This window comes from Nomascus leucogenys, chromosome 23 (genome assembly GCF_006542625.1).
Source record: "Nomascus leucogenys isolate Asia chromosome 23, Asia_NLE_v1, whole genome shotgun sequence".
In the NCBI taxonomy this organism is placed as follows: Eukaryota; Metazoa; Chordata; class Mammalia; order Primates; family Hylobatidae; genus Nomascus; species Nomascus leucogenys.
The window spans coordinates 20,977,963-21,049,834 of NC_044403.1; the positions used below are offsets into that span (position 1 = coordinate 20,977,963).

At 43.3% G+C, this 71,872-nt stretch overlaps 2 protein-coding genes and 2 pseudogenes across 2 annotated transcripts; 1 reads left to right on the plus strand and 3 right to left on the minus strand.

Moving 5' to 3' along the window:
• Window positions 1-51: 51 nt before the first annotated feature.
• On the minus strand, window positions 52-861 carry LOC100590757 (annotated as a pseudogene).
• A 9,803-nt stretch (window positions 862-10,664) lies between these two features.
• On the plus strand, window positions 10,665-11,080 carry LOC115832857 (annotated as a pseudogene).
• Window positions 11,081-22,039: 10,959 nt separating this feature from the next.
• On the minus strand, window positions 22,040-38,854 carry DDX47 (DEAD-box helicase 47). The gene is made up of 12 exons (XM_030804481.1): window positions 38,287-38,854; window positions 37,521-37,614; window positions 30,622-30,810; window positions 30,286-30,357; window positions 29,937-30,055; window positions 29,306-29,377; window positions 28,704-28,820; window positions 28,007-28,153; window positions 27,347-27,484; window positions 25,963-26,033; window positions 24,655-24,784; window positions 22,040-22,598 (listed from the first exon to the last, which is right to left on the minus strand). The coding sequence occupies exons 1-12, from the start codon at window positions 38,371-38,373 to the stop codon at window positions 22,467-22,469; spliced, it is 1,368 nt and encodes a 455-aa protein (XP_030660341.1). The 5' UTR covers window positions 38,374-38,854; the 3' UTR covers window positions 22,040-22,466.
• Window positions 38,855-51,798: 12,944 nt separating this feature from the next.
• APOLD1 (apolipoprotein L domain containing 1) lies at window positions 51,799-57,640 on the minus strand. The gene is made up of 2 exons (XM_030804482.1): window positions 57,553-57,640; window positions 51,799-56,333 (listed from the first exon to the last, which is right to left on the minus strand). Exons 1-2 carry the CDS (start codon window positions 57,553-57,555, stop codon window positions 55,590-55,592), a joined length of 747 nt encoding a protein of 248 aa, XP_030660342.1. The 5' UTR covers window positions 57,556-57,640; the 3' UTR covers window positions 51,799-55,589.
• Window positions 57,641-71,872: the final 14,232 nt, after the last annotated feature.

Here is a 71,872-nt window from a genome sequence, read left to right on the forward strand (position 1 = left end):
CCCATGCTGTTCTTGTGATAAAGTCTCAGGAGACCTGATGGCTTTCTTTTCTATTCTTTTCTCCTTTTTTTGAGTCTGATCTTATTTACTTGTTATTCAAAAAATCTTATTTCTGACTGGATTCAGACTTAGAAGTAGAAGCTCACAGAGAGGAAAGTCTGTGTCTCTTCACAATTTGTTCCTGGCCCTTCTCTTTAGCCTCCTTCATTCTCTTGCCTAAAAGTTTAGCATATTCTGCAGCCTCTTCCTTATTTTTCTTAGTACATGGCTTCTTCAGAGCAATATGCTGCCCATTGTGCTGCAGGAAATGTGGAGTAACAAGATGCTGAATCTTGGGTGCTTTGGTCCTAGGTTTCTTACCTCCTTTGTTTGAGGGCTTTCTTACAACATACTGGCGGACATCATCTTCTTCAGAATGACTGGAAAGTTTGCAGATTCTGCTAGATCTTTTGGGCCCCAGGCGACGAGGCACCATAGTATCAGTCAGTCCAGGAATATCCTTCTTTACTTTTTTTTTTTTTAACAATAACCAAGTTGAGAACGCTCAGATTGGCATCCACTATGCAACCATGAACTGATTTTCTTTCTTTCTCCAGTTCTCCTTGGTCTGTAACATGAATGCACCTCACTCAGTAGCAGGCGGACATGGCCATGGGTCAAGACACCCTGCTTCATGGGGAAACCTTGTTTGTTGTTCCCACCACGGATTCGGACCACATAACCTTTCCATTCTTCACCCAGAGTGTCAGCAGCAACTTCTGTGGCCATAAGCTTCTCATAAAAAGTACGAAGTTTGCATTCATTGTCCACTTCAATGAGTTTCTGGCAGCCAGTGACCGGGAAGGAGATGTTCAGCTTCATCTTGAAGCAGCTGAATGCCTCCAAGACTTGATGGCTTTCTAAAGGGAGTTCCCCTCTACTTCTCTCTTGCTTGCCACCATGTAAGACGTGCCTTGCTCCTCCTTTGCCTTCTACCATGATTGTAAGTCCTCTCCAGCTATGTGGAACTGTGAGTCCATTAAACCTCTTTTTTTCTTTTTTGTTTGTTTTTTTTAGTAGAGATGGGGTTGCACCATGTTAGCCAGGATGGTCTCGATCTCCTGACCTCGTGATCCGCCCGCTTCGGCCTCCAAAAGTGCTGGGATTACAGGGGTGAGCCACTGCGCCCAGCCAAACCTCTTTTTCTTTATAAATTATCCAGTCTCAGGTATGTCTTTTATTAGCAGCATGAGAACAGACCAGTACACCCCACACCCCCCCCCAAAAATAGAAAAGCTTTCTTAAATAACTGGAAAAAAAAAAAAAAGCAAAACCTGTCAGCCTAGATGTCTATTTATTTATATTTCTTTCTTTTTTTTTTTTTTTTTTGAGACAGAGTGTCACTCTGTCTCCCAGGCTGGAGTGCAATGGCATGATCTCGAATCACTGCAACTTCCAACTCCCGGGTTCAAGCAATTCTCCTGCCTCAGCCTCGCAAGTAGCTGGGACTACAGGCACGTGCCACCACGCCCAGCTAATTTTTTGTATTTTTAGTAGATATGGGGTTTCACCGTGTTAGCCAGGATGGTCTCTATCTCCTGATCTTATGATCTGCCCACCTCAGCCTCCCAAAGTGCTGGGATTACAGGTGTGAGTCACCGCGCCTGGCCGCATCTATTTATATTTCAACCTAAAGGTAAATAAGAATATTTTCAGAAAAAGGGAGAAATTCATTTCCAGAAAACCCGCTCTACCAGAAATTATTAACAGAAATAATGTCAATGGAAGCACAGATCTGTCGGAAACCATAAGAGACCCAGAGAGCATAAATATGAGTCTAAATAGAAAAGAGAGGTATACTTTTTTTTTCTTTTTAGTCACATGATCTCAGTCTGTTGCCCAGGCTGGAGTGCAGTGGCATGATCATAGCTCATCACAGGCTTGACTCCTGGGCTCAAGCAATTCTTCCGCCTCAGCCTCCCAAGTAGCTAAGACCACACGCACATGCCACCATCCTTGGTTAATTTTTTTATTTTTCTATTTTTTAGAGAGAGGGTCTCGCTCTGTTTCCCAGGCTGGTCTCAAACTCCTAACCTGAAGCAATCCTCCCACCTCAACCTCCTAAGTAGCTGCGATTACAGGCATGATCACTGCTCCTGGCTTATCTATACATTTTAAAAAGACAATTGGCTGCCAATACAATAACAATATATTTCAGAGTATATAACATTTAGAAGTAAAATATAGGACAACAAGAGCTCAAAGAATTGGAAATGGGTAAAAAGAATTGGAAGTGGGTAAACAGAGTTAGTGTTAGAATCACAAAAGGAGAATAATTTGAAGGTAGACTGTTAAAGATATTTGTAATCTCAAGAACAACTACTAAAAATAAAAGATGTTTAGCTAAAAAGTCAATGGTATATTTAAAAATACTCAATTTATTGAAAAGTGGGCAGGAAAAGAGAAACAGAGTGTATTAGTCCATTCTTGCATTACTATAAAGAAATACCTGAGACTGGGTCATTTATAAAGAAAAGAGGTTTAACTGGCTCACAGTTCTGCAGGCTGTACAGGAAGCATGGTGGCATCTGATTCTGGGGAGGCCTCAGGACTCTTTTACTCATGGAGGAAGGCAAAGCCGGAGCAGGCATCTTACATGGCAGAAGCAGGACTAAGGACAGAGGGGTAGGACAGAGGGGTGGGTGCCACACACTTTTTTTTTTTTCTTTTTTCTTTTTTGAGACAGAGTCTTGCTCTGTTGCCCAGGCTGGAGTGCAGTGGTGCAATCTCGGCTCACTGCAACCTCCACCTCCCGGGCTCAAGCGATTCTCCTGCCTCAGCCTCTCAAGTAGCTGGGATTACAGGCACCTGCCACCACGCCCAGCTAATTTTTGTATTTTTAGTAGAGACGGGGTTTTACCATGTTGGCCAGGCTGGTCTTGAACTCCTGACCTCAGGAGATCCACCCATCTCGGCCTCCCAAAGTGCTGGGATTACAAGGGTGAGCCACCGTGCCTGGCCGGTGTCACATACTTTTAAACAATCAGATCTCACGAGAACTAACTCACTATCATGAGGACAGCACCAAAGGGGAAATCCATCCCATGATCCAGTCACCTCCCACCAGGCCCCACCTCCAACACTAGAGATTACAATTTGACATGAGATTTGGGCAGGGACACAGACCCAAGCTATATCACAGAGAAACAAACAACAGATGGAACAAGTAGAAAAAAATGTTCTGGGTTTTTTATTTGCTAAAAGTAAACCTAAAAATACCAAAAAATCATGTTAAATACAAATGAGACAAGCTTGGGCAATAAAGTGGGATCCCATCTCTACAAAAAAAGTTTGAAGATTCACCAGGCATGATGGTGCATACTTATGGTCCCAGCTACTCAGGAGGCTGAGGTGGAAGGATTGCTTGAGCCCAGGAGGTCGAGGTTTCAGTGAGGCATGATGGTGCCACTACCCTCCAGCCTGGGTGACAGAGTGAGACCCTGTCTCAAAAAAAAAAAAAAAAAAATTGCTAATAGACTAGCCCCTCCAATTAGAAAACAGAGAACAAAAGTCTCAGGTTACTTTGTTTACAAGAAACATCTTAGAAATATAAAGACACAACCAAGTTGAAAGTAAAATAGTAAAAAAGTATATATTGTACAAACACTAAACTTAAGAAAACAATATTTGGGTTGGGCACAGTGGCTCACGCCTGTAATCCAAGCACTTTGGGAGGCCATGGCGCACAGGTCACTTGAGGCTAGGAGTCTGAGACCAGCCTGGCCAACATGGTGAAACTCTGTCTCTACTAAAAATACAAAAATTAGCCAGGTGTGGTGGTACACATTATAATCTCAACTACTTGGGAGGCTGAGGCAGGAGGATCACTTGAACCTGGGAGGCAGTGGTTGTAGCAAGACAAGATTGCACCACTGCACTCCAGCCTGGATGACAGAGCAAGACTCCCTCTAAAAAAAAACAAAAAACAAAAAAAAAAGCAATGTTTGGCTTGTTTATAGCTATCAAATAAAGTATCTTTATTTCTTTTTTTTTTTTTTTTTTTGAGACAGTCTTGCTCTGTCACCCAGGCTGAAGTGCAGGGGTGCAATCTCGGCTCACTGCAACCTCTGCCTCCCTGCAACCTCTCCCTGCCGGGTTCAAGCAATTATCCTGCTTCAGCCTCCAGAGTAGCTGGGATTACAGGCCCCTGCCACCACATTCAGCTAATTTTTGTATTTTTAGTAGAGACAGGGTTTCACCATGTTGGCCAGGCTGATCTCAAACTCCTGACCTCCTGATCCACCCGCCTTGGCCTCCCAAAGTGCTGGGATTACACCGCGCCCAGCCCAGATAAAATACCTTTCAAGCAAAGAGTATTCCAGAGATAAAGAATATTTCTTAATACTAAAACATTTAATTAGTTAAGACATAAAAATCCTAAATCTGTATACATTTAATAAGAGAGCTTTAAAATAGGTAAAGCAAAAATTAACAGACTAAAAAGAAAGAAATGAATCCACAAACATATGGAGATTTTAATAGCCCCTCTTAGTAACTGTTAGAATAAGCTAGGGAAAAAAGTGACATCATAGAAAATTTGATAGCATTACCAATTAGTTTGACTTAATTGACTACAGAATATCATACTCAAAAATTGCAGAGTACACATTCTTTTGAAGTGCTCATGGAATATACACTGAGATGCGCTATATGCTAGTCCATAAAACAAGCCTCAAAAAATGGCAAAGGATCAAATTCATTCAGGTTATGGTTTTTCTTTTTTCTTTTTTTTTTTGAGACAGAGCCTTGCTTTGTCGCCCAGGCTGGAGTACAGTGGCACTATCTCAGCTCACTGCAACCTCTACCTCCTGGGTTCAAAAGATTCTCACGCCTCAGCCTTCTGAGAACCTGGGATTACAGATGCATGCCACCACACCTTGCTAATTTTTGTATTTATAGTAGAGACGGGGTTTTATCATGTTGGCCAGGCTGGTCTCGAACTCCTGGCCTCAAGTGATCTGCCTGCCTCTGCCTCCCAACGTGCTGGGATTACAGGTGTGAGCCGCCATGCCCAGCCCAAGTTATGTAATTAAGTAAAATGTCTTTAAGATCTTCAAATATTCTGAAATTAAGCAACACTCTTCAAAATAACCTTGAATCGAAAAAGAACTCACAAAAGACAATAGAAAATATTTCAATCTAAATGATAATGAAAACACAGTGTATCAGTATGTGCAGGATACAGGCCAGGTATGCCAGCTCATACCTGTAATCTTAGCGCTTTAGGAGGCGAAGGCAGGAGAATCACTTGAAGCCAGGAGTTCGAGACCAGCCTAAGCAACCTAGCAAGACCCCGACTCTACAAAAATTTCGAAAATTATCCAGGTGTGGTGGGACGCACCTGTAGTCCCAGCTACTCTGGAGACTGAAGTGGGAGGATCGCTCCCAGGAGGGAACCCAGGAGGTTGAAGCTGCAGTGAGCTGTGATTGTGCCACTGCACTCCAGCCTGGGTGATGAAGCAAGATCCTGCCTGAAAAAAAAAAAAGAAAAAAAGAAGAAGAATGATTTAATAATTAAAATCCCAAATCCAAATGGCTTCACCGTTCCATTCTATCCAACATTTAAGGAAGAAATCACAGCAATTTTACACAAAACCAAACTGTGGTCAGCGTGATCATGTGCTGTGTCAGAGTGGGTGGAAAAGAAAAGTGCCTGCTGAAAAAAGATAAAAGAATGCCCCAAAGATGCTCAGCTGACTTGAAAGTATTCTCAAAGTAGACCGCGATGTTTTAAGGAAAGATGTTCAAGAGACAGCAACTGTGGTGATGCCAGACACTGCCAAGAGGAAATGCATGTGTGGTGAAAGACGAAAAAGATGACACAAAAATGGAGGCTGATATTAAGAGGAAAAAAAGGTTTGCTAGACCAGTATGGGCAGTACCCAGTATGGAAGAGTAGAGGTAAAGAAAAAGGCTGAGGCCGGGGGTGGTGGCTCATGCCTAGAATCTCAGCACTTTAGGAGGCCAAGGCAGGCAGATCACTTGAGGCCAGGAATTCGAGACCAGCCTGGCCAACATGGTGAAACCCTGTCTCTACTAAAAATATAAAAATTAGCCAGGTGTGGTGGTGCAAGCCTATAGTCCCAGCTACTCAGGTGGCTGAGATATGAGACTCATTTGAACCCCAAGAGGCAGAGGTTGCAGTGAGCCAAGATAGCGCCACTGCACTCCAGCCTGGGTGATAGAGCGAGACTCTGTCTCAAAAAAAAAAAAAAAAGAAAAGAAAAAGTCTGAAGGCAAAATGAGAGGAAAGAAAGGAGAAGAGCAAAGCAAAGGTGGTAAAAGCAGTGAAGTGTTCAGACTAGTAGACTCTTAAAAATTTGGAAAATGCCAGGCCGGGCATGGTGGCTCACACCTGTAATCCCAGCACTTTGGGAGGCCGAGGCAGGCGGATCACGAGGTCAGGAGATCAAGACCATCCTGGCTAACACGGTGAAACCCCGTCTCTACTAAAAATACAAAAAAAATTAGCTGGGCCTGGTAGCGGGCGCCTGTAGTCCCAGCTACTCAGGAAGCTGAGGCAGCAGAATGGCGTGAACCTGGGAGGCGGAACTTGGAGTGAGCCGAGATCACACCACTGCACTCCAGCCTGGGCGACGGAGCGAGACTCCGTCTCAAAAAAAAAAATAAAAATAAAAATTGGAAAATGCCACATGGCACAGATGTCTGATTAGAACGCAAATATTCATTTCAGCTCCCACCAAATAAAAACTATCTGCTTTCATATTTTAACTTGGCCTTTTGCTTCCATTCAAACCCAACATACTCAAGTTTGTTTTGGGAACTTGAGTAAAATACTTTATTTAATGCATGAAAGCTATACTGATGTTTTAATTGGATGCTGTCCGATATCCAGGTATTATCAGACATCAAAATTCTGCCAAGAATGTGGTTGTAATTGTTCATTTTTACAACTTGGTAACTATAGTTAGTAAAGATAAAACAAGGCTGGGCGTGGTGGCACATGCCTGTTATCCCAGCACTTTGGGAGGCTGAGGCAGGTGGGTCACCTGAGGTCAGGAGTTTGAGACCACCCAGACTAACATGATGAAACCCCGTCTCTACTAAATACAAAAAAATTAGCCGGGCATGGTGGTGCATGCCCGTAATCCGAGCTACTTGAGAGGCTGAGACAGGTGAATCGCTTGTACCTGGGAGGCAGAAGTTGCAGTGAGCTAAGAACACGCCATTGCACTCCAGCCTGTGCAACAAGAGCGAAACTCCATCTCAAAGAGAAAAAGAAAAAAAAACCATCAAATTTGAGTGAACTCAGATTTAAAGAAAGCTATTATGTAATCATATTATTTAAAAATATTAACAATGGATCTTATAAACAGTACTTGTTTGAAGTTTTGATTTTGTATAATTCAGAATGAAAAATACTTTGTTTATAAAAAAATTTTTACACTAACCTTTCAGAAAATAGAGAATGGGCTGGGTGCGGTGGCTCATGCCTGTAATCCTTACACTTTGGGAAGCCAAGGCAGGAGGATCACTTGAGCCCAGGAGTTCAAGACCAGCCCGGACAACATGGTAAAACCCCATCTCTTAAAAAAATGCAAAAATTAGCCGAGTATGGTGGTGCACACCTGTGGTCCCAGCAACTTGGGAATCTGAGGTAGGAGGATAACTTGAGCCTGGGGAAGTAGAGTCTGCAGTGAACTGTGATCTTGCCACTGCACTCCAGCCTGGGCGATAGAGCAAGACTCTGTCTTAAAAAAAGGAAAGGCTGGGCGCTTTGGCTCATGCCTTTAGTCTTAGCACTTTGGGAGGCTGAGGGGGGTGGATCACCTGAGGTCAGGAGTTCGAGACTAGCTTGGCCAAAATGGTGAAACCCTGTCTGTACTAAAAATACAAAAATTAGCCAGGCATGGTGGTGAGAGCCTGTAATCCCAGCTACTCAGGAGGCTGAGGCAGGAGAATCGCTTGAACCTGAAGGGTGGAGGTTGCAGTAAGCTGAGATCACATCACTTTACTCCAGCCTGGGCAAAAGAGTGAAACTCTGTCTCAAAAAAAAAAAAAGAAAGTAGAGAATGAGGAAACTGTTTTTTTTTTTTTTTTTTGAGACACAGTTTCACTCTTAGTGCCCAGGTTGGAGTGCAATGGCATTATCTTGGCTCACCACAACCTCCGCTTCCCGGGTTCAAATGATTCTCCTGCGTCAACCTCCTGAGTAGCTGGGACTATAGGCATGAGCCACCATGCCTGGCTAATTTTGTATTTTTAGTAGAGACAAGGTTTCTCCATCTTGGTCAGGCTGGTCTCAAACTCCTGATCTCAGGTGATCCGCCTGCCTCAGCCTCCCAAAGTGCTGGGATTATAGGCGTGAGCCACTGCACCCGGCCGAGGAAACACTTCTTAATTCATTTTATGAGGCCAGCATAACCCTGACACTAAATCTTGCCAAAGACATTACCAAAAAAAAAAGTACAGACAAAGTATGATATATCCATATAATGGAATACTACTGAGCAATAAAGAGGAATGAACTATTGAAACACACAACATGGATGAAACTCTAAATAATTATCCCAAGTGAAAGAGGTCAGATTTTAAAAAGAATATACTGTATTTAGCCAGGTGCTGCGGCATGCATCTGTAGTCCCAGATGCTTGGGAGGCTGAGGCAGGAAAATTGCTTAAGCCTGGGAGGCAGAGGTTGCAGTGAGCCGAGATCACGCCATTGCACCTCAGCCTCGGCACCAGGAGTAAAACTCTGTCTTAAAAAACAAAAAAGAAATGATTCCATTTATACAAAACTCTAAAAATGCAAACTACTTTGCATATTGACAGAAAGCATATCAGTGGTTTCCTGGTGTCGGGCAGGGAGGAGGAAGCAAGGAAAGGCAGGAGGGTGGGATGACAAGGAGCACGAGGAAACTTTGGGGATGATAGATGTGTTCATTATCTTCATTGTGGTCACAGCTTCATGAATGTAAACATATGTCAAAACCTATCAAATCAAATATGTGTATGGGTTTTTTTTTTGAGACAGGGTCTTGCTATGTTGTCCAGGCTAGTCTCGAACTCCTGGTCTCAAGTGATCCACCTGCCTCAGCTTCCCAAAGTGCTGGGATTACAGGTATGAGCCACCACACCCGGCCATGTTTTTGATACCTCAGTAAATGTGTTGTGGGGAGGAGACAAGGAGAGAGAGAGAGAAAGAAAGAGAGAGAAGGTCAGCAAGAGAGAAGGAAAGAGAGAGACAGAGAAGGGTAAGACAGAGACACACACACACAGAGAGACAGAGAGATTTCCCATGGGAAAAAATATCCACAGTGAAGAATAGCTAAAATCAAAAAGCCTGACAATACCAAATGATGGAAAGCCTGGGAGCAACTGCAACTCTCTTACCTGCTGGCCCTGGCATGTCCCAAGCACAGAAGAGAAAGCTGGAACATTTTGAGAAACATACTCCAAAGTGCAGGGACTCCTGAGGAGCAGGCCTGGGGAAGGGTCTCACTTGCCCAGGTCTAAACTCGGTCCTGTCCCCCACTTTTCCTCCCGCAGAACTCCCTCACAATAGAAGGGGGTTGGGACCAGGTCAGGCCTCAAAGCAGCACTTGCCCACTCCACACTCAGGCCGTAACCACACATTCTGATCAGCATGAGAGGACCACTCCAAGTTCCTGACATTTCTAACGAATGCAAAACACTTGACCTTAAAGTTGGCCTGTGCAGGTTATTTGGGGTAAATAGAAGGTTTCTATTAGGCTCTGGAAACAGTGAAAATAGCTCACACACCTATAAACTCTCAAGGAACTGGAGAATCATCCTGGTTTGAAACCAGAATTTGCAGGCCCCACTCAGTTCAAACGTGGGAGATGGAGGTTGCAGTGAGCCAAGATTGAACCATTGCACTCCAGCCTGGGCAACACGGTGAGACTTCACCTCAAAAAAAAAAAAAAAAAAAGGATGGGCTTGGTGGCTCACACCTGTAATCCCAGCGCTTTGGGAGGCCAAGGTGGATGGATCATGAGGTCAAGAGATCGAGACCATCCCGGCCAACATGGTGAAAGCCCGTCTCTACTAAAACTACAAAAATTAGCTGGGCGTGGTGGCACACACCTGTAATTCCAGCTACTCAGGAGGCTGAGGCAGAAGAATTGCTTGAACCCAGGAGGTAGAGGTTACAGTGAGCCAAGATCATGCCACTACACACCAACCTGGTGACAGAGTAAGACTCTGTCTCAAAACAAAAACAAAACAAAACAAAAAAAGTTGGGCCGGGCATGGTCACTCACGCCTGTAATCCCAGCACTTTGGGAGGCCAAGGCAGGTGGATCACGAAATCAGGAGACCGAGACCACCCTGGCCAACATGATAAAACCCCATCTCTACTAAAATACAAAAAATTAGCTAGGCGTGGTGGTACACTCCTGTAATTCCAGCTACTCAGGAGGCTGAGGCAGGGGAATCGCTTGAACCCGGGAGGCAGAGATTGCATTGAGCTGAGATCACACCACTGCACTCCAGCCGAGGGATAGAGCAAGACTACATCTCAAAAAAAAAAAAAAAAAAGTTAATTTCATAATGAAACATAAAATAATGCTTTTAAAGACTATTGTGGGCTCAAACCTTTGCGCTGACATGGTTAATGCACCAATAAAGTTGGAATTGTCAGTAAATACAGGATCCGCTATGGTTAGTTAATTTCATAATGAAAAGTTAATTTCATAATGAAACATAAAATAATGCTTTTAAAGATTATTGCGGGCTCAAAACTTTGCACTGACATGGCTAAATGCACCAGTAAAGTTGGAATTGTCGGTAAATACAGGATCCGCTATGGTGCCTCCTTCCGGAAAATAGTGAAGAAAATTGAAACCAGCTAGCACGCCAAGTACACTTGCTCTTTCTGTGACAAAACCAAGATGAAAAGAAGAGATATGGGGGTCTGGCACTGTGGTTCCTGCATGAAGACAGTAGCTGGTGGTGGCTGAACCTACAATACCACTTCTGCTGTCACAGCAAAGTCTACAGTCAGAAGACTGAAGGAATTGAAAGACCAGATGTTTCTCCACCATTGGAGACATCACTAGCCTTTAATAAATGGGTTAACTTAACGTAATAATAAAAAAGGACTATTATCAGCATAATTCCCTAGGGCTATAGTCCTAAACTTACTTTCTTTTTTTTCTTTGAGACTGAGTCTTGCTCTATTGCCCAGCCTGGACTGCAGTGACACCATCTTGGCTCACTGCAACCTCCACCTCCTGGGTTAAAGTGATTCTCGAGCCTCAGCCTCCAGAGTGGCTGGCATTACAGGTGCCCACCAACATGCCTGGCTAATTTTTGTATTTTTAGTAGAGATGAGGTTTCGCCATGTTGGCCAGGCTGGCCAAACCTTCTTGATATGCATCCCTATTCAACATAATATCGTTAACATACTTGCACATATGTTAAACAATTACATACATAATAAATATATATAAATATGCCATATCCATATGTATTTATTATGAATTGTTTACAGCAAAACTTTACACTATAAAACATAAAAAATAGAAATTAGAAATGGATGGGTTAAATACAGATAAAGGTTCTAGTGCCTTCCTCACCCCAACAGACTGCCTTGTAATATGTTGTCCCTGGATGCCTGTGCCCCACTTTGGAAACAACTTCTCTAGGTCATAGGGAAGAGAAATGAGCCCTGGCTGCAGGCCACTGGCCAAAGAGTGACTCAGGGACTCTGGAGAACACAGTAGGAGAAGGGGCAGGAAATGACTACATGGCTGAGTACCATAAAACCATGAAGTTTATGGACAGGCTGTAAATCTGAACATGACACTCTTCTCCCCTTTCCTCTCTCTCCCAGCAACCCGCCCAGGTGGGCTGCTCTTCTGTCATTCCCACATAACCCTCTCAGCCAGAGGCTTGTCCTTGTAGGGCCCTTTCGTCCCCTTCAAGGCTGCTCTTGGTGACCACACATAATTCTGAGTTCACTCAGACATAGATGCTGAAGAGGTGAGGTACAAAGTGTGACTTATCCACACGCTGCACTGGCAATAGACCCTAGTGCCTGGTTAGGGGCATCACTGGCATTTACTAGGAAAATGAGTTAGGCTAGCCAGCCTTCTCCAAAGCATTCTTCTGTCGCCCAACTACTCCCACTACTCTTCTCTTTTGAGATGGAGTCTTACTCTGTTGCCCAGCCTGGAGTGCTGCGGCATGGTCTCGGTTCACTGCAACCTCCCCCTCCTGGGTTCAAGTGATTCTTCTGCCTCAGCCTCCCAAGTAGTGGGATTAGCAGGCACGAGCCATCACACCCAGCTAATTTTTGTATTTTTAGTAGAGACGGGGTTTCACCATGTTGGCCATGCAGGTCTCGAACTCCTGACCTCAAATGATCTGCCCATCTCGGCCTCCCAAAGTGCTGGGATTATAGGCATGAGCCACTGCACCCAGCCCCCACTACTCTATTCAAAAAGGAGCCTTCAGTCTTCAAGACTGAAAAGCAGGGCGTTTCTTCTCAGGCAGATATTATGAACAAAATTCCACTAGAACTTTTTTTTTGAATTGAGGGAGTCTTTAGTGTGTGTCTTAAATGGCTAAGACCTTGTGGGCACACTCTAAAACATATACAAACCTGTAAGCATACACATACTTACATACTTCCCTTAAGTATCTTCAAAGGAAAAATGAACAGATTCTGGTGATCACCAACATCCTCTCTGTCTTCACATGCTAATTTTGTGTGAGGTTTCACGCGAATCTTCTGGCAGTCCAAAGGCCACATTTATTTTCTGGAGATTTAGTAAAAACATAAAACTATGGTGCTCAATTTCATTTTGTCAGGATAAGCTCACCCTGCAAAATTCCTGAACACCCTTGGATGAATTTAAGAAATCATGGAGGACAGAATAAAGAATAACTAGGCTGTGCCGGGCACGGTGGCTCATGCCTGTAATCCCAGCATTTTGGGAGGCCGAGGCAGGAGGATTGCTTGAGGTCAGGAGTTCGAGACCAGCCTGACCAACATGGAGAAACCCCGTCTCTACTAAAAATACAAAATTAGCCGGGCATGGTGGTGCACGCCTGTAATCCCAGCTATTCGGGAGGCTGAGGCAGGAGAATCGCTTGAACCTGGGAGGCGGAGGTTGTGGTGAGCCAAGATCACGTCATTGTACTCCAGCCTGGGCAACAAGAGCAAAACTCTGTCTCAAAAAAAAAAAAAAAAAAAAGAATGACTAGGCTGTGGTTTTAAAATATGACAAACAAGCTTTTCTCATCCGCAGTTTCCTCTAGAAATGACTCATGACCTCCAGTAAAAGAAATAATATATGCCAGTCACCTGGCAAATGCCTAACACACAGGAGGCTCTCCTCAGCCCTATTGTAAAGAATCACTTATTTACTATTTACCTTTTAGAGACAGGGTCGCACCCTGTCACCCAGGCTAGAACGCAGCAGCACAATCATAGCTCACTGCAATCTCATCCTCCAAGACTCAAGTGATTGTCTTGTCTCAGCCTCCCAAGTAGCTAGGACCACAGGTGGGCTCTGCCACGCCCAGCTAATTTTTTATTATTTTTTGTAGAGATGGGGTTCTGCTGTGTTACCCAGGCTGGTCTCAAACTCCTGGTCTCAAGCAATCCTCCCACCTTGACCTCCCAAAGTGCTGGGATTATAGGCATGAGCCACCATGCCCCGTCCAAGAATCACTTATTTAAAACCAAACCAACAACCATTACAAATGTACAAATAGACATATGTCAAATAAGAAACCTTTGGATAGTCCCCACTCTTGACCCAGCCAGAAATCGCGACAGGGATGTTGGTTTTAAGTTGGCACTGGATTTAATAGCTTGGGTAAGAGAGTTTCTAAGATATCAGGAGTTACCAGTGGACTCCTCCCCCAAAAGAATGTCTGAGGACAAGAGCCAGCGTCATATCAGTGAGAGTTGGCCCAGTATAAACGACCACCATGCTTGACGGCTGCTGCTACTCTTTTGGACCCAGAAGGACAACTCCCCATCACTTTGGGCTGAAGGACATGTCTCTAGGATAAAGTGAACGAATAAGCAGCTCACAGGTTACCCAGCACCAAGCTTATTTGATACAGGAGCGCGGGCTGTGGACCAAGCCTACTGGATGGATACGCAGTTAGGAGAGAGGGAAGCAGTGAGGGGGGCGGGTGGCTCACAAACAACGTGCATTGGGATAGGCAGGGGCAATAGTATTCCTGGCTTACAGACTGGGGTAGGGGGCGGGGAAAGTGGCTTCATCAACACCCCAGAGGGAAGGGCAGGCTTCGGAAAAGAACCAAGTGTTTGGAAGTTGACGAAGAGGGCCCACAGCCGGGGACCAGCAATAGAGACGACAGAGGAACGCGACCTTTTTTTCTAACTCCGTCTGAACTTGCCTTTACTTCCGGGCTCCCAGTTCCCATCCTCTAGGTCAACCTAGCAGATCTTCTTGAAGGCTGACACCCTTCACATACCTGTAGGTAGTTCTCCTCCCCACCCTGACCCCTGACCCCTCGTTCCGGTGGGGCTGTCCTCCACTGTAGTCATACAAGGAGTCTGCCTCATCCGCCCCTGTGCCTCAGCCACAGCCCACTGTGAATCACTCGGCTCCGAATTAAAACTCCTTCCCTCTCCGGAGTGGTCTTTTCTTCCTTCTGCCATCTACTGGTGAAAACAAGAATGTCATATTTTCTTACCCGCCTGTTGCCAATTTGAAAATAGCTTGGAACGTGAAAGCTCATTTGCATAATACTTGTTGTGTGGAACATATTGAATGAGTAACATGGAATTACACATATATACATACACACACACACAACAGCGTACTTAGTGTAAAGGGCAGAGGCTTGGAATCCAATTTGGCTTCAAATTTTTAATCAGCCCTTTACCAGCTGTATGATCTGGGTACGCTGCCAGTCTTCATCTATGCTAATAGCCACAATTAATGATCATTATAATGACTAACACTTACTGACTGTTATCATGAGCCACAGTATAGTTCATTTAAACTTCACAATGCTGTACTATAACTGTGTCTTCAGATAAGAAGGTTGAAACACAGGAAGGTTGAACAACTTGTCCAAAGTCTCACAGTTAGTCAGGGGACGATTTGGCAAACTGGCTCCACAGCTCATATTGGGAACAATAATATCCACTGTTCGGGATTGTTCAAAGAACTAGAAACAGTACAGGTCAAGCTGCCTGACACATCTTAGGTTTCAGAAAATGACAGATAGTGAACATTTACTGCGTATGGGCCCTGTGTGATATTAGTTATATCCACGAATTAGGCGTGGTCCCTGCCCAGTAGGAAGCACAATCACAATACAATACTAAGGCTAAGTTCAGCAAAACTAGCGTCTGACTCTTTCTTCAGTACTGGTTTCCTAGTATCTGGCACAGTGGCTAGGATATGATGGACACTGGAAGGGAAGGAGGAAAGAAACAGAATTTTAAAAACTAGGTTTGAGATTCTGTGAGGCAGGCCAGGTGTGGTGGCTCACGCCTGTAATCCCAGAACTTTGGGAGGCCGAGGCAGATGGATCACCTGAGGTCGGGAGTTTGAGACCAGCCTCACCAACATGGCACCCTGCCTCTATTAAAAATACAAAAATTAGCCCAGCATGGCGGCACGTGCTTGTAATTCCAGCTACTTGGGAGGCTGAGGCAGGAGAATCGCTTGAACATGGGAGATGGAGGTTGCAGTGAGCTGAGATCACACCATTGCACTCCAGCCTGGGTGAGAGACTCCATCTCAAAAAAAAAAAAAAAAAAAAAAAAAAGATCCTCTGACAGAGATAGGCTTGACGGTCTTCTTTCTATATTAACAAATGAGAAAACTTGAGGTTCAGAGAGGTTTAGTAACTCCCACAAGGTCACACAGCAATAGTGAACAGTCCGATGACTTACACTTTCCCCACCTGTTCCTTCCCCAGTAGCTCCTGCTCCTTCCAGCCTCTTTGATGGCAGTGGCAGATGATTGAAGGGTCATAGTGACAGGAGACATCCTTTGTGTTTGGATGCTATCAGGGGATGGATGGCTATGAGCAGACAAAAGCTCCAAGACTCTGAGCAGACCTCAGGGCCCACCTCCTAGAGACTGCATGGCTCCAGAGGAGCCCATTTTCTTACTGTCTCCTTTGCACTTGGCACCAATCAGCTCTTCACTTCAGGTGAGACTGTTCAGTGCTATTTCCCAGACTTCAAGTTTCTGCAGTTATTTTTAGCGGTAGTTTTAGTGCATACCTGGGACAGGTGAGGCATGAAAAGGAATGCGGGTGTGGGTAACCCTTCAATCTCTTGAGTTATGGTCTCTTGTCATTCCAGCTAAAGAGGGGTGACTCACACCCTGATTTCTTATCTGCCCAGAGGCTAGATTTCACCCTAAGAACCATACGGATTAGAATGTCTTGTATATTCTCTTAGTTTTAAGGACATAGTTTCTTGATGTTGCTTTGTTACCCGCTTTTGATAACTTGGATCGTTTCATTTTCTGTAACCAACACCACAGCCTGTGGTTCTTTCTGGTCCTATTTCCCAGGGTTTTGAGAGACCCAGGGTAGATAAAGTCTCCGATTTAGGTTTGTGGATGCCTCCGCAGGCAGGAAGCTACTTGGAAAACACTCTGTCTGTTAAGCAAGATGTCCTTAAAGAGCCAGCCAAGTTCTGGGACATTCATTGCATTTTTTGAGAGACTGAGAAAGAATAATCATGATCTAGTTGGGTCTAGGCCCCTCTTAGCAACTACAATCCCCTCAGAGTGCCCTTAGATGACTGCTTCATGGTTCCCTGGAATTCTGGGCCTGCGTTAAGCCTGAAATAGCCTATCCAACTGAAACCCTCTCACTAGGATCCTAGGACCCGTTCATAAGATAGAAAGGTGTTTTCCTCATTCTCACTCTCACTTAGCTCTGTACAGAGGAAGTAAAACTAGGCTAGCTAGTACCATGAAGCCATTGTTACTGCAACTGCATGCAATTAATACTATATAAATCAGTTTTATAATTCAGATGAGAAGGAAGACATTTTCTCTGGGCTGGTATCACATGACTATTCCAAGATACTCCCTTCATTAAGTCATAAAAGTTAGGTGTATCTGTTCACAATTGGGGTGGGAGAAGATTGTTTTGAAGCTCACAGTTTCTTTTCTTTTCTTTTTTTTTTTTTTTTTTTTGAGATGGAGTCTTGCTCTGTCGCCCAGGCTGGAGTGCAGTGGCGCGATCTTGGCTCACTGCAAGTTCTGCCTCCCGGGTTCACACCATTCTCCTGCCTCAGCCTCCCCAGCAGCTGGCACTGCAGGCACCCGCCACCACGCCCGGCTAATTTTTTTGTATTTTTAGTAGAGACAGGGTTTCACCGTGTTAGCCAGGATGGTCTCAATCTCCTGACCTTGTGATCCACCCGCCTCGGCCTCCCAAAGTGCTGGGATTACAGGTGTGAGCCACCGCGCCTGGCCGGCGAAGCTCACAGTTTCTTAAATCAGGAATGCAGAACTAAGGAGTTGTACCAAGAAGGGAATAGCAGAGAGGTCAGGGACCTCGTTCCCCACTCCTAATCTAGAGCTTTTGGTATCTTGACTGCAAAGGCAATTTACATGTCATTTAAGAGAATGACATTTTAACATTCTTCTATACTTCTATTAATACCTATCCGAATACTTCTGAAGACCCATCTCCTGTCTTCTCCACACTTTGTAACTAGTTCTCCCCACCATTTTATTCCATAATCGCAACCTTAAACCCCGCAGAATGTAGCAGAGTCCACAAAGATGCCTTGTACTGGGCTGAATAGTATCCCACAAAACTTCATGTCTACCCATGTATTAATCTGTTTTCACGCTGCTGATAAAGACATACCTGAGACTAGGTAATTTATAAAGAAAAAGAGGCTTAATGGACTCACAGTTCCATGTGGCTGGGGAGGCCTCACAATCATGGTGTAAGGTGAAAGGCACGTCTTACACGGTGGCAGGGAAGAGAGAATGAGAGCCAAGCAAAAGGGGAAACCCCTTATAAAACCAGATCTTGTGAGACTAATTCACTACCATGAGAACAGTATGGGGGAAACCACCTCCATGATTCAATTACCTCCCACTGGGTCCCTCCCACAACACGTGGGAATTCTGGGAGTACAATTCAAGATGAGATTGGGATGGGGACCCAGCCAAACCATATCAACCCAGAACCTCAGGTGACCTTATTTCGAAATAGGATCCTTGCAGATGTAATTAGTTAAGATGAGGCCAGGGTGGATTAGGGTGCACCCTAAATCCAATAACTAGTATCCTTGTAAGAAGGCCTCGTGAAGACACAAAGATATATGCGGCAGAAGGCCATGTGTGGATGGAGAGACAGGGATTGGAGTCATGTTGCTACAGCCAAGAAACACCAAGGACTGCAGGCAACCAAGGGGCAATGCTGGCTAAGAAGCCAGGAAGGACTCTTCTCTAAAGGTGTCAGATGGAACACGGCCCTGCCCACACCTTAATTTTCGACATCTTAAAATCCAGGACCATGAGAGAATAAAGTTGTTATTTTAAGTCACCCAGTTCCTGGTACTTTGTTTCAGTAGTCCTAGGACATTAAAACTTACTTCCATAAGGGTATCGGCAGCACGACCTATCTCACCTTAGAGGACAGGAGAGCACAGGAATGGCTGACTAATAGAGCAAACCTACACGTCTTGTTTTCACTTACTGGTGGATCACATTCATTTCTGTGCCTCCTGCCTTTTGCAATGGCATCTGTGCATTTTCTGCTTGGGACTCCATGCTCTGGACCTGTTAATATACCTGAAGACACACCTGTCCACATTTCTTTCATTAGTGTCCTTTCTTCCCATCCTAGCAAAGCATAATTATGCACATACATTAGAGATGGCAGTTAAGCTTTAGAGCAGTGGTTTTTAACCTTTTTAGTCTCCCCAAAAATATGCATATTCCTCAGGGGTCCACAAACCCCAGGCCAGAGACCACTGCCTATTTGGAAAGTTCAGACATCCTTGAGGATGATTCCAATCTCTCCCTCTTACCCCCTACTGGTACACCAATTCCATTTCAGCTTGCTTCTGAAGTCCTCCACTGAGCTGAAACAGCATCCATGGGCTGACTCGGAGAGAGCTGCTATCCTAAGCCACCTTGGAGAGTCTCATCGGGAAAACACAATGTTAATGGAGAATTAGCCCCAAGTGGGAGGCACAACTCTTAACAAATAGGAACAGGTACGGCCCTGCTCAACCATTTGCCTCCCTATTCTGGTACCCCTTTCTCCTTTCCTTTCCCTTACGTCTCCTACCTCCTCTAAATTATCCTTCACACAAAGGCACCATAATAAGCAGCAGTGAAATTCAGAGCAAACAAAATAACAAGTAAGTTATGTGCCGTATTTCAATTCATTGCGAATGCCTTGCCCACAGGTGCCCATTTTAAAATGCATCTGTGGCAGAAAACACTCCGCCCCGATATTTGCAAAGATCTTCCTGCAGTGAACAGTCCACCCTGGACTACCACAGAGAATTTTATTGCCTTGTACTCTTTTTTTTTTGGAGACGGAGTCTTGCTCTGTCGCCCGGGCTGGAGTGCAGTGGGGTGATCTTGGCTCACCGCAAGCCTCGCCTCCCGGGTTCACGCCATCCTCCTGCCTCAGCCTCCTGAGTAGCTGGGGCTACAGGCGCCCACCCACCACGCTCGGCTAATTTTTTGTGTTTTTATTATAGACGGGGTTTCACCACGTTAGCCAGGATGGTCTCGATCTCTTGACCTTGCGATCCGCCCGCCTCGGCCTCCCAAAGTGCTGGGATTACAGGCGTGAGCCACTGCACCCAGCCTGCCTTGTACTCTTTACTCCTCACCAGATACTTTGACTTAGATGGATACAGAAAGCTTCTTTTCAGCCAAACTTCATTCCAGTCTTAATCCATCAAAGTGATTCTTTAGACCCTCTTTACCTTGGTTCTGCCACTCCAGACACATTCTTCTAATAAAACTGTTATAGACAACAAACAGTATTAGGCATGTTCTATGTGTAAACATCCTCAGAACATGAGGCTATTCGTGACTGGGAATTTCAAAGTTGTTTCTGAATTTCAGCAACCCTCCAACATCCAGCCCCTAGAGTGCCAATGCCTACCTCTTCCCCTGGAGCTGAGGCCCCAGCTCTACGTCTCCTGCATCGCCTAATAGATGGGGACAAAAAAGACAAGTGGCCAGTGGGCACCAATGACAAGTGGATGAAATTAGGTCTTAGAATTATATATTTCTGAGGCATATTGATTTTATTCTTGTCACCTGGGGATAAGAAGCTACACAAGAGGCAGAGTGGCCGGGTGCGGCAGCACACGCCTGTAATCCCAGGACTTTGGGAGGCTGAGGTAGGTGGATCACCTGAGGTTGGGAGTTCAAGACCATCCTGGCCAACATGATGAAACCCTGTCTCTACTAAAAATACAAAAATTAGCTGGGCGTGGTGGTGCATGCTTGTAATCCCAGCTACTCGGGAGGCTGAGGCAGGAGAATCGTCTGAACCAGGGAGTTGGAGGTTGCAGCAAGCTGAGATCTCACCACTGCACTCCAGCCTGGCAACAGAGTGAGACTCTGTCTCAAAAAAAAGAGGCCAGGTACAGGGGCTTACACCTGTAATCCCAACACTTTGGGAGGCCGAGGTGGATGGATCTCTTGAGCTCAGGAGTTAGGCAGTTAAGGGGGCTGGTCACCTGTAATCCCACACTTTGGGAGCGAGCGGGTCCGAGGTAGGATAACACGGAAACCTCTAAAAAAAAAAAATAGCCAGTGGCAGCCTGTATCCAGCTCTCAGAGCTGGCAGGAGGCGTGCACCGGAGGGAGTTGCAGTGAGGAGATGCCCACTGTCCCTGGGCAGGGGTCTCAAAAGGGTAATATGCCAAAACCCCATCTCTACAAAAATACAAAAATTAGCTGGGTGTGGTGGTGAGAGTGCCTGTAATCCCAGCTACTTGGGAGGCTGAGGTAGGAGAATCGCTTGAACCAGGGAGTCGGAGGTTGCAGTGAGCCAAGATCGTGCCACTGCACTCCAGCCTGGCAACAGAGCAAGACTCCATCTCAAAAAAAAAAAAAAAAGAGGCTGGGTGCAGTGGCTCACACCTGTAATCCCAACACTTTGGGAGGCTGAGGCAGGTGCATCTCTTGAGCTCAGGAGTTCAAGGCCAGTCTGGGTAACAAGCCAAGATCCCATCTCTACAAAAAATATAAAAATCAGCCAGGCGTGATGGTGTGTGCCTGTAGTCCCAGCTACTCAGGAGGCTGAGGTGGGAGATCACTTGAGCCTGGAAGGTCAAGGCTGCACTGAGCTGAGGTCATACCACTGCACTCCACCCCGGATGACAGAGCAAGATTATCTCAAAAAAAAAAAAAAAAGAGTCCACATGAGAAACCAGTCTTCCTAATCACCTGCTTAATTGAGGGAATGAAGGAAATAAATCTATTTAGGGATTTTAAAGACCTCTGCTGCCTTACTGATAGACTTTGCTCCATCCGCAAGAAAAACACAACCTCCTTTTAAGTAGAACTTCTCTTTTTTTTGAGACGGAATCTCGCTCTGTCGTCCAGGCTGGAGTGTGCAATGGCGCAATCTAGGCTCACTGCAAGCTCCGCCTCCCGGGTTCACGCCATTCTCCTGCCTCAGCCTCCCGAGTAGCTGGGACTACAGGTGCCCGCCACCACACCCGGCTAATTTTTTTTTTTTTTGTATTTTTAGTAGAGACGGGGTTTCACGGTGTTAGCCAGGATGGTCTCGATCTCCTGACCTCGTCATCTGCCCGCCTTGGCCTCCCAAAGTGCTGGGATTACAGGCGTGAGCCACCACGCCCGGCCAGGACTTCCCTTTCAAAGCTATCTATCATCTTGTTTCCTTGTTGATTTTTTTAAGTAATAAATACTTATCTTAATTAGGACAACCAATGAATTTGCCATGTAATCAACACTGTCAGGTTCTTACCTATTAACAAGATCTTATTTAAATCTATAAGGCCCTTTAACACCAAGGTCTTTAAGGAGTTTGAATCTTTTAAAAATAATATTTAAATTTATTGTTTCACATTAGTTTGAATAAAGCACAAGCCAAGATGGCTTAAATATCATTTGCAGATGTCCAAGCTTCTTTACAATTACAGGTCATGGGCATCATCAACCTAGTCCTTGACTTGCAGCTAAAAAAGGCAAAAGGTCTGTGTGAAGTGACAGAAGAGCACATCCTACTCATGTCATGAGCAAGGAATCAAAGTTGAAGAAAAGTAACAGTGCTGACATCAGCACTGTAAGAATTACTCTGCAGTAAACTCCAGCCCAGAATGGGGAAGAGTACGGAATTCACTGAGCACATTCTGGACACAATTCTGACCGATTTCAGTCTCATGATCTCTGTTGGAGCAGGTTTCATTCTCCAATTCTCTTTTACAGAACAGCAGAACTCGAGCCTTCATAAAAGTGATTAACGGCCTTTCCGCTTCTTCATTTTTCCTCCAGCCACCTTGTTCCTGACACCAATAGCACCCTCTGTATCATCATTATCTCCAGCATCCTCTCGCGAGCGTTTCTTCTTTTCTCCATGCTCCCTTAACTCCTGCAAGAAAAAAAGAGAGGATGGGATTGAAAATGAATTACTGGCCCTGAAGGTTACTCATTCTAGTCCCCTCTCCTTAAGATCAAGTATCAAGTAACTTGCTGATGCCTGACATTAGCAAAGGAATGAGACCCAACTCCAAATATACAAAGATGTTAACCTTATTAGCAATCAAAACATGAACACTAAAATAATAAGGTTTTAGTTTCACATGGCAGATTGGCAAAGACTTAAGAGAAGGGTAATCCCCAGTATTGGCCAAGGTGTAGAAAAATTCACATATATTGTCACTTATAGTACAATCTGCTATAGCTTTTCTTGGGGTGGGGGGCAATTTGGCATTCTGTATGAATTCAAATTTTAACTGTGTATATCCCTTGGCCCACCAAGTCCACTTCTAGGAATTTATTCTAAGGAAGTAAATATGCAAAGCTGTACAAAGTACAGTGTTTAACACTACCAAAGTAGAAAAAAACTGGAAAAAGGCATAAGCATCCATGAATGTAAGTATTTCACACACATGATGGAATTCTTTATAGCCATTAAGAAACGATCACATGAATCTGTATTTGTTGAAACAGAAAAATGTTAATCCTATATAATTAGATAAAGTCTAATTATGGCTAAAGAAAGAAAAACAGCCAAATGTTATCAATGGTTTTCTGTGGGGAATGGTTTACCTTTTCACTTACTACTTTAATCTTGTCTGTATTTTTTGAATTTTTTTCCCAATGCACATGTAATACTTTTACAAACAAAACAATCCCATGTGGGCAGAATAAAAACCAGATCTGCACCTCAGCTACTCCAAAAACAAACTACGGGCAAAGTTTCTCCATCCCTCAGACCAGAACTCCAGAAAGCAGGCAGCACTTCCAACGGTTTTCCTCTAGAATCTTCTCATCACCACTATTACTGTGACTACTACTACAGGGTCAGTATCCCTTATCTGAAATGCTTGGGACCAGCAGTATTTCGGATTTCAGATTTTTTCTAATTCTAGAATATTTGCAGATACATAACGAGCTCTCTTGGAGACGGGACTCAATTCTAAACACAAAATTCACTTGTTTCATGTATACCTTATATATGAAGGTAATTTCACACAATATTTTTAATTGTCTGAAGGTAATTTTACACAATATTTTTAATATTTTTGTGCATTAAAAACATTTTGACTGTGTCTTGATAGCAACCTGTCACATGAGGCCAGGCACGGAATTCTCCACTTGTGGCAATCCTTTTGGCACTCAAAAAGTTTTGGATCGCTGGGCACGGTGGCTCAAGCCTGTAATCCCAGCACTTTGTGAGGCCGAGGAGGGCAGATTACCTGAGGTCAGAAGTTCGAGACCAGCCTGACCAAAATGGAGAAACCCCATCTCTACTAAAAATACACAATTAGCTGGGCATGGTGGCGCATGCCTGTAATCGGGAGGCTGAGGCAGGAGAATCGCTTGAATCCGGGAGGTGGAGGTTGCAGTGAGCCCAGATTGCACCATTGCACTCCAGCCTGGGCAACAAGAGCGAAACTCCATTTCAAAAAAAAAAAAAAAAAAAAAAAAAGAAAAGTTTTGTATCTTGGTTTTGGATTTCATATTTTTGGATTAGGTATGATCAACCCCTACTAGTAACTATGGATTTATATTAGCTTCTCTGGTGCTCATAAAACCCCATAAGGTATTCAGGCAAGTATTATTCCCAATTTACAGGTGAGAAACTGATTCTGATTCTGAGAAATTAGGCAAATTTCCCAAGCTCACAGAGTTCACAGCTGGATCTTCTGACCTCAAGTCTGATGAATTATCTCGCCACATGTGACACATGAACAGTTGCTGTGAATGTGTGAATGTCAGAATGAGGCCAAGCCTTGATTCAACCATTTGGTTGTATGGTCTAATGCAAATTACCTACCATCTCTGCAACTTAGTTTGCTCATCTTAAATTTGGAATAAAATCACACCCAGCTTCTGCAGTCTAGTATGAGGGTTAATATAATAAAGTGGCACACAGTTAACACTGTTTGCACAGACACTGGTGAGAAAAGAAAGATGCATACCATTCGGGCAAATCTTTGGGCTTCAGCGACGCGTTCTGTCAGCATCATAACCTCATCATCCTGTGTTGGAAAGACTGGTAGTTTCTTCCCAATTAAGTATTCTATGCGCTGGAAGAGTTCCACATCATACCTGAGGAAGGAAAACTGCACAGCTTTGGTTGCCTGGCAACGCAAATGCCTGTCCATTCCCAAACTATTATTATATGATACAACGCAATAGGAACCATAGGTTTAAACAATATTGAACATATTATTTCTTTTCTAAATAGGGGTAAGTGCAATCTCTGTGCATAGCCCATTAGAAAATCACTCAAGGGGGGCCAGGCATGGTGGCTTGCATCTGTAATCCCAATGCTTTGGGAGGTCAAAGCAGGAGAATCACTAGAGACCAGGAGTTCCAGACCAGCCTGGACAACATAGTGAGATGCCATCTCTATAAAAAATTAAAAATTAGCCAACCATGGTGGCATGTGCCTATAGTCCCAGCCATTCAGGAGGCTGAGGCATGAGGACTACTTGAGCCCAGGAGTTTGAAGCTGCAGTGAGCTATGATCAAGACACTGCACTTCAGCCTGGACAACAGAGTGAAACCTAGCTGCTGAAAAAAAAAAAAGAAACAAAAATCGGCCAGGCAGGTGGCTCGCGCCTGTAATCCCAGCACTATGAGAGGCTGAGGCAGGTGGATAGCTTGAGCTCAGGAGTTCAAGACCAGCCTGGGCAACATGACAAAACCCTGTCTCTACTAAAAATATTTTGTAAAAGGCCAGGTGTGCTGGCATGCACCTGTGGTCCCAGCTATTTGGGAGGCGAAGGTGAGGTAGAAGGATTGCTTGAGCCCAGGGGGTGGAAGGTGCACTTAGCCAAGATTGAACCACTGCACTCCAGCCTAGGCAACAGAGCGAGACAAATAAAAAAAAAAAGAAAAGAAAAGGAGGGAGGGAGAAAATCCCTCAAGGTATTTGTTCACAGAACAACCTTGGGTACATAAAAATTTGTTTCTTAAAAAAAAAAAAATTGGAAATAGTTATTCTAATACTTTCTGAGTTGACACAAAGGCAATTGCTCTCCAGCTCTAGGTACCATTCTACATGCCAAATACTATACTAGATCTTTTACATGTATAGTCTCCAATTTTCACCAAAACCCTGCTACATAGGTATTATTCTTCCCATCTTTTAAATCCTTCATCCTGGTTTTCAGTATGAAAGTGATTAGTGTAGTAAATGGTAGTGTCAGGTTCTCAGCCAGTGGCTTGAAAGTTCTGCTCTTTTCTCTACATTGCTCTGCCCCTAAAGCTGATTTACTTACTGTGTGACAAAAGTAATAGCCTTTCCAGAGCGCCCAGCTCTAGCTGTTCGACCTACTCGATGGATGTAATCCTAAAACAAAAAGGGTAAATAAATTCAAGTTATATGGATTATAAGTTTAAAAAAAACTACATATGCAAAGTCCTGCTGTAAAACCTTTCAAAGAAAACAGATTCCTGTCGTAACATGGAGAAAATAAATGGCCTGGGCAATTTGTTGAGACAAATCTACTTCATCTTTTTTACTCTCCTTGCAGCACAAAATTGACCCAATGCTTTCCCTTCTTTCACAGATAGATAGATACATCTACAAAGCATATCTACATGGTCGCAGGCTGCACGGTATTTTAAAAAACAGCACTGGATCTCGAGGCAGAGCTTGGTTACAGCTCTGGTCCTTCCCATCTGCCAGTTAGACAATTACCTGCAAATTACATAACCTCTCTGAACCTTGGTTTCTATCTATTGAACAGGAATAGAAATACATGCCCAAATTACAGAGTTGTTACGAAAATCAAATGAGACAGCATCTTGTCTACAGCAGTTAAATACAAAGACAAGAGACACACCAGTTCTCATCCAGGGGTGATTCTGTCATCCTCAAGGGACACTGGTAATGTCTGGAAATATTTCTGATTATCACAAGTGGAAGAGTGTGTGATGCTGTTGTCTAGTGGGTAAAGGCCAGGAATGCTACTAGGAATCCTTCAACTCAAAGAACAACCCCCACAACAAAGAAATTCGAAAGCTTAAAATGTTACTAGTGCCAAGGCTGAGAAACCTTGAGACACACTAAGCACTACAAGCTGTAGGCTGGGCGCAGTGGCTCACGCCTGTAATCCCAGCACTTTGGGAGGCCAAGGCGGGCAGATCACGAGGTCAGGAGATCAAGACCGTCCTGACTAACACGGTGAAACCCCGTCTCTACTAAAAATACAAAAAATTAGCCGGGCATGTGGTGGGCACCTGCAGTCCCAGCTACTCAGGAGGCTGAGGCAGGAGAATGGCGTGAACCTAGGAGGCAGAGCGTGCAGTGAGCCGAGATTGCGCCACTGCACTCCAGACTGGGTGACAGAGCAAGACTCCGCCTCGAAAAAACTGCAAGCTGTCATTCTCAAGAAATGACAGTGACAGGATCAGTATGTGTTGCACCAGCCCCTTCTATGAGCATCTAATAACTCTCCTTGGCTACCTCTTTCATATGTATTAATGTTACATACACAGGCCTGTGCAAGATGATGCGAATGAACTAATCAAGGGCTTTCTTGTTTTTTGATACTTAATTAACCAGGAACAAAAAAACTGCTGTAACTAAGGAAAGACAGAAGACACTCCATTAAGAAATACACTTTAGGACTAGAAAGGCAAGTTAGCAATAGGACTCACCTTGGAATGGGTAGGAATGTCAAAGTTGACAACTACATCTACATGAGGTATGTCCAAACCTCGGCTGGCAACGTCAGTTGCTAGAAGAATGGAACGGGCCTTGGCCTTAAACTTATTAAGGGATCCTAGGCGCTTACTCTGAGATAATGAAAAAGAAATGTTGGAAAACTTAACATATGTTTTGCAATACAAAACACAAAATAGACAAACACGAGAACAAACAGACATAAATTTTTTGAAGTTTTTTTCCCCCTAAGTTTTGAATGGGGCTTCACAGGTCAAAACAGAAATAAGGAAGCAACAAAAAATTTAGAAAATATATGATACAAAATAAGGGTAGTTTGACATGATAGAAAGGTAACTGGGAAATAATTTATTAATGTTTTTAGAGACCAGAGTCATTATTACCACTAGGGCTGAATAAATCAACTCAACAGCTTGCAAACCAGACAGCTACATATGAAATATTCTAATGGGAGCCTCTCGCTACCCTGAAAGGAGAAAGTAAGTATCTAGAGCAACACTGCAAAGCCCATAAAATTACAACAATTATGGAAACAGGCATCGGTGCCCTATGTCCTTATTGTACAAACCTACTGTTAAGAGGTTTATCTCGCTCACGCCACCAGTGCATGGCTGATGATGATGATGAATCCTTACCTGACTCATTTGTCCATGGAGGGGGATGGCAGTGAAGCCAAGATTTCGCAGTAGCAAAGCTGTTCTCTGGGTATTATTACAGGTGCTGCAGAATATCATAAAGGAGTTTCCAGCCAACTCATTTAGAATATAAACCAGGTAGGTATCCTAAGTTACAAACCCAAAACAATGTACGTCATTGAACATGGGAGACAGGATTGGAGACCTGGCATATACATAAGGTAAAGACTAAGCCTATAGTCGCTTTTCAATTATCCAGACCTCCAGCTGCCAGCTTTGCATTCCTTAACCAGCATTATCATCTCTGTGAACCACATATTCCCCACTTAGCCTAAAGGCGGGCAGGAGATCTGTACTCAGCAAACAGGAGAAGTCCTTATATCAAAGCACAAAACCAGGGGCTTCATCCTAAATAAAAGCCACATAATAAGCAGACAAAGGATGCACCCCCTCAAGGATGGGGATGGGAAGGAACTATATGATTACATCATGACCTCAGTATTGTGGTTTAATGTGTTGTGAATTCCTGGCATGTCTGGCTTATCGGTGATAATATAAGCAAGATATGCACTCTAAAGCAAACAGACAGGATGCCAATCTGCATTACAGCTCTTACCTAATCAAGAGTTGACACATTTTCAGATGCTTTGGGGAAAAGAAGAGGGAGAGGCAGGAATGATCAAAGTAAACATTTTACCTTGAATTTAGAGGGAATAAAAATATAATATTGCTGTAATTTTTCAACTGTTTGGTATTTAGAGGAAACAGCACATTTCACAGGATTCTTCAGAGCTGCTCGCTGAAGTTTTTGAACCTGAAGGAAGAAGATCCAGAATAGCACACTGATGCCTAAACATTCTTTATTTATGACATGGTTTGGCTCTGTGTCCCCACCCAAATCTCACGTTGAACTGTAATCCCCACGTCATGGGAGGCACCTGGTGGGAGGTGATTGGATCATGGAGGTGGTTTTCCCCATTGCAGTTCTCATGATAGTGAGTTCTCACAATTTCTGACTGTTTTAAAGTGTGGCACTGCCCCCACCTCCTGCCGCCATGTAAGACGTGCCTTGCTTCCCCTTCGCCTTCTGCCACAATTGTAAGTTTCCTGAGGTCTTCCCAGCCACGTGGAACTGAGAGTCAATTAAACCTCTTTTCTGTATAAATTACCTAGTCTCAGATAGTTATTTATAGCAGTGTGAAAACGGACTAAAGCAATTTATTTTTACTTATTGTTATTACTATTTACTTTATGTATCAATTCTCATAAAGAAGAAACAAAAGTCCTGGCAAATTTCACCTTCTTGGTCATGGTGGCAGAGAAGAGGAATGTTTTCCGATCTCGAGGAATCACTTTGAGGATCTTGTCAACCTAAAGCACAAAGAGGAAAAGATGCCAATATGATATTCAGACTGGAAGAGCTGCAAATCCTCTAGGTAGTGAAGGAGGTAGACACTAACAAACTAAATATATCACTGTGAAGATTTGGGACTCGAAAATTCAATTCAATTCAGCTAAAGTTTACTGAATATTTACTATCTGATACCCTACCAGATACTATTAAAAAAAATACCTTTCTGAGAAAAGAACAGTTTAAATTAGTAGACCAGAGCTGATTTAAGAGAAAAGTCAAGAAAAAGTATTAATCAACTAAGTAAGCTGGGATTAGTGGGATATTTCAGGGTGGAGGTCAAGGTCTAAATTAAATGAAATGGAAAAGAAAATCCGGTTTTGATATTTCCCATTTCTGGAGTCAGAGTCAGACTATATTCTAAAGATAAAAGGGTGCTGAGAAACTGCAATTTGAAGAATATCAAGAATGAAACTGATACTGATGCAATGTTCTACATAAAACAAGTGGGCAATGAACCAAATTTTGAAACAGAAACCTTGAGATGCTCTAAGAGGAGGAAAGAAATTGAGAGCTCACCTCTGTCTCAAAATCCATATTCAGTATTCGGTCGGCTTCATCCATGACCAAGTATTTGAGAGCTCTCAAGTTGAAACCTTTCGTATTTTCCAAGTGGTCAATCAGTCGACCAGGAGTTGCTACCAAGAAAGGTTGAGGAGAAACAGTGATGTTTCAGAGCAAGACAAAAAAAAACAAAAAACAAATAAACTTATCTGCCCCACCCACAGCTCTCCACCAAATTTAACTTAAGAAATTAAAAAATTTAACAGGGTTACAAAATCTGTTTCTCAAAGTCTTTCCATGCAACACTGGTAGATTTTCTCCAATTCATCACTGCCAGTGTCTTTTACCTTTGTCAGTTACTCACCTATTATTACATGTGGTTTTTTTGCAAGGGCCAAAGATTGAGACATTGAATCAATTCCACCTACAATCACAGCTACAGAGAGAAAAAGAACATAGAGACGAGATCCTTAATTTTTTCCACAGTCCACTGAACATCTTTTAAAGCCAATGCCAGATTTCTCCTTAGATTTGTTCTTCCCTTACAATTAATACTCTTCCCAAAGCTCAAATACAACACATTAGCTCTTTAGGTCAATAAATTAATTATGCTAGCAATACTTTCCTCCATTCTCCTTCCTCCACACTCATTCTTCACTTGTGATGACAACCTAGGATCCCTTCCCTCTCAGACACTTACCACTCTGCACTCCAATAGAGGACCCCAGGGCTTCAAACTGCTCTGAGATCTGAAAGGCCAGCTCCCGAGTCGGGGTAAGAACTAGGGCAAACAAACGCTGTGGGGTCTCCAGAAGTGCATTTAGAATGGGCAAAGCAAAGGCCCCTGTCTTTCCAGAGCCAGTTTCTGCAAGACCAATGATATCACGACCTAGAAGAAAAAGAAATTCAACAGCCAAGTAAGCTCTTTGCACTATTTCTGTGTTTTCTACAATGACACAATGCTGGGCACAAAGGAGACGCTTAATAAATATCTGATGAACTGGGGAGAGAGGAAAGTTGGATAAACAGAAAAGACATGGTGTCTCTCTTAGATAAGCTCAAAACCCAGTGGTGAGACAGACAAATACACAAATGCATTATAATGTGATAAGAGTTTGAATATAAGCCCCTGCAAAATACAGCGAGAACACAAGGAAAAGTAACTACTGCCCAGAAGAGTCAGGAAAGGCTAACAGAGGTGATAAGTGAGTTAAACCTGGAAGTAAGCAGAGAAGGGAAGAAAGGGTATTCCTGTAAGAGGAAAGAGAATTAAGGCTTTAAAGAACATAGCATGCTGGCTGGGCATGGTAGCTCACACCTGTAACCCCAGCACTTTGGGAGGCCGAGCCAGGCAGATCACCTGAGGTTGGGAGTTCGAGACCAGCCTGACCAACAAGGAAAAACCCTGTCTCTATTAAAAACACAAAATTACCCGGGCATGGTGGTGCATGCCTGTAATCCCAGCTACTTGGAAGGCTGAGGCAGGAGAATTGCTTGAACCCAGGAGGCGGAGGTTGTGGCAGCGGTAAGCGGAGATCGCGCCACTGCACTCCAGCCTGGGCAACAAGAGCGAAACTCCGTCTCAAAAAATAAAAAGAACATAGCATGCATAGTTAGGCTGAGAAGTACAATGTGGCTAGAACACAGAAGTGTTAAGGGAGAAAGACAGAAGAATGAGGCTGGAGTTTTGATGTTTTCCTATAAGAGGGAATTGAAGGATTTTAAACAGGGAATATCATGATCAATATTACTGTTTAGGAAGATAAACTCTAGGCCTGATGGCATAAGGAGGAGCCAAGGAACTTAACAGTGCATGCCAGTTACTGCTCCTTCTGAGGGAAGAATGCTCTAAGTAATCCTTTAAGAACAGGTCACCACTGATTGTTATCACCACTCAAGCCACAACTTATAAGACTTAGAAATTAACTCCTGAGTCGAGATCACTATCTCCAAGCTGGCTGTAGCCCGTGAGGTAGCTATGCACCACAACAGTGGCCAGTGAGAATGCTCCCTATTAAATCACGACCCCTACAGTTGCTGCCCCTGTTCTATGACTGTGTAACTGCTGAGAAGTCTTCTTTACCTAGAAGATAATCCTACAATAAACAAATCCCTTTTCCCTGACATAACCTGAACATGACTTACAATCAGAAATGACTTAAATGACCAGAACAGGGAAAACAAAGGCTTAACTGGGACACTGGATGTAATTCAGGGGAGATATGATGGTGGCCTGAACGGAGGCCAGGGATGAGGACAGGAATGAGATTCAGAAACTAACAAATGGAAATGTGGGTGACTCACACATTTTTAGTACAGGACACTTGAAAGCCAAAAACTGAGATATCGGCAACAGAAAAATTAGTCCTGGTGAGGAAAATGAGGACTTTGGTTTCCACACAGGGAACTTGGAACTTAAGATTCCTAAAGTAAACTCAAAGAGATATGTCTAAAAACCAGTTGGACATACTTGTTTAGAGATATGTCTAAAAACCAGTTGAACATATTTGTTTGGAGCTCAGGAAAAAAGTGGGGGTTAGAACAGACATGGGAGCCGTAAGTATCCTACCGCTGGTACTCCCTCTGGGGCAGATGCTTCCAAATAATCTATGAGACTTACATATATATATATATGCCCGGTCCCATGCCTGGAAATTCTGATTCAGTAGGTCTTGGCTGGGACCTAGAGATCTCTATTAAAAAAAAAAAGAAGCTCCACAGATGATTCTGATGAACACAGACTCACTGATGCAGACAGGGTTAAGCTTGAGGACTGAATGAGAAATGTTATGTAGTATTTCAGAGTAAGAAAAAAGGGTAAAGACAGAATCAATAACGTAAGTCAAAGGGAAAAGAACCAGAAGAAGAGACTGAGAAAGAACAGCTAGAAAGACAGAAGAAAATGCTGTCTGGAAATCAAGGAGGAAGGCAGCTTCAAGAAAGAAGAGTGATCGGTGGTGTTCAATGTCACTGATCAAGTAGAACATACCTGTAAGATCCACCTCTTAAACATTAATCAGTTAAACCAGAATCTGCCATGCCAGATCAGACAACAGTGTGATATGGTTTGGCTGTGTCCCCACCCAAATCTCATCTTGAATTGTACTCCCATAATTTCCACATGTTGTGAGAGGGACCCAGTGGGAGATAATTTGAATCATGGAGGCAGTTTCCCCCATACTGTTCTCATGGTAGTGAATAAGTCTCACGAGATCTGACGGTTTTATCAGGGGTTTCTGCTTTTGCATGTCTCTCATTTTCTCTTGCCGCCACCATGTAATAAGTGCCTTTTGCCTCCTGCCATGATTCTGGGGCCTCCCCAGCCACACACAGAACTGTAAGTCCAGTTAAACCTCTTTTTCTTCCCAGTCTCCAGTGTGTCTTTATCAGCAGTGTGAAAAAGGACTAATACACAGTGTATCCTAGTGAATTCTATTCTTTAGCCTTCTTTTCATTAACATCAGTGTTTTCCATTCAAAAGCATATGCAAGATGTGAAATACAAGTCAAACCAGACAATGGACTGATTTTTTAAAGATTACAGACAAATGACAATCCAGGGATAAAATGTCTCACTCATCTACTTATTTTAATGTTCCCAGTGGCAGGGTAGGTAACAATGAATTGCAACAGCATCTACCTATCTGAGAAATAAAGGTCAGTGTAAGCAAATGATTCCCAAAGCTTTTTATTCCTCAACTCCTTGCGAATACTGCCATCCCAGCCTGTGTAACACAATACACCTTCAGGAACAGGGGGCGGGGGAGCTAGGATTTGTCCTTTTTTTGTCAAGGGAATCTTAACATTTCAGAAGAAAGGAGTACATAAGAAAGATTTAGGGAAGTAAAGGAGCTGAAGTCGCTTGGTTCATGAAGCAATAAGCACTGCTCGCTGCCCACAGCTGAGACCTGCACTGCTTTCAGTTTTTTAATAAGTCCCTCAGAGCAACCCTCAGTTTGTGAAACTGATATATTTTTCTATGTCATCTCCTTTCTTCATCTCTGAAGAAACCTCTAAGCCTTTTCAGTTTAAACCTGTAGAGAATATATCAGCATGCATAAACTCCATAAGAGCAGCATAAATTTTGTCATATAGACCTGCCACGTTGCTAGCACTGAACATAAGTGCTTGCTATCTGGCAGCCACTAATAAACTGTTTGAAATTCCTTGAGGACAACTCTAAGTGATCTCTGAAACAGACATAAATAGATGGTGTCTCACTATGTTGCCCAGGCAGGTCTCAAACTCCTGGTCTCAAGCAATCCTCCCACCTCAGCCTCCCAAAGTCCTGGGATTACAAGCATGAACCACCATGCCCATTAAACAACTTTTGATCTCTTGATAGTAACAAACTTTGATGCAGGTCCATTAACAGAGGTTTTTTGAGCTATAAGATTCTATGTTCAAATTCCAGCTCTAGCAATAATTAGTTAGGTGACTCTAGCCAAAGGACTTAACTCCCTGAGTCTCAATTTCCTCACTAATAAATTAATTATCCCTACCTACCATTCAGCGTTGTTATAAGGTTTAAGAACAGCGGACAATCCGGGCTCATTAACTTTGCAGAAACTGAAAACGTCACTAGTACCACATTCAAATTTAGAAGTTATGTTAATCGAATAACAACAGCAACAAAAACAAAAGTTAGATTATTGAATCATTCCTATAGATTCAAATGAAGCATTTATAAACTACTCATTAGAATGAGACAAACCCAAGAACAAGGACAAAGACATTTTCCATGGTGACCATTTCTGTCAGTTCCTAGTAATCTTCCACTGACCCCTCCCTATTCTTTTCTGCATCAAATTTAAACCTATGGCTGAAAACATTAAAATAATTTTAGGATTACTGCCAGCTATTTGGACTCCTTCTTCTCACCTATGCGGTAGGGCAAGCTGGAAAAGTTAAAATGCACGAACGCTTCTTGCTATTTGAAAGTAACGCGGGCCGCTGATACTTCTTTCCCACCACTGGCCTTTACACAGTGTTTATCCTTATCCTCCAAACTTCTCTGCATAAGTTGGAAGTGTTTACTAGCCCCTCCTTGAAACACTTTCCCTTCCCTAATTTGTGTGAAACTATACTCTCATGATTTTCAACCCTCTGTTGAATCTTCCTATTTTCCTCTGTCATCTTTGCCAATCTAATCCATTTCCAATCTCAGCTATAACCGCTCTTTGGATACTGTGTCTATATCCAGCTCTGGCCTCTCAATCAAGTTCCAATCCAAGGATTCCAACTGGGTATTTTTTTTCTTTTTTGTTGTCCCCCAGTTTTATTAATTCACAAAAAATTATACTTATGGTATACAATGCAAAGTTTAGATATATGTATACTTTGTGAAGTGATTAAATCAAGCTCATTAACATATCTGTCACCTCACATACTTGTCATTTTTGGTGAAAAAAAAAAAAAAAAAAAAAAAAAAAAAAAAAAAAAAAAAAAAAAAAAAAAAAATTTTTGTGGTGAGAACATTTAAGATCCACTCTCCTAGCAATTTTCAAATACACAAAACATTATTAACTGTAGTCACCATGCTATTCAATAGATCTTCAGAACTTACCCATCCCGGCTAACTGAAACTGTACCCTGAGCAACATTTCCCCATTCCCCTCCCACAATGTCAACTCTATCTTGTTGATATCCAAAATCAATTACTTCCAACTGAACTCATCTTTCCTGAATTTTTTCCCCCGTTCCCTTTTTGTATCAGTGGTACACCAATAATATGCCTTAAACATACAGCCTAGAAACTTAGATTTTCCCCACCCCTTCCTTGCCTTCCACTTGCTTAACTGGTTGTAAAATCATAATCATTCTCTTTCCAACATTTTCTTTTTCAGTCTACCACCACCCTACCCATTATTTATGGCAAAAATCATTACAAAGACCTACTAATTGGTTTCCCAGACTCAGTCTCTTGTTTCTAATGATCTTTCACAGCTATGAGATTAATCTTCCAAGAGTACAACTCTAAATCCTTAATCTCCAAAAATGCCCCACTGCCTATGAAACGAAGACCAAATTCCTTGACCCAGCACTCAAATCTTTCATAATCTGGCCCCAGTCACCTTACTAAACTTTTTCACCACTCTGCTAAGTACTTGCAAATCTCCATACATGCCCATGTTTTCCAGATGGCTTTTTTTCAAGCTGTTCCCTATGCCTAGAAAGTCCTCCCCTCCCATCATATCTGAATGTCTAAATCCTTCTAAATTCAGTCTTCAAGGTTCAGCTCACGTGTCTTCCCAACCTCCCCAGCCAAAAATAAAATGAAATAAATCTTCTCTAATCCATCCTAATTAGAAATAATCTCTTCTCCCTCAGTGCACTCTGAATGTAACTTTCTTAGGTCCCTGTTCAACTTGTTATAAATTTATAATTATCTCTTTAATAGATTATAGACTCTTGGAGAGGACAGACTGTTAACCTCCAGTGCCTTACATTTACAACAAATAGTAACTATTTATGCAAAGAGCAAATGGAATTTTGTAGAGTAAGTCTAACCCCTTTTCCACATGACAGCTCTTCAAATCATTAAATTTTTCAATTACTATCAATAATAATCGCTACATTAATTACTCATGAGTAATAATTATAGCTTACATTAATCACTAATAATATAGTAATACAGTAATAGCTACATTAATACTAACAATAATTAGCCACATTACCCCTCTTATAATAATTGCTACGATTACATTCACTTTCTCTGAGGATCTTAATAGATTTCAGTTAACTAAGACCTCTGGGTCTCTTTTATCACCCACCCTAATCCTGTAAAGTTGATACTTTAGGAATCTAAGAGCAGGACTTTACTTCTACTCCTATTATAGTTCATCCTGTTACAGCCAGATGTAGTGGCTGACACCTGTAATCCCAGCACTTTGGGAGGCCAAGGCAGGTAGATCACTTGAGGTCAGGAGTTCGAGACCAGCCTGGCCAACATGCTGAAACCCCGTCTCTACTAAAAATATAAAATTAGCCGGGCATGGTGGTGCGCCTGTAATCTGTTACTTGGGAGGCGGAGGCGGGAGAGTTGCTTGAACCTGGGAGGCAGAGGTTGCAGTGAGCCAAGATCGCACCACTGCACTCCAGCCTGGGCGACAGAGCGAAACTCTATCTCAAAAAAAACTCCATCTTAAAAAAAAGATCTCAAAAAGAAAAAAGTTCATCCTGTTAGTTTCAGTTCCAGTAGCCATCAATCTGCTTTAACTACTCTTTTACAAATCTGATAAACATGCCTCACAGCAAGAATTCTCAACTCCTCAAGACACACGTATGTGTTCCAGGCATCCTTCCCTAAGTATGCGCCCATTGATGCACAGTCTACCGAGATTGTCGTTAATATACTTTAATCTAGGGCTTCCTTAAAGTCAGCATCTGTGGCAGAGAACAAACCCTTTCAGCTATTAAGACAGAAAGTAAGCTCAGTAAAACTGGAGAATGACATTTTCAAATACCATTACCCAAACTTTGTACCTTTAGTGCTCATATCCTTATTTCACTTGAAGTATGCAAGCAACAGCTTTCAAAAGGGGTAAGTATCTAATTGAGGTAACTTTATATTAAATCTGTACGAAGTCATACAACCTACCTTGTAAGGCCAAAGGAATAGCTTCAATCTGGATCTTGGTGGGTTTTGTCCATCCCAACTGGTCACAAGCTTCACACAACACATCTGTCACACCCTTAGAATTCAGAAAAATATACCTTAGCCAAGAACAGCACACCCCTACCTCCCTCCTACTTAAATGACTTTGTCAGAACCATCATGTACAACCATCATACTTGATTTAAAAGGTATTTACTGTGCATCTCAGAGCCTACTCTTTAACTATACCATGAGACAGTAGCTCAAGACTTAACGAACACTTTCTGCTCACCAAGGCCAAGGCCAAGTGCTTTACATGTATCATCTCATTTAATCGTCACAACAATTCTGCGAGGTAAATACTTATTACTATCCCCAATTTACAGATGTGGAAAGAGAAACACAGAGAGGTAACAACTTGTCCTCAGTAAGAGACTGGGTCAAAATTCAAATCTGGTTGGTTCATCTGACTCCAAAGCTCCAGTTATAAAGAGACCAATTCCCCATATGTACAACCTCCTGGACACATACAAACGTTGCCACACTAAAGTGGCGAATAGGGCAAATGGGGGGGTCTCAGGGCCCAGCAGCCCTCCCACCACCCAAACTCAGAGCACGTCCGAAACCCAGCCCTCTGAAATTCTCGGGAAAACCCAAGCTAGGCCCCAAGATGCTTTTGTACACTATCAGAGCGGGATCTAAGGTAACTTGGGTCTGCCTGAGCCTAGCACCAGAGTACATAAAAGAAGCCAGCGTCATCCATTCTCACCAGGTCTTTAAATGTTTTAGTTTCCTCCTCTTCCACCATCGGCTGGGACGCTTCGGTTGGAGAATCGTGTTCCTCGGGTGCAGCCATCTTGTCTGAGGTCTCCGGAAGTGGGTCTGCGGCGCGCGGGATGCTGGGAAATGTAGTTTTAGTTCTCCCCGGACGGCGTACTCTGGGCGCCCCCTGCGGGCTTGCCGGGGATTGCACCCGTCCGCTAGGCGGGTGGGGCCCAGTGAATATGGGCGCGTAGGCTTGCAGAACAGATCCGATTGCAGAAGGGGCTGATCACCAGGGACTCCAGTTGACCTTTAGGTCCCTTTTAAAGAGCCTTCCCTACGTGTGTCGCCAGTTATGTTCCCCGCTTTTCTAACCATAGAGTTTGGAACGGATTGATATCACAATACTATTTTTTTATTATGTCATTACTTTATTCAATAATGTTGAGAGCCTACCATTTGCTAAGGCTATGCTAGATGCCTAGGTGAATAGGACAGCGACCCCTGCCCTCGTGGAGAAAGAGAAGACAGATCATAAATAAGCTGTCACAGATCATTTCAAATTGTGAAAAGTAGCTGGGTGTGCTCACGCCTGTAACCCCAGCACTGTGGGAGGCCGAGGTGAACGGATCACTTGAGCCCAGGAGTTCGAGACCAGCCTGGGCAACATGGCGAAACCCCGTGTCTACAAAAAATATAAAAATCACCCGGACACGCATGGTGGCATGCGCCCGTAATCCCAGCTACTCAGGGGGCTGAGGTTGAGGGATCAGTTGACCCCAGAGGTTGAGGCTGCAGTGAGTGGAGATCGTGCTACTGTACTCCAGCCTGGGCGACAGAGTGAAACCCTGTTCACGTAAAAATGACAGAGTAACCTGGGGAGGGTGGGTTGTGGGGATAAGTGTGAGATTGGGAAGGCCTCTCTGAGACAGTGATATTTGAGTTAAGACCTCAATGTTGGCCGGGCGCGGTGGCTCACGCTTGTAATCCCAGCACTTTGGGAGGCCGAGGCTGGCGGATCACGAGGTCAGGAGATCGAGACCACGGTGAAACCCCGCCTCTACTAAAAAAAATACAAAAAATTTAGCCGGGCGTGGTGGCGGGCGCCTGTAGTCCCAGCTACTCGGAGAGGCTGAGGCAGGAGAATGGCGTGAACCCGGGAGGCGGAGCTTGCAGTGAGCCGAGATTGCGCCGCTGCACTCCAGCCTAGGCAACAGGGCGAGACTCCGTCTCAAAAAAAAAAAAAAAAAAAAAAAAAAAAGACCTCAATGTTGAGCAGGAGAAAACGCTTTAAGATCCCAGGAGATAATTACTCCAGAGTGAGAGAATTCCAAGTACCAAGACCGTGAAGCTACTAAAGGCTATTCTGGAAAGCAGCAAATTCAGAGCTGTATGTTGCATGCCCCATGGCCAGCGAGTGCCCTCCTGTGGCCTGTCACCTGGGTCTCCCACTGCACAGGGTGCTCATTGCAGTCTTATTCCTGAGGATGGGAAGTTGGGGGCAATCTGGTGTCCGTCACTGGGAAAATGCATAGTTAAAATGTGAACATGGTGTCTACAAACATGCCCTTAACAATATGATTAGATCTCAAAAACCTAGTGCTGAGTGAGAAATGCGTAAAATATATTAAGCATATTAAAATATAGGCCCACAGATATCACATTCTGCTAAAACACATCCAACAGAAGATACACTTGAAATATTTTAGAATGGTTGCCTGCAGAGGGAGAATTAGAATAAAATTGGGAATTGGGAATAAAAGAATTAAATGTATAAGATAATAGGCCAGCCGCGGTGGCTCACACCTGTGTCTTAGCACTTTGGGAGGCCAAGGCGGATGGATCACTTGAAGTCAAGAGTTCGAGACCAGCCTGGCCAACATAGTGAAATCTAGTCTCTACTAAAAATACAAAAATTAGCCGGGCGTGGTGGCGTGTGCCTGTAATCCCAGCTACTCGGGGGGCTGGGGCAGGAGAATTGCTTGAACCCGGGAGGCATAGGTTGCAGTGAGCTAACATAGTGCAATTGCACCCCAGCCTGGGTGACAGAGCAAGACTCTGTCTCAAAAAAAAGATAATAAATACACAAAGCAAGAGAGGGGACTTGTGATGCCAGTGTGCTTGACCTGAGAATTGCGATGAACTCAACTCAATGTGCCTGCCGACCTCCCCACCACCACAACTGAAAAAAGGCCCTGATTTAGGCATCACAGCAGTGTCTGCAACAACAAAAAGGATAGGATGCAGTCAGAGAAGTGGGCTCAGCTCAGACTCTGCAGGGCCTTGTTGTAAAAGGTCTGGGGTTTTGGATGTTATCCTAAACGCAGAAGGAAGCCACTGGGGGTTTAGAGCAGGGAAGAGACATGCTCTACACGTTTAAAATATTACTCTAACTCTATATGGAGATACGTTGTAGAAAGAGTGGGGAAAGGAGACTATCTAAGACAGCGGTCCCCAACCTTTTTGGCACCAAGGACTGGTTTCGTGGAAGACATTTTTTGCACAGCATTGAGGTGGGGATGGTTTCGGGATGATTCAAGCACATTACATTTATTGTGCAGTTTATTTCTATTATTATTACATTGTAATATATAATGAAATAATTATACAACTTGCCATAATGTGGAATTAGTGATAGCCCTGAGCTTGTTCTCCTGCAACTAGATGTTTCCATCTGGGGGTAATGGGAGACAGTGACAGATCACCAGGCATTAGATTCTCATAAGAAACATGCAACCTAGATCCCTTGCAATAGGGTTTGTGCTCCTAAGCGAATCTAATGCCGCAGCTGATTTAACAGGAGGCGGAGCTCAGGTAGAAATGCCTGCCCACCTGCTACTCACCTCCTGCTGTGCAACTCTGTTCCTAATGGGCCACGGACTGGCACCAGTCCATGGCCCAGAGGCTGGGGACCCCTGATCTATGTTGGGAAAAGAGCTTGTGGGGTGCCTGCATAAACTGGCCATAAAAATATGGGACAATAAGGTGTGGAAAGTCACAAAAGGCCTCTGAGGAGGAAAACCTTCTTATCGTCACTATGTTCCCACGCTCTGAGCGCAACCTGTTCTCTTATCTATAAACACTGTGTTCAAGGAGAAAGACACTCCTTTGAAGCATTGAAATGTGGACAGACGTTCAGGCTCCTAGTTAAGCCCACTCCCACTAGCTACTGTTCGGTAAGTTAAAGATACGCTGTTTGAGCACAAAGGAGATTCATTTAAACCGCTGTTGCTGTAGGTTATGCCTATGACATACTACCTCCCTTTCACTGGTTCGCCCTAAACATCTGCTTCTTAGATCTAAGTGATTGTACTCAATAAATAGTGTGGAGACCAGAACTCTGGGCCTTTTGCAGCCTCCATTTTGCAGTTGGCCCCCTGGCCCCCACTCTTTATGCACTCTTAACCTGTCTCTTCTCATTCCTTCATTGCCACCGGACTTTGGGTACCCTATGGGTGGTGTTGAGGCTGGTCCCCAACAATCTAAGAGACGAGGGATGATCTTCATACCCCTGGCTCTAAGTACAGGGCCTGGCAAAAAGCGGAAGCTCAGGAAATGCTGCCTGGCTGAAGTAAAACAGCAAAGCGTTGGGATCAGGAACCATAGCAGACCAGAGAGGACTTCACTGTTTGTTTTTTAGGGAGTGAGGTTTTTCCATATTTAAGATTACATTCCTGGCCGGGCACAGTGGCTCACGCCTGTGGTCCCAGCACTTTGGGATGCCAAGGCAGGTGGATCATTTGACATCAGGAGTTCAAGACCAGCTTAGCCAACATGGTGAAATCCCGTCTCTACTAAAAATACAAAAATTAGCCAGGCATAATGGCAGACGCCTGTAATCCCAGCTACTTGGGAGGCTGAGGTAGGAGAATAGCTTGAACCTGGGAGGCAGAGGTTGCAGTGAGCCGAGGTCATGCCACTGCACACCAGCCTGGGCAACAAAGCGAGACTCTGTCTAAAATATATATATTTTTTATGTTATATATATGTGTGTATATATATATATATATGTGTATATATATATATATATATATATATATAAAGATTACACTCCTGCAGAATAGGCTGGGGCCTTTGGTCTTTTTACATTAGTTCACTCCAAGTTAAAGGAAAGGAGAGAAAATACACACTGCATAAGACAACAGGTCACCCTGAAATTCGTTCTATCTGGCAGTCACAGGCATGCAATTATGCTAGCCCAGTCTAAGGCATTCCATCTCTCTATTTAGCCCTCCTCATGGCTACCGTCTCATTCTCCTATGACTTGGAATTGGGCCACTCTAGATGGTCTCCAAAGTGAATATATATGCTTTGGGATAAGAGGAAGTCAACTTCTCCCAAAGAGAGCCTACCCAGCTAAATTGGGCTCTTCCTCTTCCTCTTCTCTGTTACATAGACCGGCTGGGGAGTTTGTATTCCTCTTTTGACAGATGAGGAACTCTAGTCCCAGAGAGTAAAGAGACACAAGAGTAAAGAAAGAGTAAAGATCACAAGAGACAAGACTAGAAGCCAAGCCTCTTAGACCAGGGGCAGTGGTTCACGCCTGTAATGCCAGCAATCTGGGAGGCTGAGGCAGGTGGATCACCTGAGGCCAGGAGTTCAAGACCAGCCTGGCCATCAAGCTGAAACCCCGTCTCTACCAAAAATACAAAAATTAGCCTGGTGTCGTAGTGTGTGCCTGTAATCCCAGCTACTCGGGAGGCTGAAGCAGGAGAATTGCTTAAACCTGGGAGGTGGAGGCTGCAGCAAGCCGAGATCATGCCGCTGCACTCCAGCCTGGGTGACGAAGCAAGACTGCATCTCAAAAAGGAAAAAAAAAAAAAAAAAAAAGTCCAAGCCTCTTGAGACCGGACCAAAACTTTTACCAAACAGAACATCATCTTACATAATCGAAAGCAGCTTTCTTCTTCAAAAGCAGCCACACAGACTTTTCTGTAAAAACAAAGAGAGAAAGCAGCTGCAGTATTTATTTTGCTTCCCCTTGACTCATCCTCTGATTGCATTTAGGAGAGTGGAATGGGAAAGAAGAACTGAGAGCAGAGGATCCTGATTGGGGAGCGAGGGGAAGCAGAGATAAAAAGCCTGAAAAAGGGGACTCAGATGGAAACAACTGGAAGGTCTATACATTTGCATATCATATACCTTCTAAAGTTACCTGAATTTTGTTCAAATGTGTTACAGAAAATAAAAGGAACCACCCATAAGATGTCTGGGGGTGCCTGCTTCTTTAAAGGGAACTGATTTAAGCCTTTCAACTGCAGTTATAACATAAAACCCTGTTGATTTTAGCCAAGCAAGTCTTTTCCGTTTGTTCTTGGATAATTCAGACACAGGCTGTTTTCAAAAATTCCTCTGGTGTGTGTCCCCAGGGTATCGAGGGCCATGAAGAGGACGTGGCATGCAGTGACAGCAGTGTCAGCGCTGCTCGGTTCTTTGGTCCGTTCCTGCCAACAAAGTCTGGGCCTTGGAACAGCAGCCACCCCAGTGACCAGATTCATGTCAGACTGACAGGATGACCATAGGTGGTTTCCAAAGAGGAAAGCCTGCAGTAGCTGAGATGATTGCCTGCTTTTGACTATTCCTATCAGGTTAGAAGCAGTTTGGATATTTATATTCTGGGAATGGAAATAATAGAGGTCCGTTCTAGTCACTGAGCCATGTCATATCCTGTACTTTCAGAACAATGAGAAAGGTTCAAGAGGAAATCTAAATAAACACTCTAAATGATGAGGGAGGAAAAGCAAGCCTGAAACAATATATGGGCTCCAGAAGGAGAGGTCGAAGGGCCTGACCCCATCTTACTCAAAGGTTTTCATGAGCTCCAGGCTCCTTTGCCTCCACGCACCTCTTCTTCCACAAAAAAGGATTAAAAATTATATTTTACAACTGCATTAGTATACAGACAAATATATTAATGTTATGTATTAAAACCTGTTCTTTGACTTAACAAAATTTTTTTTATTTTATTATTTTTAGTTTTTAAAAACTAGGCTCTCTCTGTTGCCCAGACTGGAGTACAGTGAGTTCTGATTGTGCCACTGCAAACTTGAACTCCTGGACTCAAGTGATCCTCCCACCTCGGCCTCCCAAAGCAATGGGATTACAGGCGTGAGCCACCTGGCCCCCCCCTTTTTTTTTTTGAGATGAGGTCTCACTCTGTCGCCCAGGCTGGAGGGCAGTGGCATAATCTCGGCTCATTGCAACCTTTGCCTCCCAAGTAGCTGGGACTACAGGCATGTGCCACCATGCCCAGCTAATTTTTGTGCTTTTAGTAGAGGTGGGATTTCACCACGTTGGCCAGGGTAGTCTCAATCTCCTGATCTCAAGTGATCCACCTGCTTTGGTCTCCCAAAGTGCCGGGATTACAGGCATGAGCCACCGTGCCCTGCCCTGGCCTTGTTTTGATTTTAAAAGAAATGAAAATCTGTTTTTGGAGATCTGTAAAAGCACTGTGGCTCTAGGCATTCTGTCTACTGAACCCCACAGGTAAGGGAAGGGTGTGAGGAACGTAGGGGAAGCCTGCCCAGGCCAGGAACCCAGGACCACTGTGGAGGTCAGCAGGTTGGGATGTTGGTGGTTCCTGGAGCAAAAGTAAAGTGAGCCCCCAACTTAGGGACAAGAGTTCTGTGGGGGACTCAAACAAAAATTGGTTATCAGTTTCCGCACGAAATGGCCGAGAAGTTGCATACCCGGAAGTCTATTTTGGAGGAAGCTCACTTATGACAAAGTGCCCTGTATTCAAGAAGGAACCCATACAAAATGTAATCAGTCAGGAAATTATCTTTAGACTTGAGTGGTAACTTGTTATGAATATGTATGTTTAGATGAAGAAAGGACATACACAGATGATGTATAATGCAGGCAGAGAGAGAAGACAGCAGTCTACATAAAATCTAGAAAAGGGACAGTTCAAGTACAATTTACTTAGTTATCTAACCAATTCTTGTCTAGAGAGAAAAAATAACTAGTCCTTGTTATTTGTTGATTTCTTTTTCTTTTAGCTTTTAATTTGAAACTTTTTCTTTTTTTTTAATGTTTGTTTGTTTATTTGTTTGTGTTTTCGAGACAGAGTTTCGCTCTTGTTGCCCAGGCTGGAGTGCAGTAGTGAGATCTCCGCTCACTGCAACCTCAGCCTCCCAGGTTCGAGCAATTCTCCTGCCTCAGCCTCCTGAGTAGCTGGGATTACAGGCGTGCACCACCTTGCCTGGCTAATTTTTGTATTTTAGTGGAGACGGGGTTTCACCATGTTGGCCGGGCTGGTCTCAAACTCCTGACCTCAGGTGATCTGCTCACCTCAGCCTCCCAAAGTGCTGGGATTACAGGCATGAGCCACCATGCCCACTCTTTCCTGTGACTTTTAAACTGAGACTTGAAAGTTGGGCAGCACTTACTAGCTGCATGGGGTGTAGGGAGTGGTCTACAGATAGAAAGAATCTTCCAAGTTAAGCCCCTACAGGGGAAAAAATCAAATGACGGTTATAGAAATTATAAGGCAGTGATTTATGATAAAGCTGGAAGTACAGTTAGGGACCTGACTAGGACCTTGTAGAGCACGTTAAGGATCTGGGGATGTGGGACTTTATTCTAAGGACAATAAATAGCCGTGGAAGAAATTTCAGCATGGAAGCATTTGAAAAGATTCCTCACTCAGCTGCAGTGGAGAATGGTTTGGATAGTGGAGTGGGGTGCCGGAAGATCAGCTAGCAGCTGTTTGAGCAAAAGATGATGGCGTTTTGGAGCAGAGAGGAAACAGTGGGGTTGGAGAACAATGGACACTTAAAGGGTGTATACAGGTTAGATAAATCCTCATGACTGATTTAACATGGAAGGTGAAAGCCAGGAATGTGTCAGGAATTCCCAGATTTCTGGCTTGAGCAGGTAGCAAAGTGGCAGAACCATTAACACAGCTAGGAAACACTGGAGGAGGGGCAAATATGTGGAAGGTAAGAGGTCATGTTCAAAAGGTGGTGGCTGTAGTAGGAACCAGGACCTACACTCAGGAGTCCGGTCCAGAGCTCACTCTTATCATCCTCCCATGCCATCCCTAGTGTGGGTTTTGGCGGATTCTGTTTTGTTTGTTTGTTTGTTTGTTTGTTTTGAGATGGAGTCTAGCTCTGTCTCACAGCTGGAGTGCAGTGGAGTGATCTCAGCTCACTGCAACCTCAGTCTCCCGGGTTCAAGCAATTCTCCTGCCTCAGCCTTCCAAGTAGCTGGGATTACAGGCACCTGCCACCACGCCCAGCTAATTTTTGTATCTTTAGTAGAGATGGGGTTTCACTGTGTTGGCCAGGCTGGTCTTGAACTCCTGACCTCGTGATCTGACCACCTCAGCCTCCCAAAGTGCTGGGCCAAGTGTGAGCCGCGGCACCTGGCCCTGTTGTTTTTGTTTTTATCAAGATGACGGTCTCACTATGTTGCCCAGGTTGGTCTTGAACCTATGAGCTCAAGTGATTCACCCGCCTCAGCCTCCCAAAGTGCTAGGATTACAGGTGTGAGCCACCACGCCCGGCCCCAAGTGTGTTGATACTACATTGTCACTATGCTATCCCCAGTATGATAAATGGAAATATCGGTGATACGCTCGTAACATTTTCAATTAGCTTAAGCCAATTTGTTTTGTCTCCTGCATAGTCTATGCATTTCAAGGGGTGTCTCTTCTGTGGGTAATTCGTTTTGAGCCTCAACTTAGCCATATCTCCCAATGAACATGAAAACTTTAGCATGTGGATTTCTCCCCAACGCTTGCTTTTCTCTCCATCTTCTTCATCTCACCTGTTTCTTTCCCGCAGGCTCCACATCAGCAAGTCTTATAGACTCTGCTGCCAAAATTCATCTGGAGTCCCACTACTTCTCCTCCTTTTCCATCACTACCATCATAGTTCAAAATGAATTTTATCGTTGTTTGATTTCCCACGCGACAGCAAGGGTTACCAGAACAGTGACTAGAGCACGTCTGTGCTGTGCACTAATGCACTTCCCATTGCCTAACATAGAATAGGAAACCAGAAAATACTTGCCCAATGCGTGAATGAGACTGGTTTGTAGATTAGTCTCCTGTGAGTGTGCTTAGCATGAATAAATCCCCAGAGCCTATTTATTTACTAATCATAGGGGTCATAGGGAGTTTCTGAATCTGGAAAAAAAAAAAAGAGAGAGAGAGAGAGAGAGAAACTGACCTAGGAGTGTGGTAATTTAATAAAGCTATGGCCACTTCCATGGTGGACACCAGCCCGTAGGCAGTGGTTAGGAGCAGCACAGAGGGGCTGGGGTGGGAGTGTGGCAGAAAAGCCAACTTTCCTACCAGACCTGCCATTTGGCCCCTTGAGCCCCTAGATCCACTAGAAATAACAGACTTTTATGTCTAGTGCTCCCAAAAAAATCTGGTGTCTCAGACTGAGAACTAAACTGAAGAGGACAAATGATGTTCTATAATACAAATAAAATATATAAGGAATGGGTTTAACCTACAGTCAACAATAAGCAGGAAACTCAAATGCTATGTTACAATCTTACGTAGAAAGCCTCTGAGGCTAGGGTTTCAAGGTCAGTTCATGTTATGGGCCAGGTAGTAAAGGAAAAGGCAGCTTTGAGTCATTTCCTGGTTTCCTTGTATTCCCTTCATACAAGTGAGGTTTTTTTTAATGTATACACAATTTTTTTTTATTTTTGAGACACAGTCTCACTTTTTCACCCAGGCTGGAGTGCAGTGGCGCAATCTCAGCTCATTGCAATCTCCACCTCCCAGGCTCGAGAGATTCTCCTGCCTCATTCTCCCGAGTAGCTAGAATTACAGGCACGCACTAATTTTTTTGTGTTTTTAGTAGAGACGGGATTTCTCCACGTTGGCCAGGCTGGTCTCAGACTCCTGGCCTTAAGTGATTCACCTGTAATCCTAGCACACCTCCCAAAGTGCTAGGATTACAGGCATGAGCCATCGCACCCAGCCTTAAATACATACACAATTTTAAAAAATTACTAGAAATGGAGTTGTTTATAAAGTTCCTTGGCAATCCTGATACCATGGCCACAATGAAATAATGAGTGTAATACACAGCAGCTTCCAGCCACACTGAAAATAGAAGCATGTGAATTTCATATAGTAAGTTTGATATCTAAATGTTTAAAATAAATAAAACGTTAACTGCTATCCTGGACATTTCTCATGCTTGATGATAACCCAACATCTTTTAATCATCTTTTCCAATGATTGGCAAAGTTCTCCCATTCTAAGTTCACCTCCTTGAAGGAGAAACCAGAAACTCACTCTCCACCCTCCCTTGCACCTGGGTCCCAGACACATGACTTGGCCTCTGCCAAACAGACACACCCACACCAGAGCTTAGTTCAGACATGAGTCATGCAAGGAAGTAGACACAGGCATTGGCAGAGGTGTCCTGCTTAAGGGGCAACAGCACAAAGGCTGTGACGTCCAGTGCCTGTGCCAGGCGTGCGGTATGAGGTGCCCTAGCCTAGCAACAGCAGCAGTGGGGTTTCTGCTGGAGTGGTGATCTCACGACAGGCTGCAGGTGTTGTTCCTGGCTGCATTGCCCTTGAGCCTGACTTTTGCTTTCTTAGAGATTCTGTGAGCTTCCTAATGGGCTTTAATAAAGTCCTTCTCTGCTTAACTAGAAGAGGTTCTGGTGTTTGCATCTAAGAACCCTAACAGCTGCTAAAGGAAAAAAAACTATACTTCTCTGATTTTTTTTTTTTTTTCTTTGAGATGGAGCCTCACTCTGTCGCCCAGGCTGGAGTGCAGTGGTGCAATCTCAGCTCACTGCAACCTCCACCTCCTGGGTTCAAGCAATTCTCCTTTCTCAGCCTCCTGAGTAGCTGGAATTACAGGTGTGAACCACCACACCCAGCTAATCTTTATATTTTTAGTAGAGATGGGGTTTCACCATGTTGACCAGGCTAGTCTTGAACTCCTGACCTCAGCTGATCCTCCCACCTCAGCCTCCCAAAGTGCTGGGATTACAGGTATGAGCCACTGTGCCCAGCCACCATAAAAACCCATACATAGGTTTTTATGATCAGAGCAGAAGTTTTATAACTTTCAAATCACACCCACACTGTTTATTATAAATACTAGCGACTTGCAAAGCTATATTTTATTTTTTTCTTATTGACTAGCCTACTGGCATAAGATTACTCATCCTAGATGAGACTGTTACTGCCAGGAGGTTTTTTTTTTTTGAGACAGGTTCTTGCTCTGTTTCCCAGGCTGGTTGGAGTGCAGTGGCACAATCACGGTTCACTGCAACCTCGACCTCCTGGGCTTAAGTGATCCTCCCACCTCAGCCTCCTGAGTAGCTGGGACTATAGGTTTGCAACACCATGCTCAGCTCATTTAAAAATTATTTGTACAGATGAGGTCTCACCATGTTGCTCAGGCTGGTCTCTAACTCCTGGACTCAAGCAACCCACCTGCCTCGGCCTCCCAAGGTGCTGGGATTGGCCAGGCGCAGTGGCTCACGCCTGTAATCCCAGAACTTTGGGAGGCCAAGGTGTGTGGATCACTTGAGGTCAGGAGTTCAAGACCAGCCTGGCCAACATGGTGAAACCCCATCTCTACTAAAAATACAAAAAAAAAAAAAAAAAATTAGCTGGGCATGGTGGCACATGCCTGTAATCCCAGCTACTCAGGAGGCTGAAGCCGGAGAATCGCTTGAACCCAGGAGGCAGAGGTTGCAGTGAGCTGAGATCGCGCCACTGCACTCCAGCCTGGGTGACAGAGCAAGACTCCAAAAAAAAAGAGAAAGAAAAGGAAAAGAATAGCTAAGAGCATAACTCTGGAGTCAGGCTGCCAGAATTCAAATTCTGGGGCACCTCATGCTGGCAATGCGACCTCTCAAATTCCTTACTTTATCTAATAATGTAGGGTTATTTATAGTGTGCACACCATAAGATTTTTGTAAGGTAAATGAAATGATATAGGTCAAATTGTACTTAGAAGAGTATCTAGTGAGTTCTCAATAAATGTTAGCTATTATTATTGTTAACTATCCCACATGTATGTTCAATATTATAGAAATGTCATTTTATTTAAGCACTGAAAAAAATATTGTTTTTAAATGATATTTTGAGAGTGCAGTTTTAATAAAAAGTGAGGGCAGAAAGAAATGTCTGCTTATCAACCAGGGAGCCTAGAAAAAGAAGTTTCGCCTAAAAGAAAGACTTTAGACATCACCCCTATCCTTTTTGTGTAGCTTCTCCCAATTATAATTATTTTGGTGAATTTGGCAACCGTATTCACACAAATGCTGGAGGAGTCCAGGATCTGGCTGCTCCTGTGTGTAAGGGAGGCAGAGGCCTTGGCTGTGACCCATGGCTAAAGCTCAGGGGGAATCAGGTCACAGGCCTGTCGGTCCTCCCACCTCTGGGGTTATAGCGTAAATACGAAGTTGGATTAAACATCATTTTCTGCAGATGTAGCTTCGTATAGATAATCTCTATGTGTGCAGGCAAAGACCACATTGGAGGGCCTTCTCTCCACAACCCAGTGCTAATGCTAGTCAGGTTTGGGGGTGCTGAGGACCCCTAATGTGCATTCCTGGACCCTAGATGGGTCTCGCTTCATCTGCACGATTTCCCCTTTCCTAACAGCTCTCTGGTTGCTAAGAGATTGTTTTCAGATCTAAGGGTTCACTCTTTGTCCTATTCCAGACCACAGCAGGGTTTACATTCCCTCTTATGAGTTTGCCAGGAGCAAAAAGTAACATCCCAACCTCCTGTCAACTCAACAAGAGATTTATTGCAATTAACTAAAAGGACACTTGTTACTACAGGAATACCATATGCTTCAGCAAAGATAGGATCCCAGCTTGCGGCTGGCCTCTGCAAACAGTCAGGGGCCTGCCAACACAGCCTTTTTTGGTTGTACAGTTATTAACAGTGCAGCCTCCAGACCCAGGAATGTTTCCAAGGTGCAGCTGGCACTGAGATAGTGAGGTCGTCTCCAAAGCAGTCGTCCCCAACTGGCTGCCGCAACCACAATAGGCTTTTTGTTTAAATTGCTGGACCCGCCTACTCAATGATCACCCTCCTTTTCTTTCTTACCAAGAGAATCTTAGGTATATTGGGGCAGCGTTGTTCTCAGCTAAAAATACTACATTTCCCAGCCTGCCTTGCATGGTCAAGATCAGCGGCTTGCAAGGTGAAGTCCCCCAGAGATTTACTGGAAAGTTTTCTTTCCTGGCATACATGCTGCTGTTCACCCTCCCTGCCCACCTCTCTTTAGTGTTTGGATTTTGTGAAGGCTAATTTGGCTGATTCTAGGTTTCCTTTCAATTGTTTCTCAGGTTGTAATTATGTTCAAAGGTTTTGAGACTGCTGGAACTCTGATTTCTAGGCAATAGGGGAATTCCTGTGTATGCATTGATTACTTTTAAAAAATTGATTCATATAGTTTGATCTGAATATTCTAAGTGAAAATGATTAAACATCTGCCCTTTTTCAAAGTTACTAATTCATACACAAGGAAATATAGAACTAGGAAATTAATTACAGAAAGATAAAAAAATTTGAGGAATGAGCAATTTATTTCAATAAAGAGAAAGCATTAATTTTGCTACAGTGGGAAAAAATGAACTCAAGTGTTGCTACATTTAACTGTATCCCCATTTATCTCTGCACAATGTCTTTATCTCAGTGTCTCAATTCACACTAAAATATTGAATGAGAAATATACCACGCTGGCTGATTGCTTGACATATCTGATTTAGGGAGACATCTACAACCACTCCTCTCTTTTTTCTCCCAGTAAATACTTTTGACTTTGACACTTACCATATTGGAAGTGACAGGTGCCCAAGGGCAAGTGCATCAAAGCAGTTAGGATTCGAATGTTTGCTAAGGATTATTTTTTTAATGGAGCAGTTTTATTGAATCCTTAACATGCAGAACCCAGTGACTCTCCTTTATTGTGAAACAAAACAATTCAAATGATTGCAAACCCCAGAACCTAACAGAGAAGCACCTAAACGTTTAGAACAAACATACTTATTTTTCAACCTTTGACATTTTTGTGAAGTACACTTATCATCTATATACCCCTCTCCCTTCTTCTGTTTTATAACATGCCATTTCAACCTGTTTGTTTATAGAATGAAGGCCTTAAGGAAAAGCCTTATTCACATCCCCATAAAAGAAATAAATAAATATTTGTTTCTAGAATCAATGTAACTGAACTTGACTAAATCTTGATAGAGGCTCCAATCTTACACATAAGGCGATGGATGATCTTTTGCTGTCAACAAATTCTCATTAAGATAGCTAAACAATTAATTAAATTATTCAAATGCATTTCTTGAGTTCCTACTATGTGCAAAGTATTGATCCAAAGTAGACACGCTTCCTTAGAAGTAAAGTGGGCCACTGAAATCATAACTTCAAAAGTATAGAACTTTTGATACACCCAAAATATGACCGGAAAAGTTTGCTGCTGCTGTTACTGTTGCTGCTTCCAGAAGTGCCCAGTTTAATTCTAGGGAATAGCTTAGGCATTGGAAGAATATAATTTAAACTTAAGCATTAATAAAAGATGGAGTTAGGGAATGGTTGTACCTTTATGCGATAACACAATTAATAATGTGAAGTACATCCTAAAATGATTTAAAATGATTGTGAAACAAAACAATTCATCTAAAATGAATTGTTCGATCTAAAATGCTAGCATCTGGCCAGGCGAGGTGGCTCATGCCTATAATCCCATCACTTTGGGAGGCCAACGTGGGCGGATCACATAAGGCCAGGAGTTCAAGACCAGCCTGGCCAACATGGCGAAACCCTGTCTCTACTAAAAATACAAAAAATTAGCCGGGTGTGCTGGTGCACGTCTGTAATCCCAGCTACTCAGGAGGCTGAGGCAGGAAAATTGCTTGAACCCAGGAGTCGGAGGTTGCAGTGAGCCGAGATCAAACCACTGCACTCCAGCTTAGGTGACAGAGTGAGACTCTGTCTCAAAAAAAAAAAAAAGCTAGCATCTGGGTGAAGCAGTCTAGGAGATGACACCAGCTTGAAAATAAACCAATATAGATTTCAAAATAAACCAGCATACAGACCAATTGCAATTTATAGAAAAAATAAAAATATAGAAACATCACCTCCTCTCCCTGACCCCAGTACTGAAATTACACTTCCTCAGACATACTGCCATCATTGGGAAGGGTGGGGGCAGATTGGGTACATTTATAGAATATTAAATAATTAAATAACAGAGACACCGTTTTTGCATGTATGGTCCCAAAGACTTTTCAACTTATTTTTCAACATTACAGTTGTTAAGAATGGAAATTGAAGGAATTGTACATATTTTAGCTGACAGTTTCTTGCAGACCCCAAAGTGAAAATGAAACACATCACCACCATAAGACAAGCTGTTTTGTCTGTCACCCATAAGACATAACTTGATAGGACATCAGGCTTGCAAGGTCTAAGCGCTTCCTTCACATACCTCTAAACATTTTATCTTTCCTGAACTAAATAGATTCCTTTTCCAGGTCAAGTGTTATCTTCTGGCAAAATACCTTCAGGATAAATATGCTTCCTCAGTTATATATCCCACAATGCAAGCTTCCATTACAAGCTTAAACTCAGCTCCTGGCCTTGCTATTCAAGCCTCTCCACACTTACTTCAAAAGATCACTTAAAACACTAAAGTAAGAAAATCTCTCTGAAGGAGAGAGACATTCAAGGAAAGCAATGCTATTTCCAGCTCATGCCCTGCCTTCGAAACTCAAACTTAATCTCATCTCTTGCGAAGAGCCTCAGCAGTCTCCCATTTAGAAACTTGTTCTTACTATTTTCTAAATGTGGTGATTAAATAAAATTAAATGCAAACAATAAACAATAATTAAATTACAAACTTAAAATAAATAAAAAATACATGGACTGGCACTTTTCAGAGAAGGTAAGAATAGACAAAGGTCAGTTTCGGGAACTTCGCATTCCTTTCTGTACCAGTTTCTACAATAGGCGGGAAACACTGCCCTCTAATGGGCTTATAGTGTTACATCCCTTAGTTCATACGGTGAGACTGCCCCAGGATGCACGTACGCGTGCTCTCTCTCTCTCTCTCATTTTGGCTTCTGGGACACAGTCTGTCCTTGGTCATCTGTGAACGACTCTGAAGACCATGGAGTCCCTAGAGAAGCCGTGAGAATTCGTGAAAGCTCATCAAGGGGATTAAAAGTTAGCATTCGTTGCAGTGGTTTTCAAACCTTAGTGTGCCGCAGAACCACCCAGAGAAATTGTTTAAACTCAGGTTGCTGGGCCCCACAGCCAGTGTTTCTGATTCCATAAATCAAGGGGGTTGTGTCCAAGAATTTGCCTTTCTAACAAGTTCCTGGGTGATGTTAATTTGCCATTCCAGGGACTACACTATGTGAGCCAGCACTATGCTAGGCACTTTGGCTCATTTAATATCTCACAACAGGGTGAGGTTTTATCATCTTTGTTTTACACAGTCTCAGAGAGATTAGGTGGCTACACTCACACAGCAGTGACAAAGCCTGTCTGAAGCCCAGGACTAACTCAAAACCCATCACTCTCTTCTGAACACAACGATGTCGGGAAATGAAGTTGGCAGTCGCTCCATCTATCTGGCCCTCAGCTTCATGTGAGGGAGCAGGACTTAGATGATGGCTTAACGGCTTCCCCTCTGAGTACTTGGAGGACTGGATTGGGAGCCCCTCAGGAAAGGCCTACTCCATACCCAGGCTGCATCTTGGAGCGGGTAACCCGAGGGGAAAGGGAAAAGGAGGACATGTCAGGACCAGGGCCCTCTCTGGGTTCTGAACCGTCCTACGGCGTTCAGAGAAGGGCTGATTTGCGCTGGATTCTGGAGTTCTTTGTATCAGAAATTCTGGAAGAGAGGCAAATGCCTTCTGTCATGGGCATTTTGAGGACTTCAAAGGCTAGTAGGACTTGGAGAGGACCCAGAGGGTGGTACTCTCTCCAGTCTCAGGCCAAGCCACCAGGGCAGGCTCAGGGACCCCGAAATAACTTTAAAACAGGAGTGCCTGCCCAGCTGTGTTTAGGCAGAAAGGTTTTGATAAAGGAAAAAGAGTTTTTGGGTCACATTCTTCCACTAGGATCACACAACTGAAAAGTCCGTAGCACTCAAGCCCAGGCAGATGTCACAGAGATGGGAAAAGAAGGGATGTGGGGACCCGCCCACTTCAAAAACAGTTTTTCTCATCCTTTGCCTTCGGCTCCTAACCCAGCTTGGTGTTTTCCTAAGGGAGCTACAAAATCTGGAGCATCCCATGGGGATGATTTGCTGGCCTCGGTCATTAGGGGGAAAAGATGTTCTCAGAAAAACAGCCCCGCACGCTGGTCAGCGGAGATCTTGAGGTCGTGGCCACGGCTGGACTTGGCGCAGAGCTGAACCCGGGACTCCAGCTGCTCGCTGAGTTCGTCCAGAGCCCCGGTGCAGGACTCCAGGCTCTCGGCCAGTTTCTGAATCTTGGCCTTCAGCACCGCCTGGCTAACCTTGGTGTCCCCCTCCGCCCGCCTGGGGATGAGGAAGCCACGTGAGCCAAAGAAGACGATGAAGTAGACAGAATTGTACAGGGCGATGGAGGCGTTCCTCCCGCACTGCAGCAGCTGGCTGTCCCCGCAGCCCTGCCAACGGCAGAAAAACTCGAGGCAGCTCAGGATCTCCCGCATCTGGTCCTGGCAGGTGGCGGCGATCTCCTGCACCCTCCGCAGCTCCCGGGAGTTGCAGAAGATCAGCGAGAGATCGGACGTGATGGTGACGGCCCCTCCGGCTGTGGCCACCCCCAGCCCCACGGCCGACACCAGCAGCGAGGTCCCCAGGGTGACGGGGCTGAGCGAGAGCCCCACGATGGCGGCGAGGGCGCCAGTTGCGCTCAGCGAGCTGCCAGCCACGTTGGCTACCAGGGAGCGCCTGCGCAGGCGCTCCAGGCGCCGGACCACCTCGCGCAGGCGCAGCACCTGGCCGTGCAGCCGGCCTCGGCGGTCCAGCAGCAGCCCCTGGAAGCGCCGCAGCGCATCGGGCCCCTGCGGCTCCCGGGCCGCCGGCCTCTCCATTCCCTGCGGGGACACAGACACGCGGTCAGTCTGGAGTCTCCGTGGCGGCAGCCGCTCCCGCCCTGCTGCCCGGACGCCAGCGGGAAGTTGGCACGAGTTCAGCGGAGCAGCCACTGCCATGCTAGGGGAACGGGTCTGTTTGCAGTGGATCATGAGTCAAGTTCTTAAAGACCTGCTCTGGAATCCGTGGGGGAGCCACGCAAGTTCTCAGGACCTTATCTCTGCATATGGAAATAGGAATAATGCTATCTTCTGCTTCTCTCCCAGGGAACGCTAACGATGGGCTTTATCAGCTATGTGTTAAATAAGATTTAAACTGGGAGGGGCGTGGTATTAGAAGGCTTCTCCAATACTGAGGCCTTTGCTCTACTTAAGATAACACTTTGTAAGTGATGGGTTGTACAGTTTACAAAGCGCTTTTATCATGTGAAAATTGGATCCTAGGAGTTTTGCAACACACTTTTCTCTCTTTCTCTAATGAATGAAAAAGACGTCACCAAAACCTCGAAAATCATATTTTCTACCAAGCAGAAGAAACTAATCTAAGTTAGATGCTTGCCTGAAGCAACTCTTCTGCTTGTGATTCTTCCAGGCTCTTTTCTTAGAATCAAGCCTAAAATGAGGTTTGCACTATTTATTCTAACTAGGGCTCCTTGGATCTTCAGAAACATCAATCTTTGCTGGGTGCTTAATTTAAACTAAGTCACATCAAGTTAATACCATTATGTCTCTTTGTTATGAAAGTTTTCTTTTAAAAGTGAGTAATGGTTGAATAAAATAAAGTGACCAAAATTTTTATTCAACAACTTGTACCACGTTGAGGGCAACTGAAGATGACTGACAAAGATACGAACAAGTTGTACATCTTGGGGGGAAAGTACATTCATCCTAGTTGCAGATTCCCACCTTCATGTCCACTGTACTCTTCATTATTAGGAACTTCTTAAAAGTGGCAAATGAGCCATAGAAATAGAGCATTTCAAAACTGAGCTATCAGGGCAGAAATCATTCTCATCTGGAAGAATCGCCTGCATCAGACATCAGATTCTAGAAGCAGCTGATTCTTCACAGAGCCCAGTCTAGAATCCTCATCTCCTTACTCATAGGACTTAATTTTACTTCCGTGCTTCCATAATCCAACCCACCAGGGATAATTTTCCAAGTGAAAAGAGAAAATGAGAAAAAGTCATCCCAAATATATGCCTCGGGGCTCCCCACTTACCATTCACTTCTGTCTGCCTCCAGGAAAGTAAAATCTGAGGCTGTTTCTGGATGAGTGTGCTTTATAGTTCCAGAGAACCAATGGCTGCCCTGGGAAAGCCTTGTCTCATTCTGAGAATTTGCCATTTCCTGTCATGACCCCTGCTGCCTTCATCCAGAAGGACGTGACATGGTGGAAAATGACCTGCCAGCACAGCACATCCCGTATTTAGGAAATGAACATTGTGTGTTCGCTTTCCCCTGAGCGCAGGAAGAGAACCACAGGCTCTTCCCTAACTTGAAACAAGTGTGTTGTCATTCTCCCAGGGGGATACCCTGCCTTTCCTGAGAATAGCTAATGACGCGATAGGGAAGGCCTTCAAACGCACCCCAGGCTGACCAATTATAGTGTTTCTTGAGGCCACCATTACAAAATCATATTTTAAAAGAAAAGGGAGGGGGTGGAAAACCTTCATATCTGATATAGCCACTCATACTCCACTGCTGTATTTTTAAAAGCATTCTGAATCTGTGAGTGGCTGGAGCCTGTGATCCATTTGGCATGCAGCGGGTACCCTGCAGTCCTAAGAATGCAAGGCCACACCCACAGGAAGTGCTGCGTGCAGTTTGGGGCATCTCCAGCTGTGGAGAAGACATTGGCAGTCTCAGAAAGGGCGCACTCCAGGTCACGTGCATCAGAAAAATCAGTGGGGTCAGGCTGCACGAGGAGCTAATTGTACACTTTCAACCACAGCAGGGCATTGGCTTCCCAAGTTTTCATCTGAAGTAGTAATTGTAGCCCATATGATACGGAAATGGGTGGATTCTGTCTACAGGGTTATAAGGCATGGGCTGAATGGCAATTATTTTGGTAATTCGCAGGGAAAAGTGAATGTAGGTTCCGTGGACTTTGCTGCAGACCAGATCAGATGGAACATAGATATCTCTGGGGCATTCAGAGGTGGTTGGAGCTCAGCCTAGGAATTCAGTCCTACTACATGGCCCCAAATCCACCCATCGTCCTTCTAACCCTCTCCTCCAGATAAGGAGGGCCAAATTCATTTCTCACTTGAATAAGGATTATCTCAACTCTCTGGCTTACCTGGAAAGCCTTAACAGCCATATCATTCTGGAACATGATTAAATCCCCCACCTTTATGACCATACCTTGTGTTTATCAACACAGTATAGCAACAGTAGCAGCAGTAGCAACGGTACTATTTGCTACTGCTCACAACCAGAGTCCTTTCAAACTTGATTATTCTAGATTTGGTCCACTTCCAAATATTCTTGTTACAGCTCCTCAAAGGATAACTGTAACCTCAATCTAGATGCCTCCAGTGTGTCCTTTTGAGGTTAAAAGTGGAAGAATATCCTCCTCTCTCTCCATAGACATGGTCACTCCAAATGGGATGTGGGCCAGGGTGAATTGGGGAGGTAAACAAGAGGGAATATACCGCTGATTCTTCAGCTGACACATGTTCCTCTAACTTCCCTGGACATCATCCTGTGTGTTTTGGGTTTAGAGGAACACAATTAAATCTTTATTTTATAGATGAGGAATATTGCTTGTATACAGGGTCTTCTTCAGAGCATCAATATCGTAGTACAGAGGTAGGATGAAGAACCAGAAGGTAGAGGAGAATAGACAGCATGTATACTGACCTCAGCCCATATCTAGGAATTTGTTTTTCTCTGTGTTGAAAACCCATTTTCTTTGTATTTGCCTCTTTATGGAGGCAAAAAAAAAATTTGAGTTAATTGACAGTTTGGGCTAAAGTTTTACTGCCCATAAAAACCTGGTACTTTGGCCAGTCATGGTGGCCCATGCCTATAATCCCAGCACTTTGGGAGGTAGAGGAAGGAGGGTCGCTTGAAGTGAGGAGTTCAAGACCAGCCTGGTCAACATAATGAGACCCCATCTTTACAAAAAATCTAAAAATTGGCTGGGCATAGTGACCCACACCTGTAGTCCTAGCTATTCAGGAGGCTGAGGCAGGAGGATCACTTGCACCCAGGAGGTCAAGGCTGCAGTGAGCTATAATGGTACCACTGCAATGCAGCCTGGATGATAGAGACCTTGTCTCAAAACAAAAAGTAAAAAAAAAAAAAAAAAACCCAACTGGGGCCGGGTGCAGTGGCTCACCCCTGTAATCCCAGCACTTTGGGAGGCTAAGGCTGGTGGATCACCTGAGGTCAGGAGTTCGAGACCAGCCTGGCCAACATGGTAAAACCCCATCTCTACTAAAAACACAAAAAAATTAGCTGTGTGTGGTGGCGTGCTCCTGTAGTCCCAGCTACTGAGGAGGCTGAGGCAGGAGGATCACTTGAACCTGGGAGGCAGCAGTTGCAGTGAGCCGAGATCACGCCGCTGCACTCCAGCCTGGGTAACAGAGTAAGACTCTGTCTCCAAAAACAAACAAAAAAACCCAACTGGTACTTCACCTTGTTTATAAGAACTGACATTTGAACTTAACAATTTCAACTCAGCATTTGTTTACTTTTATTTATTTATTTTTGAGACGGAGTCTCAGTCTGTCGCCCAGGCTAGAGTGCAGTGGCATGATCTCAGCTCACTGCAATCTCCACCTCTTGGATTCAAGCAATTCTCCTGCCTCAGCCTCCCGAGAAGCTGGGATTACAGGCGCGCACCACTACACCTGGCTAATTTTTGTATTTTTAGTAGAGACGGGGTTTCGCCATGTTGGACAGGCTGGTCTCGAACTCCTGACCTCAGGTGATCTGCCTGCGACAGCCTCCCAAAGTGCTGGGATTACAGGCATGAGCCACCATGCCCAGCCAGCATTTGTTTAATTTCATACAGTAAAGACACAATAACAAATTTTAGGAACAAATGAAGGCATTTTGATAAAAAGTTCTGTGTGGTCAGTTTCCCCAAAAAAATCTGTGGACCACATTCTCAAACTTCTTTTTTAAATTGTTTTTTGGGCACTTCCAACACATCACCCTCGAGAGACTACACTGAAAATGGTGGTTGGCCCTCAAACTAGCCTTCAGAACTGTTCAACTCTTTTTTTTTTTTTTTTTTTTTTGAGGCAGGGTCTCACTCTGTCACTCAAGTGGGAGTACAATGGCACCATCACGCCTCACTGCAGCCCTGACCTCCTGAGCTCAAGCAATCCTCCTGCCTCATTTTTTGACTTTTTGTAGAGACAAGTTGTCGCTGTGTTAAACTCTTGATGCAGCTGAACCGCAGCATTAGCTGTACTAGTTTGAATTCTGAGTCCTCGAACCATAAGGAAATTCAGTGTAGGAAGGACGAGAGAGAGCTTTTTAAGCATAGGAATCTTCAGGCCCCAGCCCTGGAGAATCTAATTCAAGAGGTCTGGCGTGGGATCTGGGAAAATACAGGTGATTCCTACCTGCAGCCGGGTTTGTGAACCACTGCTCTAGGAACTGGTAGTTTTTGTTTGTTTGTTTGAGACAGAGTCTCGCTCTGTTGCCCTGAGGATTTTTGCCCATGATTTCTGTGAATTTCCCCAGAATGTAAGTGCTCTAGAACACAGTCAAGCTCTCATAGTTGCTTGTTGAATTTAACTAAAGAAAAATGCTTTGTTCACTTAAAGAAATATCATTATTTTATAACAATTTTATGAGAATTTAACATAAAATTTTCTCTTGGACTATACAGCTTGGTACAACTTAGAATAGTTATTCTGCAGAAAACTTCTAGGATATCTATATTGCATGGAATCTCAAGTATTATTGTCAAAAATTCATGGAACTGCACAGGAAAATAAAGACTCAACAAGTACTGCACTCCAGCCATTTTCATTTCTCCAAATTGGCCTCCAATCTTTGTTAATGTACACACACATCCTTAATCACTAGTGTTTAAACACTAGCCTGTGTTCTTTTTTCTACTTAACGTTCCTGCAGATAGATACACACTTGTCTATGTTGACAGTCCTCACCTCTGTCATTTTTTAATAGCTATGTAATAATCCCATTGTTTGCTTAGTCATTTCCCTGTTAGACACTTGGATTGCTTCCAGGTTTTTCGCTGTTATAACTAGAGTTGCCAGGACATCTGTGTACATTTTTTTTTCCTTTGGATTATTTCCTTGAGGAGTATTCACAAACGGGAAAATACCAAGTCAAGGAGAATGACCATCTTCATCGTTTTTGTTATATATCGCTATACTGCTTTCCAGAAGAACCCATTTATAATGCCACCAGCTTTTGTAAGAACAGAGGCAGAAGGCTTTCAGAATTTTCTTATATTAATGTTTAATTTGTTCGATTTCAGCTCCACTAATGTGTATTGAACACCTACTGTGTGCCAGACATCAGGCTAGAGTCTGGGGACCAAAAGTTGAATAAGATATAGTCCCTGCCCTCTAGGAGATGGCAAACCTATTGGAAGAGAAAAAGACAGAATATATCATTTAAATTTAATGTGGGGAAGTGCCAGGGGTGTGTGCTGGTACCAAGAAAGCACAGGGCAAGTGCATGCCCAGGAAGTACTAGGGAAGACTTTCTGGGAGCACTGACATTGAGCTGAATCCTGAGAGTTAAACAGAAGTTATTTGGACAAAAATTAGGAGAGAGAGGAGGGCAGTCTGGACAAAGGAACAGAATGGACAAAGGAATGGAGGAGTGTCCAGGGTGTTAGTGGTGCTGAACATAAAGTGGGAAGCAGGGAAGGCCAAAGGATGAGGCTTAAGGGGTAGGTAGAAGCCAAGTCATGACAGCTTCCCAGTGCCATGTGGGAAAGAGGGAGCCATTGAAGGCTTTCATCTGTGCCCTTACAGGGTTAATTTGACATTGTTGTGTGACGGTTGTGTGAAGGATGGTTCTCAGAGGTACACAACTAAAGCCAGGAGACAGTTAGAAGGTTATTGAAGTAGTTGACAGAGATTATCTCAGATTTGGCTAGTGTTGATAGGATGCAATGGAGTGGATAAAGTACAGAATATGTTTTGGAAGCAAAATTGACTAATCATGCCTAAGGCTGCTCAGACAGGGTAGCCATCACATCCACTCACATTCTGTTGGCCAATCAAGTTGTGGCCAGCACAACATTAAAGGGGTAGGAGCTAGGCACAGTGGCTGGCTTCTGTAATCCCAGCACTTTGGGGGGCCGAGGCAGGAGGATTGCTTGAGCCCAGGAGTTTGAGACCAGCCTGGGCAACACAGTGAGAACCCATCTTTACAAAAAAAAAAATTAAAAATTAGCCACACGAGGAGGTGTGCACCTGTAGTTTCAGCTACTTGGGAGGCTGAGGTGGGAGGAGTGCTTGAGCCTGGGAGGGCGAGGCTGCGGTGAGCCATGGTCGCACCATTGCGCTCCAGCCTGGGCAACAGAGTGAGACCCTGTCTCAAAAATGTAAAATAAAATAAACAAAAAGATAGAGAGGTATACGCCTCCCACAGGGAGAAGCAAGCAGAAGAAATGTAAACCATCAGATCATTGTCAGGATGCTTTCCTGGCCAAGCACAGTGGCTCACGCCTGTAATCCCAGCACTTTGGGAGGCCAAGGCTGGTGGATTGCTTGAGCTCAGGAGTTTAAGACCAGCCTGGGGAACATGGAAAAACCTTGTCTCCACAAAAAAATACAAAAAAAAAAAAAAATAGCCAGGTGTGGTGGTGCACCCCTGTGGTCCCAGCTATTCAGGAGGCTGAGGTGGGAGGATCGCTTGAGCCCCAGGAGGCAGAGGTTGCAGTGAGCCGAGACTGCACCACTGCATTCTAGCCTGGGTGATAGAGTGAGACCCTGTCTCAAAAAAAAAAAAAAAATACCTTTCCTTGTAGAGAAGATATTTCCAGGTGAACTGTGACACCATCATCCACCTCCTATACCCTCTTCCTCTTCGGTTTGTTCTTTGGAATTGCAGTCTCCATCTGGATATACAGGTTGAGAGGTTGAATTTCCCTAACGCAAAAATCTGAAATCTGAAATGCTGCAGTGAGCATTTCCTTTGAGCGTCACACTGGTGCTCAGTAAGTTTTGGATTTTAGAGTGATGCTCAAAGGAAATGCTCACTGGAACATTTCGGATTTCAGATTTTTTAATTAGGGATGCTCAATTGGTAAGCATATAATGCAAATACTCTAAAATCCCACGAAAATTAAAATCCAAATCACTTCTAGTCCCAAACCTTTTGGATAAGGTATACTCAACTCGTAGTAAAAATCTCGCTCTGGCTAATGTAAGCGAATTATTGCTATGAGACTGAGGGAACATACTTGAGCATGGGAAAGGACCATGGAGTTCTAAAGAACCAAGAAACTGAAAGGACATCAGTCATTTTGTAATTGGAACAGCCTGTGTGATGAAACCGACCAACCACTGTTTCCTTTTGTCCTTGTATCAGTTTAAGAATCAAAGTTCCAGGAGTGACCACCGGGTTGGCTGAGCTTAGGTCAAGTGCCCATCTACTGTCTGCACTGGGCAGGGAGAAGAGGGGTGAAGGGTGAATTGCCTTCAGTTTTCAAGTGGGAGATGGTAAAAGAACTTGACCTTCCCACCAACATTACATATATACTCAGGGAGAAGTTTCACACTAGGAAATTACAATGGGATTGCTATGTCAGGGAAAGGGAAACTGATGGTTAGTTAAAAGTAAAAAGAAAATATCCACAATAAACATTTTAGCCTAATTTGACCCACCTGGAGTTTATTATATATAGTGCATAGCGGGTGCTAATTCTTCTTCAGATGAATATAATTTTGATCATTTTTTATTTAAAAAATACGCTTTTCTATAGATGTGTTATTGCTGGCTAGTCTTATATTGACTTGTTACCATTGTTAACATCTATTTCTAGGAAATCTATTCCACTAAACAGTTTCCCTGTTTTTAATTCAATATAATATGATTTTGAATGTTACTGCTTCATAATCCGATTTTTTATTTTTAAAGGGAGACTCAACCTTCATTGCTTTTTGCTGAGGGAAAAAAGCATGTATCTTTGCTAATCTTACTTGCTTTTTCTTTTGGACATATCTGATGCTGGGAACTCTTTAACTGTCCCAGGCTTCCTAACGTGTGCAGTTGAAAGTTTGCTCTGCTTCCTCCTCCACAGGTGTGCACACCTGCACAGAACACCTGGGATCCTGTGGGTGAAACCTACACTCTATCATTAATATAGAATCGTTTGCCCCATGGGCCCTATTACAGAATATCTAGTTTACCACAAGCCTTTTCTTCTGGTGCCAGAAAGACTGCAGCTGAGTCCACATCCCTCCAGTAGCCATAAAGATTCTCTTATCTTCCAGGATACTGGGAAACAATTATCTTTGTCTGGCCCTTTCTCAGGCCTAGTCATTATCTTTCTAGTTCTGACATCTACAACAGTATTGCAGCCTGGGTTATAACACCTGCTTGTTTTGTATCTACAGAGGCATCATAAATCTTAAGCTTTCCCTTAGCTTTTAGACTATTTGAATGGTTTAATTTGTAATATGCCTGTTATAGGCGAGAGAATGTTGGATACTGGTTTTCTTTTCTAACTTTGTTTAAAGTCTATTTTTAGTAGAATTCAGTCGGTTCACATTAAGCAATATGATGAAGCAAGGGGTGTATCTTTCAACACCCTGAAAGTTGGTCATTATTATTCCCGTTATTTGCTTTTATTAATTTAGTTTTGTTTGTTTGTTGTTGTTTTTTTTGAGACTGGGTCTCACCCTGTCACCCAAGCTGGAGTGCAGTGGCATGATCATAGCTCACTGTAACTTTGAACTCCTGGGCTCAAGCAATCCTTTCACCTCAGCCTCCTGGGTAGCTGGGACTGCAGGTGTACACCACCACACCCAGCTAATTAAAGAAAAAAAATTTTGTGGTAATGAAGTCTCACTATGTTGCCTAAGCTGGTCATGAACTCCTGGCCTCAAGCAATCCTCTCACCTTGGCCTCCAAAAGTGCTGGGATTACAGGCACAAACCAGTGTACCCAACCGTTTTTTTTAAAATGTAGTTTCTCTGGTGAGTTTTCAACTCTATTTGCTTTTGAATTAGGTGAAAAAATGATTTTATGTAATCTATTTTCCTCTCCAATCTTGCTTTGTTAGACTATTTTTTAGAGCGGTTTTAGATTTGCAGCAAAATTGAGTGGAACATACAGAGACACCCCGTGCTCCCTGACCTCACAAATGCATAACTTCACCCATTATTGCCAGTGCCCACAGAGCAGTACCTATGTTACAATTCATGAACCTACATTGGCCCAAAGTCTGCAGTTTACATTAGGGTTCCTTATTGGTGTTGTACACTCTGTGGGTTTGAAAAATGTTTAATGACATGTATCCACCATTATCGTCTCACACAGAGTAGTTTACCTGCCCTAGAAATCCTCTGCACTTTGCCTGTTCATCCCTCCCTCCCTCCTAATCCCTGGCAACCACTAATCTTTGATCACTGTCTTCATAGTTTAACTTTTTCAGAATGTCACGTAGTTAGAACCACAGTATGTAGCCTTTTCAGATTGGCTTCTTTCATTTTCAGATATGCACTTAAATTTCCTCCACATCTTTTTGTGACTTGACAGCTCACCTCTCTTTGGCACTGAATAATGTCCCATTGTCTGGATGTGCCACCATTTATTTACTCAGCTACTGAAGAACATCTTGGTTGCTTCTGATTTTTGGCAATCACAAATAAAGCTGTGGTAAGCATCTGCGTGCAGGTTTTTGTGTGGACATAAGTTTTCAGTTCCTTTGGGTAAATACCAAGGAGCATGACTGCTGGATCTTATGACAAGAGTATGTTTAGTTTTGTAAGAAACTGCCAAACTGTCTTCCAAATTCATCGTACCGTTTCGAATTCCCACCAGAAATGAAGGAGAGTTTCTGCTGTTCCACATCCTCATCAGGGAATTTAGTATTGTCAGTTCTAGATTTTGGCCATTCTAATCAATATGTAATGGTACTTCATTGCTGTTGTGATTTGCATTCTCTGATGACATATGCTTTGGGACATCTTTTCATATACTTATTTACCACCAATATCTTCTTTGGTGAGGTGCCTGTTAAGGTCATTGGCCCATTTTTTGTTCAGGTTCCTTGTTTTCTTTCTTTTCTTTTCTTTTCTTTTTTTTTTGAGTCAGAGTCTCGCTGTGTCACCCAGGCCAGAGTGCAGTGGTGTGATCTTAGCTCACTGCAACCTCTGCCTCCTGGGTTCAAGCCATTCTCCTGCCTCAGCCTCCCGAGTAGCTGGGATTACAAGCACACACCACCATACCCGGCTAGTTTTTGTAGTTTTTGGTAGAGATGGGGTTTCACCATGTTGGCCAGTCTGGTCTCAAACTCCTGACACAAAGTGACTCGCCCACTTCGGCCTCCCAAAGTGCTAGGATTGCAGGTGTGAGCCACCACATCTGACCAGGTTCTTTTTCTTCTTATTGTTGAGTTTTAAGAGTTCTTTGTATATTTTTGGATAACAGTCCTTTATCAAATGTGTCTTTTGCAAATATTTTCTTCCAGTCTGTGGCTTGCCTTTTCATTCAATTCACAGTGTCTTTTGCAGAGTAACATTTTTAATTTTAATAAAGTACAGTTTACCAATTCTTTCTTTCATGGATTGTGCCTTTGATGTTGTATCTGAAAAGTAATCACCAAGTCCAGGGTCATCTAGATTTTTTCCTGTTATCTTCTAGGAATTTTATAGTTTTATGTTTTACTCTTAGGTCTGTGACCCATTTTAGGTTAATTTTTGTGAAGAGCGTAAGATCTTTTGTCTAGATTCATTTTTTTCTGCATGTGGATGTCAGGTTTCCAGCACCATTTGTTGAAAGACTATCTTTGAGCCATTGTCGTTTTTGCTCCTTTGTCAAAGGTCAGTTGACTATATTTACGTGGGTTCACTTTGGGGCTCTCCATTCTATTCTACTGGTCTGTTTTTCTAGTCTTTCACCAATACCACACTGTCTTGATTATTGTAGCTTTATAGGAAGTATTAAGTCGGGAAGAGGTTCATTGATTTTATTAATCATTTCAAAGAACCAGATTTTGATTTCCTATTTTTAATTTCATTGATTTCTGCCCTAATTTTTATAATATTTTCTTCTACTTTTCATTTATTTATTTAATAGACAGGGTCTGTCACCTAGGCTGGAGTACAGTGATGCAATCATAGCTCACTGTAACCTCAAACTCTTGGGTTCAAGTGATTCTCCCACTTCAGCCTCCTAGGTAGCTGGACTACAGGCACACACCATCATGCCTGCTTAATTTTTTAATTTATTTATAGAGACTAAGTCTCACTATGTTGCCCAACCTGGTTCTTGAACTCCTGGCCTCAAACAATCCTCCCACTTCACCCTCCCAAAGTGCTGGGATTACAGGTGTGAGACACCATAACTGGCCACTTCTACTTAGTTTAGACTTAATTTGTTCTTCTTTTTCTAGTTTCCTAAGGTGAAAGCTTAGATTATTGATTTTTAGATCTTTCTTCTTTTCAAATATACGCATTCAATGCTATAAAAATTTCCCTCTAAGCACTGCTTTTACTGCATCCCACAAATTTGGTAAGTTGTGTTTTTCATATAATTTTTTTTCTTTTTTAGAGACAGGATATCACTCTGATACCCAGGCTGGAGTGCAGTGGTGCAATCGTAGCTTACTGTAATCTCGAACTCCTGGGCTCAAGTGATCCTCCCACCTCAGCCTCTTGATTAGCACTATAGGAGTGCACCACCATGCCTGGCTTTCGTTTTCATTTAGTTTAAAATATTTTAATTTTCTCTTGAGAAGAATAAACAAATAAAAGTATATTGTTCAATCTCCAAGTATATTGGGATTTTCCAACTACCTTTCTGTTATTAATATCTAGTTTAATTTCATTGTGGTCTGAGAGTAGACATTACATTATTTTCATTCTTTTAAATTTTGTTAAGGTGTATTTTATGGCCCAGAATGTGGTCTATGTGGGTAAATGTTTTATATGACTTTGAGAAGAACACGTAACCTGCTACTATTTAATAAAGTCATCTATAGATGTCAATTACATCCAGTTGATTGATGGTGGTGTTGAGTTCAACTATGCCCTACTGATTTTCTGCCTATTGGATCTGTCCATTCCTGAGAGAGGGGTGTTGAAGTCTCCCGTTATAATAGTGGATTCATTTATTTATCCTTCCAGTTCTGTCAGTTTTTGCTTCACATATTTTGACACTCCGTTGTTAGGTGCATACATTGGGTAAAGGATTATTATGTCTTCTTGGAGAATTGACCCCTTTATCATTATGTAATGTCCCTCTTTCTTCCCACTTTCCTTGCTCTGAAGTCTGTTCTGTCTGACATAAGTATAGCTAATTCTGCTTTCTTTTGATAGTGTTGTCAAGGTGTATCTTTCTCTATCCATTTATATGTGTCTTTATATTTAAAGTGGGTTTCTTGTATACAACATATAATTGGGTCTTGTTTTTTGATCCATTCTGACAATCTCTTTCTTTTAACTGGTGAATTTAGATCATTGACATTCAAAGTGATTATTAATACAGTTTGGTTAACATCTACTATATTTTTTATTGTTTTCTATTTGTTGTCCTTGTTCTTTGTTCTTATTTTTATCTTTCACTCTTTTTTTCTTTTGCCTTTTGTCGTTACAATTGAGCATTTCATATAAATTAATTTTTTCTCATTTTTTAGCATATCAGTTATACTTCTTTTTTTCTAACCTTTTTAAATGATTGCCCTAGAGCTTGCAATATACATTTACAACTAATCTGAGTCACTTTTGAATATGCCATACCACTTCACAGGTAGTGTAATTACCTTATAATAACAAAATAATCCTAATTTCTCTCTCACGTCTCTTGTATCACTGCTGTCATTTGTTTCACTTATACATAAACGTACATAAACATATATATATGCAATATGTCATCATGAACATTATTGCTATTGTTATTTTGAACAAACTGTTATCTGTTAGGAAGTGCCCAACCCTTGGCTCTTTGAGGAGCCAGAGGAGACAAGAGGCTTGGATTTTAATGAACTCTGACAATAGCAAGCAGAAAATTATCAAAGAACAGGACACAGGCTTTGATGCCATTTCCTCCATCATAAGTTGCCAAAAACAAATGGGGCAGGAAATTGGGAATGAATTGGATGGACAAAATGAGATAATTAACAGCTTTGCCAGTTTGCTGGAGAACACAGATGAAAAACTTTGCACTGAAACCAGGCATTTGAGCATGGTGGATAGAAAGTCAACCTCTTGTCAGATAATAATGGTGATTTCGTTGCTGCTCATGGCTATTGTAGCCATTGCAGTCTGGCCAACAAACTGATGGCCATAAAGGGGCCATCAGGCATGACACCAGCTAATGGTAGATAAAAGCCCAGCACCTTTTTCGTACACAAAATCTGCTCCAATAAATTCCCCCAAAGCTCTGAAAAAAAAAAAGTTATCTGTTAGAGCAATTAAAAATAAGAAAAATAAAGTTTTTTTAATTTTACCTTCACTTACTTGGATGTTCTTTCCTTCTCAATGTATATCTGAGTTTCTGACCTATATACTCTCTTTTTTCTAAGGAAATTCTTCTACTATTTCTTGCAAGGCAGGCCTACTGGCAACAAATTCCCCCAATTTTTGTTTGTCTAAGAAGACCTTTATTTCTCTGCCACTTTTAAAGGATGATTTCACAGCATACAGAATTCTAGGTTGGTGGGATTTTTTTCTCTCAACACATTAAATATTTGACTTCACTCTCTTCTTGCTTGCATACTGTCTGAGGAGAAGTTGGATGTAATTCTTTTCTTCTCTGTAAGATTTTTTTAACCTCTGGTTTCTATAGGGATATTTTCTTTATCTTAAATTTTCTGTAGTTTAAATATGATATACCTAGGTGTAGAGTTTTGTTTTTTTTTTTTTTTAACATGTATTCTTATTGGTGTTCTCTGAGCTGGATCTGTGATTTGGTGTCTGACACTGGTTTTGGGAAATTCTCAATCATTATTGTTTCAAATATTTATTCTGTATTCTCTTTCTTCTCCTTCTGGCATTCTCATTACACACTTACACCTTTTGTAGTTGTCCTACAGTTCCTGGATATTCTTTTCTGTTGTTTTTTTCAGTCTTTTTTTCTCTTTGTTTTTCAGTTTGGTAGGTTTCTCCTGAGATATCCTCAAACACGGAGATTTTTTCCTCAGCATGTTTAGTATACTAATAAACACATCAAAGACATTTTTCATTTCTATTGCAGTGTTTTTTATCTCTAACATTTTGTTGTTGTTGTTTTGAGATGAAGTCTTGCTCTGTCGCCCAGGCTGTAGTGCAATGGCGTGATTTTGGCTCACTGCAACCTCTGCCTCCCGGGTTCAAGTGATTCTCTTGCCTCAGCCTCCTGAGTAGCTGGGGTTACAGGCATGTGCTACTATGCCTGGCTAATTTTTGTATTTTTAGTAGAGACGAGGTTTCACCATGCTGGTCAGGCTGGTCTTGAACTGACCTCGTGATCTGCCTGCCTCGGCCTCCCAAAGTGCTGGGATTACAGACGTGACCCACCGCCCCCGGCCTCTCTAACATTTCTTTTGGTTCTTTTTATAATTGTCATTTCTCTGCTTACATTGCCTACCTATTCTTGCATGCTGTCTACTTTATCCAGAGCATCTGGTTCTGATGCTTGCTTTGTCTCTTCAAACTATGTTTTTTGCCTTTTACTATACTTTGTAATTTTTTCTTGATAGCCAGGCATGATGTATTGGGCTAAAGAAACTACTGTAAATAGGACTTTAGTAATGTGGTGGCAAGGTCTGGAAGGAAAGGAGGCATTCTACAGTCCGATAATTAGGTCTCAGGCTTTGAGTGAGCCTATGTCTCTGGACTGTGAACTTCACAGGTGCTTCTCAGTCTCCCCATCTCCTTAGGTGGGACAACATAGCTAGGCTAGGCTGGAGTTGAGTATTTCCCTTCCCCCAAATCAGTTAGGCTGTTATAAAACCCCGGTTAAACTCCAGTTAAGTAATTTCTCCTGAGGGAAGACCTTGTTAGTAAGAACAGAATGCTCTAGGGCATTTCAAGATGGTTCCTTTTCCTCTCCCCTTGATGGAAGCATGAGAGGATCTTTCTCTAAAATTCACTGTGAGAACCTAGTAGAGCCCCTGGAGGTAAAACTACAAAAGTGTGGGAGCCTCCCAATAAAGTTTTTATCTCACAGACTTGTCCACACCAAGCCTCCAGCAATTCATCAATTACGGTTGAGGTTTTCCCACTCCAGCACTGATTCCCATGAAGGTTTCTGCTCCAGTAAGTAAGTTGTGATTATCTGCATTCACCTGTCTTTCCAATTTGGGGTTTGCTCTATGACCTCCCATCTCTTATGGATCTAAGAAGAGCTGTTGATTTTTCAGTTTACTCAGCTTTTTACTTGTTAAG

What these genes read in the sequence shown, in the direction of transcription:
- DDX47 (XM_030804481.1), bottom strand. Translation starts at nt 38,373, where the DNA reads ATGGCTGCACCCGAGGAACACGATTCTCCAACCGAAGCGTCCCAGCCG. An exon ending in ATATGGATTTTGAGACAGAG is followed by an intron (nt 29,378 to 29,936) that starts GTGAGCTCTCAA and finishes TTTGTGCTTTAG; the next exon opens with GTTGACAAGATCCTCAAAGT. An exon ending in ACATTCCTACCCATTCCAAG is followed by an intron (nt 26,034 to 27,346) that starts GTGAGTCCTATT and finishes TTTTTGTTTTAG; the next exon opens with GATTACATCCATCGAGTAGG.